At 35.9% G+C, this 64,277-nt stretch overlaps 3 protein-coding genes and 4 long non-coding RNA genes across 10 annotated transcripts; 5 read left to right on the top strand and 2 right to left on the bottom strand.

The window, feature by feature from the left end:
• Positions 1–4,040: 4,040 nt before the first annotated feature.
• On the bottom strand, positions 4,041–28,174 carry LOC116163145 (cadherin-87A-like). The gene is made up of 19 exons (XM_031476993.1): positions 28,005–28,174; positions 23,804–23,868; positions 23,539–23,747; positions 23,352–23,489; positions 23,040–23,300; positions 19,133–19,325; positions 18,918–19,030; positions 18,668–18,865; positions 18,105–18,611; positions 17,732–18,055; positions 17,556–17,679; positions 17,220–17,509; positions 16,885–17,170; positions 9,554–9,766; positions 8,886–9,503; positions 8,616–8,833; positions 8,356–8,564; positions 4,188–4,244; positions 4,041–4,110 (listed from the first exon to the last, which is right to left on the bottom strand). The coding sequence occupies exons 2-19, from the start codon at positions 23,862–23,864 to the stop codon at positions 4,041–4,043; spliced, it is 4,089 nt and encodes a 1,362-aa protein (XP_031332853.1). The 5' UTR covers positions 23,865–23,868; positions 28,005–28,174.
• Positions 28,175–35,493: 7,319 nt separating this feature from the next.
• On the top strand, positions 35,494–36,282 carry LOC116165073. The gene is made up of 3 exons (XM_031479353.1): positions 35,494–35,635; positions 35,685–35,877; positions 35,933–36,282. The coding sequence occupies exons 1-3, from the start codon at positions 35,620–35,622 to the stop codon at positions 36,243–36,245; spliced, it is 522 nt and encodes a 173-aa protein (XP_031335213.1). The 5' UTR covers positions 35,494–35,619; the 3' UTR covers positions 36,246–36,282.
• Positions 36,283–38,926: 2,644 nt separating this feature from the next.
• Positions 38,927–41,409, top strand: LOC116162616. The gene is made up of 2 exons (XR_004143566.1): positions 38,927–39,398; positions 39,452–41,409. It is a non-coding gene; the product is annotated as an uncharacterized LOC116162616 (long non-coding RNA).
• Positions 39,965–40,466, bottom strand: LOC116162615. Its single transcript, XR_004143565.1, has 2 exons — positions 40,348–40,466; positions 39,965–40,300 (listed from the first exon to the last, which is right to left on the bottom strand). It is a non-coding gene; the product is annotated as an uncharacterized LOC116162615 (long non-coding RNA).
• Positions 41,410–47,746: 6,337 nt separating the features above from the next.
• Positions 47,747–50,937, top strand: LOC116164975 (NAD(P)H-hydrate epimerase-like). Of its 2 annotated transcripts, none has more exons than XM_031479240.1 (4): positions 47,747–47,992; positions 48,043–48,551; positions 48,867–49,144; positions 50,866–50,937. In XM_031479240.1, the coding sequence occupies exons 1-3, from the start codon at positions 47,957–47,959 to the stop codon at positions 49,099–49,101; spliced, it is 780 nt and encodes a 259-aa protein (XP_031335100.1). In that variant the 5' UTR covers positions 47,747–47,956; the 3' UTR covers positions 49,102–49,144; positions 50,866–50,937. The 2 variants fall into 2 exon arrangements, with proteins under 2 accessions (XP_031335100.1, XP_031335099.1); XM_031479239.1 differs by having other exon boundaries at positions 47,748–47,992; positions 48,867–49,150; positions 50,872–50,937.
• Positions 50,938–58,889: 7,952 nt separating this feature from the next.
• Positions 58,890–60,492, top strand: LOC116162726. 3 transcript variants are annotated; one of them, XR_004143594.1, is made up of 4 exons: positions 58,890–59,208; positions 59,281–59,576; positions 59,633–59,943; positions 59,998–60,492. It is a non-coding gene; the product is annotated as an uncharacterized LOC116162726 (long non-coding RNA). The 3 variants fall into 3 exon arrangements; XR_004143596.1 differs by having other exon boundaries at positions 59,633–59,947; XR_004143595.1 differs by having other exon boundaries at positions 59,265–59,576.
• Positions 60,493–60,920: 428 nt separating this feature from the next.
• On the top strand, positions 60,921–61,768 carry LOC116162725. The gene is made up of 3 exons (XR_004143593.1): positions 60,921–61,499; positions 61,543–61,659; positions 61,715–61,768. It is a non-coding gene; the product is annotated as an uncharacterized LOC116162725 (long non-coding RNA).
• Positions 61,769–64,277: the final 2,509 nt, after the last annotated feature.

Here is a 64,277-nt window from a genome sequence, read left to right as displayed (position 1 = left end):
GCAATAGGTATCACAATGCCACAGCTGATTTTTTTTATGTATACCTAACTAAATCTAAATAAAAGTGCGATGTTATTTTGTTTAATTAATTACAGATTTGGATTCAGTTGAAAAAAATACACAATTATACGTATATACATAAGTACACTCTTTTTCATACTGCAAATAAAAAATACAAGCCAACAATTGCTTTTAGCAGGTTTTAGATTACGTAGATCACGTGCTGTTTCTCAAATAGCACCTAGGTACCTACCTTGATGATCCTGATGTTGGTTATCAGCCAGTTTCATGGTATAATGCATCTTATAGGTAGGTATCTACTTAAATTAATTAAGTCACTTCATTTTTGGAGTGTTATGAGAGAAATTTAGAACATATACAGTGTATTTTAAGTTTTAACTTAAGCCGGCACTGTAATAATATTATTTGTATCATTGGAGCTACGAAGTCCACTAAGTTACCAGATATGCAGAATTTGTTCTTACTGGTTACCTACAAGTAGAAAATTTAATTCAGTAGATACTGGGTATTAACCAAGGTAGGTACCTATTAACAGAAGTACCTATTCAACAACACTTTTTTAAGAATAGAATAAACTGTAGATATATCTCGGCATATTTGGAAAGGAAACCAAATTCTGAATAAAAATCTTTAACACTAGGTAATCATCATTCTCAATTAAATTACCTAACTTTTCTATATGTAGGTAAATTAATGCCATCAATAAAAAAATATGAAAAAGGAGTACCTACTTATACTAGATACGTACATAATTGTTTTTTAAATTTCCACTCATTCATAAGCATATATCTACTTTACAAAATATTCTGTGAGTAAGATACCTATGACATACCTAAGTACTAAGTATAAGTAGGTACACCTACTGATAGTAAGTACCTACTTGTTATGTACGTATACCTATAACTGTTGCCACACAAAAGTAAAACGCTAATACCTACAGTTTAGTAATTTCACGCAGAAAATAATAATTATACGGATTAGAATATTTAATTAATTAAAAATGTGCTCACATATAGATAGGTTTACCTACTTACCTCAAAAACCACACTCGCATCGTTTATTAAGAGTTGCTTTATAAAGGTTAAAAGCTTGGCGAATTATTATTTATTAATATGCCCAGAATTAGAATTAAAAAAATTCATGCAGAATTTAATTTAAATGTAGGTAATTAATCAGCGTTTTGCGGGTGTAATACTGTGTTTGAGTTCCGTGTACCTATATCTATCTAAAGGTATGGTACCTATGTACGTCATATACATTTTTTTCGAAGGTACCTACCTACGTAGGTACCTACGTAAAAAAGTGTAATCATACCGTCGAATGAACAAAGTGCATTAGGTACCTTTAGTCGTAATTAGTAATTGATAAAGGTTTATAGATACATTTCAAACGCCTTTACAATAACAATTGCCAGATCAAGTGGAAGAAAATCTGCCTAATTTAGTTTTAAAACTGCATTGGTTAATAGCGAAGAATAATTAGGTAATGGAATGCTGGGTGATCGTAAAAAATGCACAATATGCATTCCATAAGTGCAAGTTGAATTATTATGACTACGTACATCATAAATCAATATTGAGGTACAGTTAACAATTTTATGTCGTATAAAACAGCTCAACACAGCTTTACCATAACGATGTGTTTATTGCCCCCTACTATTTACCCCTACGTAAGGGAAACGAGGAGAACTTACGAAAAAAGGGGGGTTATCAATACGTAGTGGGGGGTGACATAAAGTAGGAGAGGTTTGTAGGAGAAACAAAAAAGTGGGCGTGATATTTATTTTTCTTACAAGACATGCGCCGATTTTACAGCAGCTAGCGACTTTCGGCAGGCACACGAAACAAAATGGTTGCCGAAAGTGCCTAGGCATGTTAGTAGATGGCGCCGTCTACTTCACTTTCCTCCTGAATGCTTGATTAGAGAGACATTAAAATTATTACCGAAGAAACAGCTGTAATTTTTACCGTTTTTATTAGCCAGTAAAGAAGCGAGCACGCCGAGAATTTTACGTATCTCAGATGCTCCCCATAATGATTACACCCATGGGTTGGGGCGAAAAATTGTGATATTAAATGATTTTGTTTTGAGGAGTGTTTTAGCTTAATTTGGAAATAAAAGAGGTGTAAACTTTTAATAAAACTTCCGAAAGTATGAAAACCTGTAAGATTTATACCCGAAATTTCAATTTATGGGTGAAACTTTTCTTGTAGCTTTAATTCTTTCACAGCGCCGAAAGTATAATATTTTAAAACGATTACCGAAAACATTTTTACAATTCATTGCATTTGCATGCCAAATTGAAATATGCCGTTCAACATTCGCTACGGCCATTTTAACATATTAGTTCATCGCAATTCTTTATATCAGCCCCATCATGACAAATATTAGTAATAAAATGGGTTTACATTAGCGGAAATAAAAAATAAATCAAAATATATTGTAATTTATGTATCTAAAGCTGAATACGCGTCGTAGCCACTTCCGGTCCATTTGCAGCGCCGGGACGACCATGACGCCGCGTATTTCATCTTCGACATTCGTCGCGGATCAACTATCTCTCCACCGCCAAGCTTTTTATATGCATTTTATGTCTGCAAGAGATCTTCTTGTTGTTGAAGGACCGAAAAGTAATGGTCCGTGATATATTTTTACGAAAATTGAAACGTAAAGATTTTTACTGCCTATAAATTTATTACCCACTATATAAACACTCGATTTGTTTATATACCTACCTGCTATTTAATAGTAAAGTAGATAAGTAGTTTTTAATTACCTATAGGTATATCCTATATCTTCTAGATATTTAGGTATACGTACCTACCTTCAATTGGAAAACATAAATGCGGTTCATTTAATTTTTTCTTCCATTACCTCTTGTAATTACCTATTCGGTGTAACTCGATTTGAAAAAAAAACTAGAATTTAAAATTTCGTAGTGTATACCTATTTAGGCAAAAAACTTGAGACAAAGCAACGTGAAAATCGATTGTTCCCTACACAGCTGAGCTATGCAAATCAGCTCGGTCGTGCTCTGGATTTTATGCACTGCCTACCTCCGTTCCAAGCCGAACTAACCATTTACATGTTATATAACACTCCACCAAAAGGCAAAAACATTTAGCTAGTTTCATCGTCTTAATTCTTCGATATGTGCGCAATTTCCATTAATTTACATTTGTTGCCGATTTAGTACAGCAAATTAAATGATTGTGGTGATTTTTATGTACTTAGATATAAATTAGAAAGGTCGCATTTTCTTCATTTCCGCGGCAAACTGAATGTGGGTGCCTCATTAAAGGGTTTTTATATACATAGGTAAGTGTTTATAGAGACTTGAAGATATAATCATTTCACATCCTTATCCGACGGAAAACTATGTGATATACATATACCTATCTTTAATTGATCATTTAAACAACGAAGAAAAAGGCTTAGAAATAACATTAGGTAGGTATCCTTTATATCCGTAGGTATATACTAAAACTAGTTGTTTGCTGGAAAGCTTCATTACGACACATGAAAATAGTAGGTATAGGTAGGTACCTACTTAGGTATTATATTTTTATTGACATGACAATTGACATCTGTGATAGCCAGAAAAGCTTACCTATCTATTGACTGCATACCTTACCATACCATTACTTAGATTTCCAGGGTAGAAAATATCGAAAATTGTAGAGGTACCTCCTACATCTATATAGTAAATTTGTCATAATAACTTTAGGATGGCCATGGCTTATTATAGGTAACCAACATATACCTAAAGTGGGTATAGGTAGTGTGTGAGAATTGTAAATATATAGGTAGATATTATAGGTACCTATAGGTACACTTTATTATGTAATTTAGGTACCATAAATATTCACAGACTAATTTTTAATAGGTATAACTGCTTGTTCCGAGTTATTTTTGTTATTTTAATTGGAAACATGCAAGACTTTATGCTGTATTGGACGTCATGGCCGTGCGAGGTCGTTTTGCTTATCGAATATCGAATACCTGCGTGGCAAAAAAGGCTACGATAAATTATGAGGTTTATGTGGAAACACGATTGACTGCTTGATGAAGGCACGTAAAGCAAAACGACTGAACTCATGGCAAATAAAAATTGCGCTGTTGCAGGACAATTGCAAATCGCAAACCGTACAGCTTCACATACTTACCGCATCCAGTCTACAGCCACCGATTCATCACCATGCGGTTTCTTTTTGTTGAAATATCTAAAAAAATACACAAGGGCCTCAAATTTGCTGCATATGATGGCCTGTAGCACATGGTTACAATTAGACCGTACTCCCTTTCCAGCATCCTTAGGTTTATCTCAATTGTGGGATGGTTTGAGCGGCCGGACGACTCTAGTCAAGGAGATGGTACAAAGGGTCTACATTGGAGCCCTACGTGCACGTGGACCCTGGTCAACCCTCCTATAGTAGTCCATAATCCCAGAATATGCAGAAAATTAAACACCCTCGTAGGTATAGGTATTTGGTTTATAAAAATACCAAACGTAGAGAGAGAAATATATGACATTAAGCTAAGTTGATCTTAGGAACAGAAATCACTTGGAATAAGTTCTATAATAATTATTTTGTAACGTTATTTTTTTACCGATTGATATTCCTTATTCACCTTCCATTTAGGTAACCTTCGATTCCATTTGAGTGACCTCTTGCTCTCGTGTATATTTAAATGCAGTATTCTTATGGTATCTAGGTAGGTATTTACTTTGTAATCAACTAGTTTAAATGTAAGTTCTGTTGTTCCTGTAGTAAATTTGTTCTAAGTGTTATAGATTTCCTATTATACCTATTAGTTCTTTGTTTCGCTGACCGAGGTCGTGCAAATGCTTACATGCAAATTTGTCTCTTGGTACGCATGCTATTACTTTTAGTGACTTTTAGTTTTCTTGAATTGAACGTCACGTTTATGTTTTTAACCAGATGTTGTAAGTATAATCCGTGGTCGATCTAATTTTTGCTTTCGCTAGTGTAAAGTCATTCCAATTATTGATTCTTATTGAATATTAATTACACGTTTAGTATACGATTGTCCCAGTGTCAGACGTTAGAATTGCTTACGCATTATTTTATGTTCCGCGCTATTCATTACCGCTTTTATTTATTGTCTTTTACAGATTAAGCTGAACGCGCCCTTTTGAGCTCACAAGGTTGGGATCCGAAGTTCAAAAGTAAATTTTTATTTTCGACGACTCCTATAATACCCCGAATTAGGTTTTCCTGCAGTTTTCCTAATTCGTAAGGTAAATACCGGAGTAGTATAGAACCACTTAAGACCTTCTGCAGGGGCACCTCTAAAAAGCATAATGCGGGTCATTCTGTAATTGGGCGCAAGCCTGTTGAAGGCCCAGAACAAGAGAGGGTTGATAAATAAATAAATAAATAAATAAATAAATAAATTACATACTGGTTTTTGATACGATCGAATTGTATTGTAATTATTACATTTGCTTGATATTCACTTAACGAGTATATCTCTGTTGTTTTTGCGGAAACCTCTTTTTGATATTAATACTTTCTACGACTATGTGTTGATCTCTTTTTTTTTTAATAAAAATTGATTTAACTTTAAATATTGACATTGCAGACCTATATGTTACAGTCGATTGTGGCCTCAATTATTGTTAATGTTCTATCCCTATCAAGTATATTATTTCTTCTTGTCAAGATCAGAACAACGAATTAGTCGCCTGTTTCCCCCTACTGGTTAGTATACTCCCCTTTCTTTTGAAATTTTTACTAAAGACTAAGTGGCCCCTATCCGATTTACTATAATACTACTTTTCCCTTTTGGCTTATTTATGTTAGTGTACAAGAACCCCGATATTCACTCCGACCCACCCCTCCATTGCCTTAGCTTACCGTGTGCCAATCTCAAGGTAATTTTGTTACCTTTTTCCTACTAAAACTTTTTATACCGGATGTGATATTATTTAAAAATAAAAAATTTCAAAAGCTAAGTGAAGAATTCTTTAATTTTTAACCACTCTCGTAAAGAAAATTTTCACGGTCCATCACCGCCAACAGGTAGCTTTTTCGTTTGGTGGCTTGACTAATAATAGTCTTACTTTTCTTCTCCCTGGCACTTTTCTACATAAGTATTTTTTTGGCAAAACGATGCGTTTTTCTCCAGCAAAGGAAATGAATAAGCGAAATATTTAGCATTGTAAATTTTTATCTTCACTACAACTACCTACCTTTGCCGTACAGAAATAAAATGCGCTTAACTCTTTTGCAAAGTTACTGAATTCAAATAAAAGCTAGAACAACAAATTTTGGAACACTCACTCACAGAGACTTGCTATAACTAGACTGCGCTTAACCTTTGAATAATATTCAAAGGCTTAACGTATCTAAGGTGTTGTCGACACAGTATGCAACACACAATGCACCGCGGGGCAAAAATCGCTGAGATGATTTATGCAATATAATGAAATAAGCTGTTATTTTAGATGTTCCGTTCATTAATCATTCTCGTGATTAGCATTAGCTCGAATTAGTGAACAGATAAATTTCTGTTGAGAATAAACCAATAAACTTAGGTTAACTTGTGCGTATCAACATGTACTCTGTCGATACATTTTTAAATAATATGCTGATTTTCAACGGATAAAAGTTTAAAGGGCCAATGGATCAGAGCCATTCGAAGAGGAAAATTTGCTCCCACCATAGTGGATTTGCGGGGAATGAAGCCGATTTTAGAAAGGTACCTACGAAGGTGTTAAACAATAATGCAATACCGAGCGTTTTCGACTTTCCCATTCACTTAAAATAACGTAGAACTATTATTCGACATCCTTTACCAGCAAGACAACGGCAATACCTATTTGCCTATTAGGTATAGACGTGACTAAGTACTTACTGGTACTAAGTATATTTCAGGTTTTGTTACAAGAAAAATAGCTAAGTCTGTTAAATGTTCCATATGTGCAGATGCGATATTCGCATCAGAGAGTCATTCAAAGCTTTTAACTAGAAAAAATCGTGGAGGATTGTTGCACGTATCAAGCGATGCATTAAAAATTTGCCAAATTGCTGAAAATGTGTTCAGGTTTTTCATTCAATCCACACCACACCGCGTTGTAAACAAAATGGTTATCAGCAGTCTAAGAAAAATAAATAACAGTTACAGCCCATTTGGGTTTTTGGATAGGCATTATATTGAATCAAAATCCGCTAAATAATCATATCTTACTACTTACATCTTTAGTTTTAAGAGTATATTTTCCCATACGTGTTCACCACCAAAATACACATATAAATCAAATTAGGACTAGAGTAAGGCAGTTATATACCAATTTAGTTCAAATAAAATACCAATAAATTCGATTAAAACAGTTAACAGCTATATGTTATCTTTTTTTGCTACTAAAATTTAGGATAACTGAAGCAAGCTACAGAAAGTACGTCTGCCCCGCAATGAACAGTTGGTTGCCTATCCTATCTTGACAACAGGCGTTCATAGAAAAATCTACGTTACGCGCGGTCTAGTTATAACAAGTCTCTGGAGTTGACTGATTAATACAGAATAACAATTTCATGCTATATTACTTAACCGTGTACTTAGCGTGTGTGCCGCTTTATACGAAACGTTGCTGCAAGGTACAACTTTGCGATTAAATGACCTTCCCCCCAACTCCGCTCGAGGTGTTGCGTTTATCTCTTTCGCTCAAAATATATTAATTCCTGCAGCCCTTCACATTTTTTTGTCATTGATTCTATTCCGTGATCATATCATTTGTAATTGTCCTTTATCGATATGAACAAAACTTTTTAAAGTGTATCTTATAATAAGCGAATAAACGCGTCTGTCATTTTATCGCTGTAACGTTTGCGTAATTATACAGAAATGCATAAAAATGTATCGACGTATAGTTAAAGGTGTATTCTATCACATACGTAAAACATTATCCCATTTGAGTGAATACTTTTTTTGTAATTAAATCCTAAAGTTCTGAGTTCGTATACTTTCATTGAAAAAGCGCGCTTTCCCGTACATATTTCACTATCACATTTTCCCAAATTTAACAAGAAATATGACATTACGTACGGCAAACGTAGAAATAGTTGACGATTATATTACGCTTTATTTAATAAAAATCGGTTGGGTAGTTTTTTTTTTTATAACCGTTTAAAGCCAGCGGACTCTACATTTTACTCCGATAGTAGTTTACCATGTGAAAGCGCTAAAACTGTGCATTCGAATTCAAAGTTTTCAACATTTTTTTGGTCATGCACATATCCCATATGTCCGTTATTTTTCTTTTTTATATAACCACACTGTACAGTACATAAATACAAAAAAGTTTCATACTTTTCTTTACTTACCTCATACTTGTCTTGAATCTTATTATCTAAATATGTTTTGATCCGCAAATCTCCAGTATCTGGATTTATAATAAATTCATCAGTCATTTGAACATTTTCATCATTCAGTTTAAAATGGTATGTAACTCGACCATTTTCACCATTATCTTTATCAGCAGCTTTCACAGTCATTACTAGATAATCAGCGATGGGAGTCTGAAAGGCAGAATTACTTTTCAAAAAACCAAACGGTCTCATTTGCTTTACATCTGTAATTTCGATAACTGATCTGGTAGACATCGGATGTATGAAGTTTGGCTTGTGATCGTTAACGTTCACAACTTTAATGTTAACAATGCATGTATCGGTTAACGGTTGATTGCCTCCATCGCGTGCTTCAACCAGTAAACTAAACGTTCCTGTTCTTCCTGCTAATGATTTGTGAACATATAAAATTCCTGTATCCTCGCCCAATAAGAAAATATCTGCAACAAATGTTTGTAACACAATTCGTATTTATTTAACTATGGTGAATACCATCATCATTTCCGGAATGGATTGTATAAATAACATTTCCGTTAATTCCAGCATCGTCATCCGTGGCAAAAACTTGTGTGATTTTGAATGGTGGATTAAACCTCACATTTTCGCTAACGGTGGTGTTATAAATTGATTGATTAAATTCTGGCGCATTGTCGTTTATGTCTGCTACCGCGATATATACAGGTACGGATTTTGTCCGTCTTAAATTTCCAACTCCACCATCACTTGCCATAACTTGAATAACAGTTTCATTTAACATCTCGTGGTCCAAAAACAATGGGTTTTTAACTGATATTTCTCCAGAATGTGAAGATATCTCAAAATTTTCGCTATGTTCACCGAGCAAACTATACGAGACAACTCCATATTCATCGGCATCTGAATCGTCTGCGTGCACTGTTACAATATATGTTCCATTGGGCGAATTTTCGTCCACAGTGGCATTGTAAGAGGTTTCCGAAAATATTGGAGAGTTATCATTAATATTAAGAACCGTTATGTCTATGAATGCTGACGTATTCAGTTGAGGAATACCAGAGTCATATGCATATATTGTAAAATTTAATTTTGTAATCATTTCATAGTCGATCATCTTTTGCAACTGAACAATTCCTGAAAAAACAAACACACTGATTTATCAAGAAATCAAATGCATTTTTTACCTGTTCCGTTATTAATTTCGAAATACATATTTGGTTCTATTGAGTAGCCTGCAATGGGAGAGTCATCATCAACAGCTGTAAATGTTCCTACTATTGTTCCGACAGGTAATTCCTCTTCCAACTGCAAATTGTACTGGGGCATTTCCTTTGTCCAAGGAGGAAGAAATATTGGTGGATGATCATTTATGTCAATTATATTAATTGACAAGATACCTACAAACATTAAATTACGAGAAAAGGCTCTGTACTAAATAGCCGTGAGCAGTAGTGAAGGCAATACAGAATCTTAGTTTGTTCATGCAATAATTAAATAAATAATTAAAATTTATAAACAAAGCTTTCTACATATGTCTTATAAGATCTTCAATCTATTACCATTGAGAGTAAGAAACCTAAGACATAGTTACATTGAAATATAAATTAAAGACTTTCCTTTTACAGAAAGTCTTTTATAGTGTCTATGAATTCGAAATTTGTGATTTAAGTGCTATTTAAATAATATGTTTTCCTTATTTGACTTTTGTAAATGCACAATTCTAAGCATGTTAACAGCAATAAACATTATTATTATTAATTACTTTAAAGAATTAATCATCTGGAGCAACACAAAAGGAGGAAGTATGTCGAAATTCCCGGTGTAAAACAATCTAAAGATGAATCGGCAGAGGAAAAGTTTCAGAAGATTTTTGAAGAAATAGGGTGCGCGGCTTATAAATCGGTTGGCCAAGTGTCTCTAAAAAAAAGGCGACTTTCGACTGGTTAAGTTAAAAAGTGAGGAGGATAAAGCTAATTTTCTACGCAGCGGTCGACAGTGGTCGCGTATTGTATCGGTCAAAGAAAAGGAGTCAAACGGAATGCTATATTTTAATGAAAACTTAACGCATGAAAATCGGACAATCTTTACAGAGGCGCGAAAAAGGGCGTTTTCATTAAAATATAAATTTGTTTGGACAAAAAAAAGAACGAATACTAGCCAAACGAGAAGAAAATTCAAACGCGATACGTGTGCAATCGGTCAGTGATATCCACAAATACATTACGTAGTTGCATCTGTACTCTCCATAAGTTAACGCGATAACGGATTAAGTTTGTTGGATCTGTAATCATTAGATTAGAATTCTTTTTAGTGGTTTATTTACATTACAATTTATCAATTTACTTTACGATATTTAATTTTATTATGGAAACTTTTGATTTTTGTATTATACGCTCATCGAATCTTTAGACACATTTCATCTGTTTAATGTTTATATGTACTGTAAACATTTTGGGTATAATTACAGAAGTGAAATCATTTCTTCAGGATGTTAAAATTACTTTTATTTTATTTATGGTGGAATATGAGATAAATATTTGCAAAATTAAGTTAATTAAGTTAAGAAGAACTAAAAATCCGAACTCTAGAGTGACGCAAACGTTCAAACAGTAAAGAATTGTTACTTATATTGTAACGGAAATGCTCCAGACATGACGTCGCCTTTGGCGCTCTGGAATTTTCTACGCGCGCGATAGTAGGAACATTCGAGAATGTTCGGGACTTACATTGCTTGCGTGTATAAATGGTTGCGGACCGAACATCGCGGCAGTCTACTACCGAACGAGTACGTAAACATCGAGCACGAAAAGATAAATTGCGAAGTGTGAGTGATATAAATAATCGATATAAATTTGTGAGTGATATAAATAATCGATATAAATTGTACGGATTTTATAGTGTTTTAGTTCTGTTTAATAAATATTGATATAAATCGAACCCGAATTTAATAAATCACGTTACAATATGATAAATCTTTGTAAATAATTTTTTATTATACCTGAATCACAATCTCCGTTTTAAACACTCAAATGCGTGCGAAAAAGGGCCTTTAAAACACACCTGCTTTAAAGTTGCTAAGTAACGATACTTCAAGTATGACTTTTGAAACTGTCATCTGGATGAAATAAAAAATCCTCTTAGGTCGCTTTCTGTAAATGCAGAACATTTCTTTGGCTTTTGTACCTATCCTTTGGTAAAACGCGCGTAATTTAGGGTATGCTTCCAAATCTGTTCCACTTTTTAATCGCAGCATTGCTTTAAAGTTTTGAATGAATGCACTAAAAGATAGAAGATTTAAATACCTTTGACAGTTCGGTCATATATGCCAGCATTATCGATGCATTTAAGACTTTATTATTCGTAAGTAACTTCCTATTCATCCATGGAAACAACTTTTCATATTCCTGATAATAGGTTTTACTGGATTTGGATTTTAAACCTACCAACGTTTGTTTAGATTTTACAACAAGCGATTTAATGGACGGTGTATTATCTTTTTCAACGGAAATCGTTTTATTCACAAAGACGATGATTTTTTAAGCAAACGTCAAGTGACATTTCCATGGCAATCGTGAAATTTCGAACACCCAGCCCACTTAATTAAACATGTATTCGAGTATAACGTCAATATGATGTCATTGTATTTCCTATTTTTAAATTATGCTGCAGGTATAATAAAAAATACTATCGGGCGATCAAAAATGAGTGACTGTCGAGTCGCCTTTGAAAGTTGAAGTTAAGTACGATTTCCCATGTAAACAAAAATTCCAAAGGTGACTCGACGGTCACTCATTTTTGATCGCAATGTATAAGATACACGTGTATAATTGGTCTTTAAAGCACTTGCAACGTTAAAGGCACTCCGCTTTGCGTCGTGCCCTTAAACTCGTTGCGCGTGCTTTAAAGACTTTATTATACACTTGTATCTTAATATACTATTTTATTATACCTGAATCACAATCTCCGTTTTAAACACTCAAATGCGTGCGAAAAAGGGCCTTTAAAACACACGTGCTTTAAAGTTGCTAAGTAACGGTACTTCAAGTATGACTTTTGAAACTGTCATCTGGATGAAATAAAAAATCCTCGCTTTCTGTAAATGCAGAACATTTCTTTGGCTTTTGTACCTATCCTTTGGTTGAAGCTTTCACAAACGCGCGTAATTTAGGGTATGCTTCCAAATCTGTTCCACTTTTTAATCGCAACATTGCTTGAAAGTTTTGAATGAATGCACCAAAATATAGAAGATTTAAATACCTTTGACATTTCCTTCATATATGCCAGCATTATGGATGCATTTAAGACTGTATTGTATTCGTAAGTAACTTCCTATTCATCCATGGAAAGAACTTTTCATATTCTTTATAATAGGCTTTGCTGGAGTTGGGTTTTACACCTACCAACGTTTGTTTAGATTTTACAACAATCGATTTAATGGACGGTGTATTATCTTTTTCAACGGAAATCGTTTAATTCACAAAGACGATGATTTTTATAAGTAAACGTCAAGTGACATTTCCATGACAATCGTGAAATTGCGAACACCCAGCCCACTTAATTAGACATGTATATTTGAGTATAACGTCAATATGACTTCATTGTATTTCCTATTTTTAAATTATACTGCAGGTATAATAAATAGTATATTAAGTATGGAGAACGGTAAGGGATTTTTACCGTTCGAAGACAATTGTTTGGAGGAGGAGCGAAGCGACGACTCCAATTATTGTCTGAGAACGGTACCCTTAACGTTCGACGTGCTTATAACATTTTTTGCGCGATCGAAATTAAAATTATGCAACCAATATAAATATGCACTAAGAAATTAACGAGCAGAATAAATCGAAATGATCGAAGTGGTATGGTGTATATCACTAGGCAACCAGTTTAAATGTCAAAATTGAAATTAATAATTTCATAAAAATGTGCATGTGTCTGATGTAGTTTACTAGCTTTGCACTTCCTTTATGACTTTATTAGCGTCTTGCTATAGGAAAAACAGCACAAATTGTACGTTTAATTTACCTAACAATAATTAAAGATTAAATGTAATGTAAGACTGTTGATTTTTAAAAAGGCGTCGGTAAGTATTTTTGCTGTTCTGTTTTTAGATCGGTAAGTAATTTTGGCGTCGTCGTAATCATAGTAACTGGTAAATTCTACGTACTGTCATGGAAACACCCATGGTAAATAGTCAGAAATGACCGATCGCGCAAAAAAATACTATAAGATACACGTGTATAATTGGTCTTTAAAGCACGTGCAACGTTAAAGGCACTCCGCTTTGCGTCGTGCCCTTAAACTCGTTGCGCGTGCTTTAAAGACTTGATTATACACTTGTATCTTAATATACTATTATTGTACTATACCTATTTGATTTCGATATTTAATCTCGATTTGACGTTGCAGGTAAAAGTGGCAAAGTTCCACCTGATATACGAGGCTAGAAAACGTAGCCAGCGCCAGGTTAGCTGTTTTTGACGTCACTTGTTGGATCGCCATCGGCGACTTGTACATTTCACTATGTTTTTGATGTTAAAACGAGTCAGTTTCGCTAAATTTCTGTGGTCTTTCGACCATTCAATCGAAGATTGCTGTGAACGGGATGTAAGGTTGGAAGGAGGCTTTCAATGTGATAATAGTGCCTTTTTCGCCTTTATGTATGTATATTAGGTGTTTCAAGATAGGGGTATATTAAATAAACTGAATTACGTTTCTGATTCCTTGAACAATCGTTTATATCGTATTTATATGCGCATAAGACATTGGGGTAAATTATAATTCAATTTATCATTAAAATATTGACTGGAATTGTGTACATATTGATTTAGATTTAGATTAGAGCTTTCAGTTAGGAAAATTACATGGAAAAAACTGCAACATATAACGTTTGCATCATATGTAGGTATATGTATTACCTGCATTTAACAATATTTATTGTTGTAAAGATATAATTCAAGTAACATATCGATTTTGATTAAGTATTTATATTTTATAATTTGTGTTTTATCTAAGCATTAACTGTCACAATTTTTCTTGTCATAAATCTACTGAAATTATTCAATACCACACTATTTGTTTACAGATCTTGTATAGACAAAGCAAAAATGTTGCCGGGGGGGGGGGGGGCGAATACCCAAGCAAAATTAAACTTGCAAAGTCATCATTTTAAACACTGAATGACTGTCACGTGGCAAAAGGGAGGGGAGGAGATCATGCGAGAACTCGCACATCGGGGAGCGCGTGGCCCGGGCTCAATCACCCCGGCACCTCTATCAAACGACGTTTGCATATTTGGTTTGTGACTAATGACTAGCTCGTCTCAATGAGAATCTCGTTCGTACGTTTTTAAATTAATCAATAATTGTGAACATATTGCGCGGGTAATCAGACAGATATTTTAGGTACGTATATATCTGTACATTATTATATTATTTTCATTCAACCAAAACTTTTACTTACTTTAGCAAGAGTAGGCCGCTTCACTTGCTCCACCCTAAGGACGGCTCTGAACGAGATGGTATCAAACATCAACATCATTGGCGTAATCAATGTGGAGGTAACAGTTTCCAACCTGTTTTTCTATTTATTATTTATTTTATTTATTTATCCCTCTCTTGTTCTGGGTTCTCAACAGGCGTTCGCCCAATTACGGAGTGACCCGCTTAATGCTTTTTAGAGGTGCCTCTGCAGAAGGTCTTAAGTTGTTCTATACTACTCCGGTATTTACCTTACGAATTAGGAAAACTGCAGGAAAACCTAATTTGGAGTAGCCGGCAGAATGCTCGAAACTGGTCTAAGGCATCGGGTGCCCAGTTGTCGGACGAAAACACGTCGTGCCGCGCATGACGTCACTGGAGTTACATCTGGCGCGTAAGCCCATAAAGATTCAATGGTGGGCCTCGTTTTCGAAGAATAATCTGCATTGTGGTGCTATTATATTTATCGTACGTACAGGAATATGTGTAGTTGATAGTCCTGCATTGCAAACACTCGAGTTTTTGCTACTATTAATAGCGAATACCTTTCATTTCCGCTTTTATTACACCGCGTGGATACCGAATAAACATTTAAACGATAATGCCTGGTTGCGCGAGTGCAAAATGTAATAATTATTTACGAAAAACGAAGGGTTAAGATGTTAAATAATTCGGAAGTGAAGATACGTATGAGAAAAAATTTATAGACTAAACATAAAATTGGGGCATCCGTTATCATACGAGGAGTCGCTTCCATTCACGTACACGCGCTTGGCGCACCACATGAACAATACCTCTACCTACATTTTATCTGCTTTGCATTTCATTGTAACGTTTTTGTGAGAGCTTGCATTTGTGTATGTAATATTATATATAAACCTAAATTTTGCCGACAGATACACAAATAATAGTGCGTTTCCGTAACCTCTTCCGTATGCATTTATATACGCACGCCGGAGTTTCTTACGCGATTGACGTCATACGGCGTGGGGAAAGGGGACACGATGCGCGTTGCGATACCGTTTTTATTATACCATGGTCTAAGGTAATTCCGATCTCTGCCACAGATGAAACATTCACCTCAATCCAGGTTCGAACACCTGACCTCCGGATTTATAGCCCAACGCTCTACCATTGAATCATAAAGTCAGTGAAACACCATTCAATGTCTCCTTCTACCCTCACTGTCACAAAAAGTTGCCGATTTTTGTGTTCAGTACCCACTTGTGAATGTTCATAGTTTCCAGGATCATATTCATTTAAGGGAATTCTCTCTTCCACTTCTAGATCTGATCTTATAGTAGGTACCACCAGTACAAGTTAGTATTTTGTGGGGGACAGACAGATTGCTTATACCAAGCATCCTACTATCTAAAGATCGTTATTTGCATGTACCCAATTTGTTATGGATCTGTCTTGAAGGCTGCTAAAGTAGTATCGCAACTGTAAACGCCTGTAGAACTAGGTTAATAGAGATTACGTCAAAAACCTGATTGTAATACCCAAAGCCTTAAACCGACACAGAGTCATAGTGGTCGGTACAGAAAGAGCTTGAAGTCTTAAAATTTCAAGCTCTTTCTAAACCTTATTGTAGCGAGTAGCTGAAGCATCCGACATCGGAGCGCCAGCAGCCACAATAAAAAATTAGTCACCGGCGATAAGGAACGAGGAATGCGATGTGCCGACTTCGCAGGTATTCGAGAAATCTCGAGAATGTCCGGGATCTTTCCAGAAACTTTCAACAAGCAAATCGATTGTGTTTAATGGAAGTTGCAACATCGACGCGGGAGTGATAAATAGTTCGCGTTCGTGTTATGTTATAAATTTGAGTACAAGTGAGTGATAAATAATAATTAACTGTTAAAAATCAATATGTACTGATATAAATTCATTAATAATTAATTGTAAATAAATAAATCACGCAATTAAATTTATGTTTCATTGCTTTTGACCTAATAATTAATTAACTTAAAATATACATCCCCAATCAAATGATACAATAGTATAAATTAAGAAGATATAAATACAGTACATACCTTCACCATGTTGTGGATTTGCAGCTGTGACATCTGTGACTCGAACAGTGAGCTGCACAGTAGCGGCGACATCTCGATTCAGAATACTTTGCACTGAAACATTGCCAGTACTTTTGTCTACCGAGAAAAAATATCTGTATGATTCATTGGCCGCGGGCTCCCCATATTTATTTGTTCCTACTATGGGTTCTATAATTTCATAATTTAAAGCATCTGGGGAACTTATATCAGGATCAAATGCGGAAAGAGAGTGCACCACAGTTCCTAATTTGGCATCTTTCATAATCTAGAAATATTATTTATGAAATACCTAAAATTGCATAATGGAAATTTACCTCAGCTTTCTGGTTGGTTGGAACAAAGTAAGGTGACTTGTCGTTAACATTAATGATGTGAATTGTTAAATTGTTTGTGCTACTCAAGCTCACTACCCCTCCATCAGCAGCAACAATTTCTATATGATATATATGCTGTCTGTCGTAATCTAGTTTGTTAGCAACACGAATTACCCCTGTTTCGTTTTCAATTGTAAAATCAGTTAGTGCACCCTTCTTTAAATAGTAACTAATTTCAGCATTTGTCCCAGCATCTTCATCAGTTGCATGTAGTTGAACCACGCTTGTACCTAAACAATGCTTTCAATTAAGTTTCATCAAACAGCAAATTCTCACCTATATAAATGTCTTCAGGAACAGAAATGTTATAACTGCCTTGTTCAAACATCGGAGCATGATCATTGATATCGTTAACATTGATGTTAACAACAGTAATACTTGTAAACTTGCCATCAGTTGCCTAAAATATTGCGAAGGTGTAAGAAACAGGACAACAAAAATCTCAGTCTCACCTCAATCGTTAATGGTATATTATTTTCTGTTACATCATTACTAAACGTAATTACTTGATTACTTGCAATTCTAATTTTACCACTATTAGAATCGATATTAAACAAACCATTTTCATTGCCAGCGATAATGGAATAGGTTACGTGAGACGTCTTATCAATGTCTTTCGCTTCTACAACCAAATCTGGATCAAATTTAGCCGCTCCTTCGCTTATAGAAATATTGTACAAGGATGAATTAAACATGGGAGCGTTATCATTACTATCAATCAGGACAATTTTCAGTGGAACTTGTGTTGTATGCCCTTTCCCTTCATTATCAGTTGCCTTAAAATGAAAAATTTAAACTAACCGAATGGTTGTAGCCACTGCTTACGTTATAATAGAGAATGTATTCTGGTTTAGTCTCGTAATCTAAACAGCCCACAGCACCGGGCTCAGAACATTCCGCAACGGTTATGACACCTGTGCGGTTATTAACTTCAAATCTTTCCGAACCTAGGCCGCTCAGTGTGTAAATAATACCAAGATCGCCGAATTTACTGCTATCCCGATCTTTAGCGAGAATTGTTGTTACCACAGTTCCAGACGATGCAACTTCTGACACAATGGCAGAGTAGGACTTTTGTTCAAATGTAGGCGAGTTATCATTTGCATCGGTCACTGTAATTGTAATGGTAGCTGTTGATGACAACTTTGGATCCGTATAAATCTCTCTGGCAATTACGAGCACGATAAATTTTCGCTGATTCACATCCTCATAATCTAAGGAACTATTAACGACTTGTATAGTGACTTCGCTTGATCCGAAGATGATTTCAGGTAATATTTTAAAAGAGTGAGATATGTCATCTAGTTGTAACTCAAAAACAGAATTATTTGCCTTTAAATAAATAGCGTTGTAAATGACTTTATGTATAATTTTCAACACTAACTTACCACATCAGGATCTGAAACCAGCATGTTTAAATTTGGTAATACGTCACCATTTCTAATATCTTCCGGTACTTCCACAAAATACTCCTTTTTATTAAACGATGGTGGCTCGTCATTCACATCATTAACTGTTACATTTACTATTGCTGTTGTAAACGATAGAGAATCATTTGATGGAATCCCATTTGTAACTTCAATTGCCTACGATGGAAGTTAAAGTCGCCTAGAACAATTAATAATCACAATAGCTTACCTTTACTTCTAATGATAGCAATCCCAAAGGATTATCAATAGCCTCTTTATCCAAAGGACGAGCTGTACGAACTTGACCAGAGTTGGCATCAATTAAAAAATAATCCATTGGATCTGAAAGTCATAATAATGAATCACTTTCGCACATACAAAACACTATGACTATTTCAAAAATACCTATAAATATCACTATTTAGTTTATTGTAACAAACTTACTGTTCACTAATTCATAAATTATACTACGCGGCGCACCACGATCTCCATCCTCCGCGTGGAGAGTAAAAACAAGGGTATTAATAGGCGCATCTTCAAAAATTTCGGCATTTGCGAGTCCGATAAAAGCAGGAGGTGTATTTTGGATATCTAATACATGTATTTCAACTTCTACGGTGGTGTTTAGCTCTCCATCCTAAAGAGAAAAAAAAACAATTAATACCTTGCGCCAAAATATTATGCGCTCAAAATTCAAAAGTAGGTAACCATTAGGTCGATTTTAATGCAGAAAAAATAATCCTTTATTATGATTTTCCGAGATAGGGTCAACTAGAGTCCATAATCAGAACAAAACTCCCCCATGAAATTCTTTCAAATTTTAGGATGTTGTAAATTGAACATTTCTTAACAAATACCGAAATTTATTATTGTAAACACTAGAGCAGTTTGGTTTGAATTTCTCCAAAAGGGAAACTCGCATGAACTTTTAAAGCACATTGCTATCCCCTCAAGTAAATTCTTGACACTATGGTAGGTAATACCAATAATGCATTAATTGCAATTGAAAACTAAGTATAATTCGATTAAACTGCTTAAAACCATTTGTTCTTTACTTTTAGCAGTTATGCACCGCATATTGTGGATAGAAAGCCATGCTCAGGCTGCACCCTAAACCGCAGTGTATTAGAATGTGACTCTACCACGATTGTCTCGTGTTGAATGTGGATGTGTGTGGAAGTGTATCTCAGCCATGCAGTTATTGATTTTTCTATGGTGTTTTCCACATCAATCAATCAATTAATCAAAAATTATATGAAAAATTTGAATTATTCTATAATACACATTTTTTGCAAACAGCCTTTGATATGAGCCTCCATTTATTCCCTGAGTCTATGATCAAATCTGAGGTTGCAATACACACACATACACACACTCTTGATTAGATGAGTGCTATAGATTCATATTGATGTGTTGGCGCACGGCTTCCTACACTCCAGGTGAAAGCCCTAATACTAAAACTAAAAATATGCTATTAAATAACATAATCAAATTAATTTATTATCTCAATTTCTGTTATCAAGCAACATCATAATAATTAGGTATTGCTTGGTGTTATTCCGGATGTCGATGGCAAATTAGAGTCAATGCAGCAATTGTTTAGCATTATGAAAATAGAAGCCTATAGCAATTTTATCTTACAACAAACATAAAAAATATTGATTATCTGAATCCTGTGCATTTTTGGCGCATTTTTTTAAGAATTAAAAAAAAGTGCTATTGCTGTTTTTGAAAGTGAAACGTGCATACCTTTACATACGACAACCAATTGGTCTCAGACTTTGCATACGTATGCCTGTAGTGGTGCCAAGCCAAGTAAAACTTTTGAAAATGGGAGGCGAGAGGGGTAAACCCACACTATACCCTTCATGGTATTGTAATGTAAATTGGTTTGTACAAACTACAACTTTTCCGCCAACTGTCCTCTATACTCACGCGGAGTTTGAGCATCACTTGCCCCTTAGTTTGTTTATCGTACTCGATTTGTTAATTAACAACCTCAAGTGTGTTTTGCGATTTTGAAAAACGATAAAAATATCTAACAAAGAATCTGTCTTACATTTTGCATTGCAAATGGAATGGCGTCGGCCAAAACTCTGAAAATGTTGCATAAGACTTCTGGTGAATCGACTCTCAAAAACAAGTGCGAATGAATGGTACAGTGCATTCAAAAGAGATCGAGATTTGGTGGAAGATTTGCCTCATTCTGGTCAGCCATCATCATCTTCAACTGACTTTAACATAGCTAAAGTAAAAGAAATGATGCCTGAAAATCATCGTTTACCTCTGGGAGAGATAGTCGTCTCACAAATCAGTTCGTACCATTGTAAACAATTGTTTGGGCATGAAGCGCTGAAGTCGATTCCAAAAAATACGTTTAAAAAATGTTTTGATGATTGGGTTAGTTAGTTGGTGGAAGCGTATTATTTCGGAAAGGGCCTACTCTGAAGACGATACAATAAATTTAGATAAATAAATAATACATATTTTGCGTTTCATTGACAAATTCTCAGTACTTTCTTGACAGAGTAGCAAATCCATTGCTGATGTCAAAACTTTAAGAGCAAATGTCTCTTGTTTCGTCATCTAATAATTGCAGTTCGCCATTTTTTTGCACACCTCTTTAGACTACTGAGAAACAATTCATTGTTTATGGTTACTTGTACAAGATACTTTAATGTAAGTAAAAAATGAAAAACGTTTTGGCCTGAAACTTTAGCGCATTTTCCATGCAATGATCTGTACTTCCCGAAAGCTCATATAATGGACCATTTATGTGTACAGGGTGATTCAACGATTGCGCGGAGTAACTCTGTATCTGAATGCATTTTTGAATTCTACATGTAATTGTACGTCTTTTTTATTATATGGATAATATCCCAAATCTAGTAGTTTTAAAGATAATTCGATTTTTAAGAAAAATTGGGCATTTGTTAGATTGTCAAAATTATTACTTAAATTTTGATTGCAGTAAAAAAAATACATCTACTATGAAACATTAAAAAAATAGCTTACAGGGTGTTTTTTTTGATAGGTCCAAAGTTGCAAAACTTCATATTAAAAAATCTCACTTTTTGCTGTCATCTTTTAGCTCCTCCAAAAACCTTCAGCTTTTGATAATAATGTCCTATCTATACCTATCTCTGATATTTTTCAAAATGTCTTGGTTTTTCTGGTTTTTATATTTTAATCTTAAATAAGTTATATGTAATTCACATAATAACGAGGTGGCCATCCAAAAAAAGGCAATTTTTATCTATCTCGTCCAAAACGAAAATCATATCGATTAATTTATTTTTCAAACAATTTGTTTTAAGTCCAAAAACTGGAGAAGAAGTAAAAACATTCAGTGCAAATGCCAAATTTTTCTTACAAACCAAATTATCTTTAAAACTACTAGTTCTTCGGATATTAACCATATAATAAAAAAGACGTAGACACGCAGAATTCAAAAATGCATTCAAATACAAGGGGTTCTATTTAAAAAATGTACCTACCATTTTGGCGCCCTACTTTATGGGCGCACCCTGTATAATTCCAAATATTTTTAAAATGTGGAGAATATTCAACCATATCATAATACAAAAGCACTCCATCGAAAAATCTTCAAGGCATTAAGTTACTCCGCGCAATCGTTGACTCACCCTCTACAAGGGAAAATAGTTATGGCATAAATTATTCTTATAAATAAGAAATTTGGCATTGAATGTTTAAAGTATGCGATATGTTTGCCTTTACTAGAAGAAAATATGTTCACAAATAAGAAAATTGACATTGCACACTTTGCGCCTGCGCACATATGATTTTGCAATATGCGGTATGTTGGTCGTTATTAAAAGAATCTTTGATTAAAATTTCAAAAAATATCTCCACAAATAAGAAAGTTGGCATTGCGCAGTGTGCGCATGCGCAGATCTGATTTTTGCAATATTCTATATCCTTGTCTTTACTAGGAGAATCTGATTATAATTTCAAAAAAAATATCAACACAAATTAGAAAATTGATACTGCGCCGTGTGTGCATGCGCACATCTAATTTTGGCAATATGCGATGTGCTAGCCTTCACTAGAACAAATAAATAAGAAAGTTGACATTGCGCAGTCTGCATATGCGCACATTAATCGTCAAGATTTTTATTGACTGATGTGCCAGAGATATAAGCTACCGAATACAAAAAGAACCATCTAAATATCTTGAAAACTGTAGGAGTAGTTAAGGTCTCGGACGGACTGACAGAGAAAGTGGCCCTAACAGCGCCTTTCAACATGAGTTGGAAAATGCGCTAATTAGGGAACTAATTAGGGGTTTCCCAGATAATATTAAAAATGGAACATTAAGAATAATTCTTACCATTGCTTTTAAAAGTATTTTATATTCAGATTTCACTGTATAATCTAGTTCTTTTTTCAACTTAATTGCACCACGATAAATATTTTGGGTTGATTCTATAGTAACAATAGAAAATGTATGGCATGCGTTTGTAAAATCTGGATGGTCCAAACATTCCATCTCTATGGCATCGCCCACAGTATCCACATCAGTAGCTAATACATCGGAAAATATAACTGTTCCAACTGGTGTACTTTCATTTACGTAGACAAAATATGGCACCTAAAATATACTACAACATATATTGTACTTTTACACAGTGTAGACTCTTACATTTTGAAATAATGGTGGATGATCGTTTTCGTCCAGAATTATTGCAGTAACAGGTACAGTCACAATATTATTTCCTCCAACAGGAGCATCCTTAACTTCATCCTCGATAGTAACAAAAAAATGTAGCGTATCATTGATCTATAACAAGCCCTTTTTCACCAGCAACACAACTCTCACCAAAACTTACTTCACGATCCAAAGGTTTGACTACTTTAATTTCCCCTGTCGAAGAATCCACATTTAAAAGATCTGTTCCATATAGCCCAAACTTAACAGTGCTATTCTCAGGATCGTGTCCTTCTAATTTCACCACAACTGTATCAAGCGCTGTATTTTCCGATATGACTAGGCTATTGATTTCAGAAGTTAAAATCGGAGGATGGTTTGTCGCATATGCTAAAAAAATGAATACAAATTATATAATAGAAATTTATTAAAAATGTCTAAATTACCTTTACAAAACAATGTGACTAATCCCAAGACAATCCATGTTGGAGAATTAAGGTTGTGCATGATTCTAAAAAAAATTCATTCATTTAATTTTGTAATATTTTGAATGAAACAGAATATTATTGTGCCAAATCAGCCCTCCTCCAATCCAGATGTGTAAGAAAGTAATCAAATTGGGGGATATTGAAATTTTTAGCGCAATTAAAAAAAAACTGCTATTGTAAGCGTTTTGTCCGTCTCTACTTCTGCTGTTTTTGACTATTTATTTTTCAAATTGAGGGAACGGTGAGGAGAGGGAGGGATTAAAACACATTTTACCTTTCACTGTATTAGAAATTGCTTTTAGCTTTTATGGCATTCTAATAAAAAAAGTCTACGAAAGGATCTGTTTTCTATCCACCTAAAGGGCAATTGATGTTGGAGGAGGATACCCCAGAGACGAACAGCAGAGGTTTATCTAGTAAGGCGAACAATATAGGTAAAGCTCTGCGGTACACGTCTACGCCTTAGAAATATGATTTGATTTGTTGGAAAAAAATGGACAAAAACTGAAGTTGCTGTAAACGTTTGTACGACCAATGCAATTCTTCCCTAATACTCGCCCTAATATTAAGAAATTGTTAGGAATCTTTACGGTTACTCTTACTCACAACCTGAGGAACAGAAACAGCACAGACTCGCAGGATTAGCTCTGATGACAGTCCACATCAGGGACACATTACACATGTACAAATTTTGTCACCCCATTGGGAGGTCACATCGGGCGCGGGCAAATTCAGTTTACACTAGGTAATCGACTGGCGCCAGTCCGCCTTTGAGTGGTCGGGGGCCTGCTACTGGCCCACTGGCAACTTTTGAAGCCAGTGGACTGATGCGGCATTTTTCGACTGTACTGGATCGTAACTGGCCTCCACTAGTGTTTACACAGAGCCAGTTAATGGAGTCTTCTTATTGGCCTTGTGTAAACACGGCATTACTAACGTGCGGGGTGGTAAAGTGTGGCCTTATGATCATGATTAATAAAATCGTGAACAAACTGAACATAAAAGTTTTATGATTTGTTTACTGATCACGAATTCCTAACCTATAAATGCAAGGATTTTTTTGCTCAAATGTTAAGTTAGTCAATATTATTGTAACTGAAGAAGAGCATAATCGAATCGTGCAAGTACTTCTACTTGCATTTAAATTATTTTCATAATCCAAACAAAAAATACGTAATTCGAATGCAAATGTGTACTCCCATCTCGACTCCCATAGGTACTGATTTAAATTCGCGCGTTCTTTAATAAAACGTGATTCAAAGGTGCGTTTAGACTTGAGCACGCAGGAACGAACCATTAATGGTTGCGAATGCTCAAAATGTAAACGGGTGTGCGCGCGCCGCGCACGCTCAACGTGTGCGTCGTTGTGCGCGAGCACCCGCGAACGCGACCCGCTCGCTGTCGGTCTCGGGGACGTGCTCAAATTGCATTGCGAATGCTCAGTTTGAACGGTGAAAAGACAATTGTGTGCGTAGCGAGCATTGTTTGTTGTGCTTTTTATTGTTTCGGCATGAAGTGAAACAATGATATGGTATTTATTTTGCTGCAAGAATATCAAAAGCTTTCTGTTTTATGGCACGTACATCTATTCAAAAACAAACAAAAAATGATTTATGGTGAGAATTAGTACTCAATTTAAATGTAGTACCATGAATTTAAACATTGAAAACTTAAGACACCTAGGAAGATAAAAAAAATGTTAAAAATCTTATGAGATCATTTCGCCGGGAAAAAGCAGCTAACTAAGCGTGCGCGAACAATTCGGATTAGCTCATTCGCGTGCTCAAATCGAAACGCTCATGTGCGAGCGAGCGCGCATGAGTGAATCATGCGCGCAAGCTCAGTTCGTGCATGCTCAAGTCTATAAACACCGATCTTAAAATCATGATAGCGAAGTAGCCGAAAGAAAGCGCCTATTATGCTAAACAAACTGGTTAATAACCACTGTCCGTATACTAAACGGTTGCCTCAGTCACTGCAGTTTGTAGGCGCGGAGAGAGAGGGGAACTTCCCGCGTGTGACGTACTCTCGCCTGCCGTAGAATTTTGTGACGTTTCTGTATGCTTGACGTTTGTATCACGGTCATCGTGCAGAGGTGTATTGTATGCGTCTCTCGCCCTCGTATGCTCCATTTCTTATTAATGTGTTAATTTTCTTTTAAGGTATTGAATTATTGGTTACCTATAAGCCTATAACTATAAATTAAACTGGGATCGTGCCGTGTGTGCACCCCATTGGAAAGTAGATACATCTAGGGAAGAAAGAGTTAGGACAAGGGAACGCAAGCGATTAGTAGAATCACTTCTTCAGGAACCAATTGACGTAACCACTCCATGAACACCTGAATTTTCAACACCAGAGCTAAAGCGGCAGAATGAACATCCGGGGCCATACAGAAAGACATGAAAAAATTTCATCAAAAGCCGTGCAGCCGTTTAGAAAAAGTTCAGTCACACACATCCTTACAGAAGAATTTTATATATCAAGATAATTATGCATGTAATACTAAATTATAAACCTTTCGATTCCATAAGTAAAACTTACTGGTTTTATTGGTACCTAAACGTATATCAAACCTCGTATCAAACGTCGACGATCGTACGTATGCACCTGCCACTGTGGAAATGTCAAAGAAATTATTCCTGATTGAAGCTTAAAAATATCATTACAATAACAAACACAAATATGCAAAAATTAACTCTTTTTGCATATAGTATAAGAGAATTGTGCGATGGGCGGTGATTACTGCGGGCTGAAGTACGTCACAATTGGCAGCGCGTTTTATTGGTTGTTTGGAAGTGAGGCAACCGTTAAGTATACGGACCTACGGACCGTGGTCAATAACGTCATTCAATTCTACAGTGTGTCGTAAATCGTGTTATCCTATAAGCACATCACGAGGGGGTTATAGTCTAGTCACTAGCACATGGGCGGCCTATGTGAGGCGCTGCGGCGCCCATGACCAAAAGGCGCCCGCGTGAAATTCCCCTCGTACAGCTACGGCCCTGCGCAAGAGAAACTGCGCGCGAATCTCGAAATTTAACAACGATCTCGATAAAAGTCTTCAAAACTTTGTTGTGTTAACTTAAATAAATTGGAATTTCCTCGGGAATTTCTCTATTTCAACTGAGCTAAGTACATGATGAACTGCTTTTGTGGAAATTTGTTCACGTCATACCTATTTACGTTCTGGATCGTTCTCGGGTATCAAAACCTCGTTTTACCGTTTAACAAACGAAATCTGTGAGTTACAATGAAAGTTTTTCTAATTTGTGTATTTCATATTTAAGACAATACACTACAGTTAAGTCGCAGAAAAATATGTTTTTCCCGGCCTTTTTCTTTGTGTAGTAAGTACGTCTTGCAGATACGCATAGAATGCATATTGTTAATTAATAGCCCATCCTGGTATACGTATACCATATACGTAAGTAAGTTAAATTACCTACTTATAACTTTTATGTAAAGTTCAGGTTGGACACAAGGTAGGTAATGGTATGAAGAAGAAATTCTCGATCAAATTCTTTAATAGGAAAACTATCCGCCTACCACGCTGTGCATTTTTAACGTGACAGTACGGATATTAGTAACTGACACTCAACTGACAGTACCATTGAATGATATAGGTACCGGATAGTACCCTTTCTTGTTCTTCAAATTATTAGGACTTTAATAAATTAACATTGACTTAACTCCACACATTAAGAACGTAAACATTGTGTAACTGTTACCAAGGTGTACAATTATTGAATTGAGCAAACTGGTACATTCCCAGCATTGTAATGGAGCAGGTTTTTATAGTTGCAAAATAAATACTTAGATAAATCATTCCCATAATATACTCCTAATCTGTACTACTTTTAAGTTGCAAGTCAAAGCATAGAAAACAGATACCTAGCTAAAAGGTAGATACAATTAATTGGATCTAATTAAGTAGGTAGGTACAGTCACTCAGAATCTCAAGCGTGATCTAAGGTTGTCATGGGAACTGAACTTTAAAAACACATTAATCTAATTGACCTACACGCCTGTTTGATTAATAAAATAAAAAATGTGGTAGAAATCCCTACAAAGAAAAAAAGGCAACCACTGAACCACACTTACCTACACTTCAGTTAGAAGCGAGAGCTAACAGAAAACTTTGAAAGCAGGTACTTACCTTTGTATAATTATCCTAAAAATTACGGAAACACAATTACCATTACATTATTAAAACTATCCGCTTAATTGTTACAGAATACATCACCTCGTTTACTTAAGTCATCACTGTAATACTAAACGAAGGAAAAGAAGTAAAAGTAACTGTAAAGGAGGGAGCCATGGAATTTCATAACTTCATAACTATTCTTCAAGGTTGTCGCGTAAAGCCGGAATCTTAAGACATTAGTATGGATGTTTCAATAGAAAACTAAATTAGGTGAAAGGCCAACCTATAGGTTTAATCATATCTATGCTCATTGATAATTGTTGTGTTTTAATTAAACCACAGTCTATTTTAAGCATGCACTCCTATAGCAGTAGTTTCACCTTATATTCGATATCCTTGGCATGTAACCGGATTGGAACTCCCTAAACAATGCGTTGTTATGTACATATATGTGCTCAAGTGAGAAAACGGTGAATTAATAATTAGAATGCATTTAATTAACTATTATGTATACGTACATTTCTAGTTATGTAGGTATCCTGATTCGTTAATTATTAAGTGCCATGAAGTCTATTCATTTAATTTTGAGGACAAACAAAAATTTGACAAAACCAAACTTTCGAATGTCTGACAATTAAGACCAAATTTTGCATTTTTAGCACAGAAATTTGCCTGGAGCAGCGTATATAAAATAAATTCCTATAAATTATACGAAACTACGAGTACCAGCTCTGAGTCTACTGGTTAGAAGTTTTTAATTTTTTAATTTTTATGAGTGACACTACGTAAATTACAGTATAATGATTACAGGTAGTTGTATAAGTGTTCGAACAAATCTGCTAATTTCACTTATACTCGTATTGGCCGATCATTTTTATCCTTGTGCATTCGACTCTAAACGATCCCATGAGCATGGCCTGGAGCGTCAGAAATAGTTTATTTACATAAAAGTCCGGAAAATAACATTACTCGCCAGGAAGTATTAAAAGTACGAGGTCCTCGGCTCGGTAGGCCAAGTATTTTAATTTCCGAGTGAAGTAGAAAGTCCCTGAGTAGAAGTAGTATCTTTTTAGCGCATTTTTTAAGAGTCAAAGAAATGTGTGCTATTGTTTCCGTTTTGTCCGTCTGGCTTCGGACCCACTTCTACCGTTTCGAACTACTTCTAGGGGAATGGTCCTAGAGTCGTGGCATTTTTTGCATTAGATAGCCTATACCTTGAAGGTGTGCCAGACATATCCATTGGTGATGTCAAAACAAAAGCTATTTCGGTTTAAAAAATGCGCTTTATCTGCACAAGAGTTGTGCACAATTTATACTTGTTTCTTTTGTTTTGCATTTTTCCCGAAATCGTCTTTTTTAATACTGTAATGTACTCAGGCCAGCCCCGAGAGACTGCGCAACTCAAGATTTAAATTCAAAACTTTCCCTCCCAAACTAACTGAACCCCATGGCACGTGATCGTCTAGAGACAAAGCTACCTAACCCTTAACCTAACCTGAATAACAAAATAATAGGACCACTTACTACGTTGTGTTTTTAAGAGTCGCTACAAGATATGTGTTGCCTGTCGGAGTGAGGATCAAGTAAGGAACACAAATAAAACAAGTAGGTACATGCTTTAAAAAACGGAAATTTAATCCAAATAATTCACATTGCAAGATTAAATTTAGAAAATGGTAGTTCACCGAGTACAAATATAAAAATAGACTGGGAAAAAAAGAACTGGCAAAGAAAAAACCCAGCCACAAATTAATATTGAACTATAGCAAAATTAGTTGTCTGTAATGGCATGAATGCATATTATGATGGTTGTCAAGTAAATTAAGATAATGTTGAATCACAGGCTCCGCTGGAATTCCTAAAGAATCAATATTTCACACACATAACAAAAAAACAATCATTAAAACATTACAATAAATTCATATAATAGGTTTGGATATTGGATGGTTAGTCCAAATCCCACACCGAGTAGACTTTAGTTGCTCTGGTCATGACATGTCAACATTGTATGAAATCGCTAGGAGTTGGCCTCTCAGAAGAGCCTTTCACATAGGAAGGATACCCCAAATTGATAACAAAAACAAAAGGTCACAACGAGAACACGCCGCACGCAATTAGCTAATCCCTGCGCAAGTGAGGCCGGACCTAGCCAGCGCCCTAATGTACGACTAAGCGGGACCCCAACTCTTTCATTCACACATCTCTAACCCACTAGTTATAAAGTGCCGGGTTATAAATTACCGAACTCCAGGCTCTCTACCATGAGTACTGACAGTAACCGACCAAAAGACAAATCATGACATAACAAAAATAACAGAGCAACCATCGGCAAACTCGCACGCATACATAATCATGAACAAAATACATTGACATATTTGCAGTGACGGACACAAAACCAATATTCCGTCACTACATGTCAGGGATCGACTAACCGGATTGATTAGCAATATCGGCAAGATGGCTCTTTACAAAGACACAAAAAAACAGTACATAAAACATAATTTCTGCGTATGTCAGTTCTGAACTTTAGCCAGCCTCTGCTACGTCAAATCGAGATTAAATATCGGTATCAAATATCAATATCAATTATAGCACAGTACATATTCGAAGCAAGTCACCCTGCCAAATATTAATAATCATAATCACCCGATTCAAGTAAATAGTAGGAGCATAACGTTATGTATCACATTACAACAAAACAAAGGAACATGTCGTTGCAAACATTAGTACAAGTAATTAATTCTCAATGCCAAGTGCAATATGTAACAATCAACCACTTAACGTACGTCACTCGCCCCCAGATGAAGCACGCTGTAAATAAACAATAACATATTCATGATGCAAACAAAAGGGAAATGTGCTGCAATAAACTCAAGTATAAATTAAAATGTCGTTCTGCATATTTGTATTGAATATCGCCCCTAAGGGAACATACTGCTTCTAAATATAAATAAAAACACGTAAATCGGTCACTAATTCATGTTGCCAGCGCTTGGAACAAAGGAGTACTGTAAATTGGGAGACAACATATTTATGTAGAATCTATGCATTTAATTCAAAGTATGACCAGTATAATTAAAAGTGCAAGTTGTATCTAGAATGTGTTATAAATGGCAATAAATCATGCTGTACGAGAATAACATTAAATTGGCAAATAATCGAACACGATCATATATCATTATTAGATGGATACAATAGACGTAGAGATAAAAACTCACTATTCGAAACGTAAAAATTTACTTCTGCTCTCAACAAAAGCACAAATACCTCTGCCTAAATCTCCCCTTTTTAAACAAATCCTAGACGAAAATTGTTAATATCGACTGGGCTCTGAGACGTCGGGTCGATAGGGATCATTAAGTTCCCTCGCATAGCGTTATATTTGACACTTTTATTATAAATTATGGCCCATTTCAATGTAGAGCAGAGAAGAAAAAAACACGTGTTCTACGGAAACGAAACAAAGCGCAATCTTGACTTTTTTTCGTCGCGCCAGGGTCGGTTTCGAGAATATTTAAATCGAATTTTAGTGGGCATCACAATACCTATAAAAAAATTTCAATGTTTATATAGAACTTTTTATTAATATTGATATGAGTTTTGACAGGAGTCTGGAAAACGAAAATTTCGTGACAAAGTGCAGGGTGTAAAAAATAAAAATGAAGATTTCATGAAGATTTCGGGAAAAATAGTAATTATGGGAATTAAAACAGCCACATAAATAAACGTTGAAATTTCACGGTTGACCTACCTAGAATGTTATCAAAAATACCGACCGAACAATTTTCGTATAACCTGCTAATATGACACAAAATATCGTAAATATAGGTAGGTACTTGATTGTTCCCCCATTTCACTTTTGATGGTTAAATAAAAATTCAGTACTGAATTTGATTTTGAATGTTCCATTTTCGGATCGTTTAATAGGTAGGTATCTTAGATCATACAAACAGGTAGGTGGTACTACCTTAGACCGTTGAGTGAAGGTTTAGGATACTCTGCTTAGACTAAGGATAGGTACTAACATAGTGTGAGATTATATTCACGTTCATATGCCTCATTCACCTCATTGCCTTTTTTCCTACTGATCTGTTGCTTGTGGCGCAAATTGCACATTTTCTGCACTACTCCTTGACATCTTGTTTGGAATTTATCCAGTAGAATCGTTCCCGCACCAGAATTGTTGTCACTCTTAACTAAAAAACTGAGCCTAGATCAACATTGACAGTGCTCTTTTCGCATCTCGACCATTTATAAACCGAATTGCAAACTTTTTTATTTTGAAGGTATTTAAATGAAATTTGATACATAGTCACTTGGAATAAAACCAAATTTAACATCAGTTTCAAAATTTGGTTTTGCGCATTCGCAGTGCCAACTTTCTTATTTATGGAGGCATTTAAATGAAATTTGATGCCTAGCCATTTGGAATAAAAGCAAACTTAACGCTAGTTTCAAAATTTCGTTTTTCGTCGACCTCTCGATAACAATATAAATTACTAATATTATAAATTATTAAGTGACGAGTACAATGATGAAGCTTATTAATCGTTAGCAACCGTTAATGGTTAGCAACCAACCATTATACGTTAGCAACCACTTATACATAACAACCATTTTATTAAAGGGAATGACATTTATATAACAATTCACTTTCGGCATCAGCTGAGAACTTCCATCCACCTAACCATTTTAATCTCGCTTTTAATGTAGTGAGATCAGTAGCCAGTATGGTCGCCAACGATCTCAGCAAAGCATATATCCTGATGTGTAGCTTCTCGGATAAGGTATTGTTAAGGTATTCATCCCCAGTTGCACAAAATTAAGCCTTGCTTAAAGTTAAGTCGAACTTAAAATCTATGGCAACGATTATTAAGACAATCGTTGGTTCGTTGCTATGGTTATGCTTAACTTTAAGAGATATAATACTTAATTTTGACGGTGCATCAGTACCTTCAACAGTGAGTACGTCGACCACAGGGATGAACATTTCCATATCTTTAACTGTTAATACACGTACTTTTAGTACAGTTGCAAAAGAATTAATTACATTCTAATTTCACATACCTTTTCAAGGTAAAATGTCAACATGACATTTTCGAAAATATCTCCTTTCAATTTCATTGTATTCCATCAATTGCCGAACTGATCGAAACCGTTCTTCCAATAAGTTTCTTTTGATTTGAGCGGATATACTGTTAAAATCGCCTCCGCAGCAGAGTAAGCAACATAATCTTCCACTGCGATTACGAGGACTGACGGCACAGCATAAAACAACACATTACTATAGCAACGACAATAGCTGTAATTTAGTGAAAAATCGTCGGAGCTCATAATTTCGTTTGTAATTTCTTGTAGTTGAATTTAAAATTGCCTACCCCAGTGAAGTCGACGAAAAAACGTTGTTGGTTGTATGCAATTCGTGTATAAATCGGCGATTATTGGTTCGTTCGAATTCACATCTCACTCACTAATAAAACGCCTCATTTATACACTCATTGCATAAATAACTATTTGCGCATGTGCAGTGCCGTCTTTTTTATTTATGACGGGATTTAAATGACATTTGATGAATAGCCACTTGCAATAAAAGCAAATTTAACACCAGTTTCAAAATTTCGTTTTGCGCATGCGCAGTGCCAACTTTCTTACTTATGGAGGCATTCAAATGAAATTTGATACATAGCCACTTGGAATAAAATCAAATTTAGCGTCATTTTCCAAATTTGGTTTTGTGTAGGATGTGCAGTGCCAACTTTCTTATTTATGAAAGCAATTAAATGAAATTTCATACATATACACTTTAAATAAAATCAAAACTAACAAATTTGGTTTTGCACATGCTATAGCCATACCCAGGGGCTCGTTTTCTATATTTGTTTAGTTTATTGCGTATTCGTTTTGTACTCCGATCAATTCGGCGCGTTACGAACACGGAGAAGTAGTAAAAAACTTCCCAACTGTGCGAGCGAATCCCTTTGTGTTCGGCACAAAGACCGACTTTTGGTGGAGCGGGCGAGCACGTTGCGAATCTGTTCGCTTTGTGCTCGAGGTACCGTTTCAACTACACGAATTGGTTCAATAGTACAATGATAATTGTCTACAACTCGCCTAAGAAGACCATCTTCTAACCCCAACGAGTCCTACCCCACTGAGCCCAAAAGATGCCTTTAAAACTGAACCGTCTTGAGATAGCTCTTCCAAGATTCGTCTTCTCTCACTTTAGACGTAAATTACGGTCATCTCAAGCTGTCCGGAGTTCTTGGGAGCCTAATCTTCATTCACAAGTACAGTACGTCGCGCGTGTTCGTGTGCAGACTCCGGGACATAACTTGCTCGGTCTTTTCCACTGACTAGTTTTAGTTTTCCCTTGGTGGTCACGGTATGTACCTACAGGGTATATTTTATATTTACAGTACAAAGTGCGTAGGTATATTTGCTTACAACATTTGATTAGCTTGCAACTTTGGGCGAGTTCACTATTTTGCTGTAGTATTCAAATTTATGTCCACGTACATACATTGCCGTTTCACTATTATAGGTATATGGTACGTTCTACCATTGAATTTATAAGTATAAATTATAAATATAATAAACTAAACAAATATAGAAAACGAGCTCCTGGGTATAGCTATAGCATGTACAAAACCAAATTCTAAACCTGATGTTAGTTTTGCTTTTATTTAAAGTGTATATGTATCAAATTTCATTTAATTGCTTGCATAAATAAGAAAGTGGCCACTGCACATCCTGCACAAAACCAAATTTGGAAAATGGCGCTACATTTACTTTTATTCCAAGTGGCTATGAATCAAATTTCATTTGAATGCCTCTATAAATAAGAAAGTTGGCACAGCGCATGCAAATTTTGAAACTGGCGTTATATTTGCTTTTATTCCAAGTGGTTATGTATCAAATTTCATTTAAATACCTTCATAAATATAGTTTGCAATCCGGTTTGTAAATGGTCGAGATGCGAAAAGGGCACTGTGAATGTTGATCGATTAGGCTCAATTTTTGGAATTACGTTTTATATGGCTATACGCATATTGGATTTCATGCAATTCGGTTCAAAACTCACGGAGATGTCAAAAGGGCCTTCCTTATTTTTTGGGCTACATTGCCAATTCACAAACTCCGATCTAAAAATTCGATAAAGAATCCACCTGCAACAATTATTCGCAATCGGTCCATTCGTTTATGAGTTATCGTGCTAACGGACGGACAAACACCGCAAAATTATAAACTCGCAAGGAGCTCGTTAATAAGTATACATTTATAACTATAAATTCAATGGTTCTACTTGGGACGACTGTATACAGATGAGAAGATATTCCTGTTTGGCTCTCTTTACTAACCTTGGGGAAAACAGGATTTTTCCCGTTTTCCGCTTATTCGCAAATATGTGCGCGATACAGTCACATTCTAATCAACTTTGCCATGAGGCCACTCGCGAATCTCCAATGCGCGGTGACAAAACAGTTTTGATTTTTGTTTCTGTCATATCTTGACATATGACACTCAATTATAGCAAAAATGAATTTAATTAAAACAATATATTAATACAATAAAAATTTTAAGTGAAACAACTACCGTTGATAAAAAAATCTCACTCGGTACAACAAAAATGACGCAAGTAAACAGTAGGTAACCACTTATCTCACAAAAAAACTAAATAATCAAATTCTAAAGGCGCCCATTCCCGCAACCCTCCGGCGCAGTTGATTGTCCCTTGTCCAGTAGGATCAAACGTTTCTCATACAGAAGACTTCAATGTATGTAGGCCTAGTTGCAGTGAATCATCTCATGGAGTTTTAGCTGTTGTGGAAGGAGGGCGTAATGTTTTGGCGAGATACCAAGAAAGAAGAGGCCTTTCTAAATATGAGTAATGAAAAATAACGGGTCCCTCACAAACCGTTAATAATTCTTTTTCACTTTAGGCCGTTGAATTTCGTTTGTCTAATGGGAATTTTAGTACGACAATCTTATTATGCCCTGGCTGCAATTTTTATGATGATTTTAAATTTGTTGGCTCTTTTACAAGGGTTTTTATACTTAACAAGATTTATATTCGATAAAACTATCGATATCTCGAATGCAGATGGAACAGCAACAAAGGTTTACAAGTTAACGCGCTTTATTGTTGAACTTTTGATTGTCGTTGGTATACAGGTGGTAGTGTGTATTTTTATGGTATTTCCGGTGTGCCACTTAATCGCAAATATGTATACACGCGTTTTGGATACTATATGAAGTGTGCTTATTTATGCAATACAGAAGGTTATATATATTGAGCATTTCTCCCTGCGTTTATATTCATTTAGCAAATGAAGCGTAAAATCCTGAAAACCGTTTCACTAGTATCATTGTTTATTCATAAACAATGGTAACAGATAAGGATAACAAAAGGAAGTATATTTAAAAGCCAGACACATACCTATGTATGTATGAAACATTAACATTTTCAGTTTGTAGTTTTTTTAACGAACCAAAACATTTTCTTGGGTTTTCAGATTAGGATCTCGAAAAAAACCATATCATTCAATCCAGTAAAACGGCTGGGTTGCTGGAAATTTTCATGCCCAAGGCAGCCAACAGTTTCTCACTTGCTAAATTAAGAGTTTTACCAAAAATGTACAATAAATTCTATCAAGGTTTGAAAATTGCAGAAGAACCGACCAGTACCTACCTAATAAAACACCACGGCAAACTTTAATAAACCAATTAATTTGGGCAGCAAAGTTGTCAATATTGAACCTAATTTCTAATCATTGATTATATTCGTAACTGGAAGGGAAACAAGCATATTATTAAAATGAAGCCAGACGAGTGGTAGTATCTTTATCTCTCTCTCACACTAGTAACATTAAGAGTCTTCTTTACCTAAGCGCAACTTTTTTACATTATAGTGTATAGATGATTATAGCTGCAAGAGATAAGATGATATTCTTGCTTTGTCAACTCCTGTCTTGGTCTTTAGTTAGTTCCCACCTACACTGTGCAGTGGCGCCACTTGTTACACTCAAATTGTTGATTTATCGCCCGCCAAGATACAGACTTTATTTACAAAAATTATGATTTCGTTTTTTGGGGTCATGTTTAGAAGTAACTTATCTAAAAAACTGTCGGTTTACTTTTTCCATAAATCGTCTTGATCGAGAGTAAAAAAATAAAACAGATTAGCGCAATAATCGGTGCGAAAATTCTAATCTTTAAACAATCGGTATTCAGTTGCTATAAACTTAAAAAAATAGTCCGAACATTTTGTAGATAAAGGTCTAAATTTATAAAATAGTTCTTAAAAAAATAGTTTTTTGAAAAACAACTAGAGTTTTTATGGCGAGCGCTCTTATGGAAATTTACATTGGGTGCAGTGGGTAGAGAAGACTCTTAAATTCATTGACAAATTTTTCTATTTCACTTAAATTCATACAGTCGTATTTTCTGCTTCTATCAGGCGTGCTATGAGAGTGAGTGAAATAGTAATACCACCACCTCATTCTGTCGCACGGCTTCAACGATACGCATTTGTCGCCTACACCCGGTTTCCCTTCCAATTACGTAGTTTATAGTTCAATGTTTCTAATATACAATGGTACTGTGGTAAGTCCCTATAAGCACAGACTAACTACAAAATCTGTGCTATAAGGTATTTGATTGATAGGCGAAATAGTGATATAATATAAAGACGATTTATTATTATTATTATTATTATGGTCGGTGTTTCTTGTGAGAACTCAGGTCTAGCCTGGTTAACTAATCGCACGGATTAAAATCAAGTAACGATCAGTGTCTGTGTCTGTGTCTGGTGAAGTTATGTAGGGTCCTAAAAAAAAAAAAAAATCACACATGGGCACAATAAGCCAACGCTATCAGGAAAGAGGAAAACAAAACAAAACAAAAATCATTATAATAATTCCTGTAATTTTATTAAATTATTATTATTATTATTATTATTATTATTATATGTATGTTGAAATTGTATTTATGTCTTAAAACGCAGAGAATAATTTTAATGAAACTCTAAAGTGTGAGTGAAAGAACTACGTATGTTTTTCGGAACTAGATTTAAGAGAACGATTTCGTAACTAGGCGCTCTCCGAGAAACTAGCGCCATCTCAGAACGAGGGGACCGCATATCGGCACGCTAATGAACGTACGATTTTTTATTTTTACAGTTAGTTACACCCCTTTAAAAGCAGATGGCAGCATCTCCTGGGCGTAATTAGCAATGCCAGTTTATCCTATTTGTTTGTAACTCTTTTCCTCTATGATAATACCAAAGACTATCCTCCTCGTCTTGATAATACTTTATTATCTTTCGATTTTAAAACATGCTGCGACCTCTGATATTTAATAGCACAGATATACGTAAAGAATATATCTGCCATAGAGTAAAACATCTGCGGATAGTTATAAATTCAATGATAGGTATTAGCTGCTCTACGGCTCTTTCGGTGTCACCCCTCAGAGTAAGAAATAAAGATAGAGTACGAGTAAGCTATAACAACGTGAACGTTTGTTTTGAACGAGGTTTTGAACCAATATGGAACGCCGTTTTACTTTTTAATGGCAACCGTATTTAAGAATTTAGAAGAATGAATTATGAACAAATAAAAATATCTTAGAGATATTTTTAATTAAAATTACAAATATCTTAGATATTTTTAATTGCACTTTTTGCTTCTAGGTTATTTAAATTAGCTCTGAGATATTTTTAATTCGTGTATACGCATAAACGGGAAAAAAATATAATTTCGGTTTTATCGATATCTTAGAGATATTTTTAAATAATTAAAAATATCTCATAGATATTTTAAATTCAAATAAGGAAGAAACCTCATTAACTTATTTAAAAATATCTCTAAGATATTTTTAAATTGTGTATTTATCAATATCTTAGATATTCAAATATATATAGACTCAATTAAAAATATCTTAGATATTTTTAATTAAAGTTTATTTAAAAATATCTAAGATATTGTAAATTACCGCCATCTAGCAGCAACGTTTACGAAATAGTTATAAAATAAGTTTGACAACCTCGCAAATTTCTTGTATTGGGTACGTCGATCAGCTGATGTGTGTTATTGTTTGTTTTGGTGGAAATTGTGCCAATTCTGTTATTTTTATTATTGGTTTATAGAAACTTATGACTTTTTGTGCGTGTTATTTTTGCTTGAGTGTTGTACTCAGTATTTCTCATTTTCTGTACATTTTTACAAGATCCCGTTAACGGTGCAAGAACGTTTTAGTGTCATTTAATTGTAAATAGTGATTAAACATTTTTTGAGAATCGTTTTGGTATATATTAGATTAGATACTAGCAATGGCAAGTTGTGCTGTAAATGGTTGTAAAAACAACAGAAAATTTCCTGTGATCAATAAAAAATTTACATTCCATAGGTTAGTTAAATTCAGCACTGATACATTATAAATCAAAATTTATATTCTTTTAGTTTCCTTAAATAAAGGTGAAATGCGAAGTGTGGTTAACACTGCTTGGCAAAACCGATGAAAATTGGAAATAGAAATAATGTGATTTGTTCTGAACGCCAACGCTTTTGTGTATTATAAGTACGGTTCTGGAGTAAGATCCTTACAGCCAAATTCGATTCCTTCACTTCAATTGGGCATGTCAAAAACAGTATGAAGTATTGCACCTGTAGTTTCGAAATATTAATATGAAATTACGGTAACACCTATTCATCCGGTTCACATGAAATGCACTTACAAAGAACACTGCAAGCAGGGCCGTAGCTACCGGTGTTCCACAGACACGGGCCCGGGCACCAAAGGGCCCGTAATGAATGTGCTTTTTTTTATAACTATTTTCATTGAACATTGTAAAAGCACCTACATAAAATCAAGCCTGTAGGTACCAAATATGAATAAAAGTAAAATAGTGTTTTTTATAGAATGGAAATGAAATACATGTATAAATAGCGTAGGCTGTGAAAGTGCACCATTCATACAAATATAAACCCTTATATTATATTACAAAATATCAGGTTCACAGCACATTGCAGAGCAGTAGCCACATAAACAAAGTTGATCAGAAACTCCGCTCTGATTGGCTTCCTTTTAAGAATTAAGTTACGACTGCACTCCTAACGTGAGATATCGGTTGGCTCGATATCACTTCACGTCTAATCGAAGCAGGGACCGACAAGAAATCCAAATTCCAAAGTGCAAATGTGAATGTGGGAATTGTTTTGTAGTTTCATATAATCTACAAGCACTTGCTATTGTTCTTCTGAGACGACTCAAAACATCCCCTTCATCCATATTTAAGTTTTAAGTAAAACCTAAAACGAGCCGTTGATCACACGCAGAAACGATAACAAACATATACCTAGATATATGACCACCAATCAATACACGTAAATTAATAATCAGAAATGAAAACAATTCAATGATGAAAACTTCACAGAGGTTAGAAAACAAACTAATTACAATGTTGCCAGATGTTCCGTCACGCAGGAGTTGTGCGCGTTTACAAGATCTTTCCGATGACACCAATTAGAAAACAATCGGACCAAAATTGTAGATGTGAAAAAAATTGAAAAATCACCACGTTACTTCGCCCACCACTCTTGGGAATGGCGCCCAGATAAACATGAAATAATTTTTAATTTCTGATCGAATGACACCAATACCAAGTCTATAGTTCCAGAGCCTTTGTGAACACTTTTTGAAAGTGAAAGTGCACAAAAAAATCACCCCCCATGGGTTTAAAGTAAAAGACTTAAGACGGGAATCAATTTTGTGGGCTCGTGGTTTGAACTTTTGAAGCATCTCGGATCATGTGTTGCACAATTTTTGAAATCCATCGTCACACGCATTTTTTACACAAAACTATATGTTTTATAAAAACGAGGCACTTTTGTGCTTATTCGGAACTAAGGAACGTTACGGGCGATCAAAAATAAGTGGAGACCCAGTCGCCTTTGGTAGTTCAAGTTAGACGCTTTCCCATGTAAACAAAAATTTCAAATGTGACTCGACAGCAACTCATTTTTGATCGCATTGTATATCAGGAAAACAGGACTGTCCCTTTGAAATGAGATGTTTGGTAACTTTCTCACTTTAGGTATTTAGTGTCTAAGTAAATATAAAAAAAATAATGAACACGTCTCAAAGATTTTTTAAATTTCATCCCTTAAAAGATGTAAAAAGAGGTGTGAAAGTTTGTATGAAAAATACCTACAACTGCAGTATATGTGTGACGTGTGTCACTGAACTCTGAACTCCCCGTTAAATTTTAAATATTTTATAGATTTTTAGGGAGAACAATGTCGGTCGCGTCCGCCAGTGTTACGTGTAGATAATTAGCTGAAAAAATGTCGAATTTCAAAACATAATGCAGTTATAATTTCAATTTCATAACATAAAAATTAAAACCTTATTGGCTAAAGTTTGCACCTTTTGTTTTTCTTCAAGTGCAGATCTGCAGATTACCCACACCATATACGGTCTATTCAGTATATCTTCCGTTGCACGTCATTACCTGAAGAAAACGACGTACCAACGTAAACTTACTTTCGTTTATTAGGCAACACATTAAGCTTGTAGTTTATTTTGGCCGCAACAATTGGTAGCATTTCGCTATGTTGTCGCGTTTAAATTTGTAAATTTGACAGGTTGCTTTTGGCTTACTTTTCGTTTGATCTGATTTTGATTATTTTCTACGTCTTTCGCTGTGCATTGGTTTGAAGAGAAATTACTGAAGAATTTAGATAACCCGTCAGTAATTGTGTTCGATAACGGGAAAACAGACAACATTAAAGTGTGGTTAGGTGATCATAATGTGCAGTTCTCCGACAATGATTTTAAAGCCGAACTGTTGGAAAGGTTGCACAGTAAGTACGTCCGCATATTATTTGATATTACGTAAATCTTGTTGATACTTTTAGGAATAAACCAGCTAAAATGTACCGCATAACGCATTGACCACTTAGCCGAGCAATACGGTTACTTCGTTTTACGATTACCACCCTATCATCGCGTTTTTAATCCTATCGAACATATTTGGGGCATAGCGAAAAATTACTACAATCGACACAGATGGAGATGGACGAAGCATTGAAAATTGCATAAACATGTGACAAGAAACACTACAATCGATAACTTCGGAAACGTGGCGCAATTCAGTTAAGGATACGGAAACTGTAATACACGAGTGGTACGAAAGAGAAAAGCAATTAGATCTTGAAAACGTTGCTACTATTATTATAAACTTTGAACACGAAAGCAGTTCCGATGATTCCGATTAATTTGGATATCATCCATCACATCACATAACCTGTAAAATTTTATATTTAGTACTTTCTCTGTAAAAGAGATGCTACATTTGTACAGTTCATAAGTTATTAAAGTATATTGTATGTATAATGTATATTGTGGTTCCAATTAACGAAATGAATAATAAAAATTATTTTTATTTTATTTAAGGTGTGCATTGTTCATACAAACAATATGCACTGTCTTGTTGACAAGTGACATAACCTAAATCGCTCAAAACTAGATTTGGCATTATTGCATAGTAATTACGTCACAGAAAATGATGACGTGCAACGGAAGTTATACGGAATGAAGTGTATATTATTGATTTATTACCGTATAACTTCCGTTGCACGTCATCATTTTCTGTGACGTAATTACTATGCAATAATGCCAAATCTAGTTTTGAGCGATTTAGGTTAAGTCACTTGTCAACAAGACGTGCATTCTTTTGTGTGAACAATCCACACCTTAAATAAAATTAAAATCATTTTTATTATTCATTTCGTTAATTGGAACCACAATATACACACAATATACTTTAATAACTTATGAACTGTACAAATGTAGCATCTCTTTTACAGAGAAAGTACTAAATATAAAATTTTACAGGTTATGTGATGTGATGGATGATATTCAAATTAATCGGAACCATGGGAACTGCTTTCGTGTTCAAAGTTTATAATAATAGTAGCAACGTTTTTCTAATTGCTTTTCTCTTTCGTACCACTCGTGTATTACAGTTTCCGTATCCTTAACTGAATTGCGCCACGTTTCGGAAGTTATCGATTGTAGTGATTCTTATCACATGTTTATGCAATTTTCAATGCTTCGTCCATCTCTACCAATGTGTCGATTGTAGTAATTTTTCGCTATGCCCCAAATATGTTCGATAGGATTAAAAACGCGATGCTAGGGTGGTAATCGTAAAACGAAGTAACCGTATTGCTCGGCTAAGTGGTCAATGCCTTATGCGGTACATTTTAGCTGATTTATTCCTAAAAGTATCAACAAGATTTATATAACATCAAATAATTTGCGAAGGTACTTACTGTGCAACCTTTTCAACAGTTCGGTTCTAAAATCATTTTCGGAGAACTGCACATTATGATCACCTAACTACACTTTAATGTCTGTTTTCCCATTATCGAACACAATTACTGACGGGTTATCTAAATTCTTCAGTAATTTCTCTTCAAACCAATGCACAGCGAAAGACGTAGAAAATAATCAAAATCAAATCAAACGAAAAGTAAACCAAAAGCAACCTGTCAAATTTACAAATTTAAACGCGACAACAACGTTGAGATAAAAGCATTGAATTATTCAATGATAAAAGGTCTAAACTCCGTACAATCTGCGCATGCGAAAGAAACGTCAAAGTTCAGTTGCAATTTGTTATTAATTAAAATGTAGGTTAGGTTATTGTTTTCATCACAGGCTATTATAATGAATAAACATATTCGTAATGTACATTTAAACTAGCAGACTTTTGAGGTTGTTATACCAAGAGCCATGTTTCGCTGCAGCAGTATAAAATCCGAAAAGGACAGTATAAGCCCCATGTTCACAAATCGTAACCCAAGACATTTCAAATATCTACGAATCGCTCATAAACCGGACGGCTGCTACGGTGATAAAACTGGAACGCTCCTACTGGCATAAATATACAAATTTGCTTTCCTACCGCCTCCAATAAGACAGCCCGATTGTAGATGACAACTGACACAAACAGGCCGTTACATAACTTCATTGTTCGTGCATTACATCAACGGACCCGACGCTCACCGCTAGCACGAAGGAATGGGCCATCAAAACCAGGCTGTATAAGACCATGTACCAAGTCGTTGGCGTACATGAACGTTACACGGTCACGTCCCTGCATTCAATTTAATGTTTGCTACTTGTAGGTTTCAGTTCTTCGTACAAAGATGCCTTGCAAGCGGTCCGACAGAGTTGATGTGCGATTGCAAACCCGAACACAACGTCAGTAAGGTCGCAAGTAAGGCACATTGAGCGAATTAGCAAGAAGGCCACTGCATGTCTATGGGCATGCAGGAGAGCTTTCGGCTGCACATGGGGATTAAATCCTCGACTAGTATATTGGCTTTACACTTCAGTGATAAGGCCGATAATATTGTACGGCGCACTTGTATGGTGGCCTGCAACGCGCAGGGTAACATACAAGAAGCAGCTGAGTAAGGTACAGCGACTCGCTTGTTTGGGAATCACTGGAGCCATGAAAACCACGCCAACGTTGGCTGTGGAGGCTCTTCTGGGACTTGAACCTCTACACTTATCGGTAGAGTCACTGTATTGCATGATGCATATAAGCGACATCTAGAAATAAATAGCTGCACTACTGCTGCTTTCCGCCATTGTGGTTGATGTAACTGTTTAATGGAGTCTTTGAGAATGACTCCTGGCCGCAATATTGGATTTTAAATGACAAAACTTTCAATATTCAAAGAAGAGGAGCAGTTTTACAGCGACTGTACTTTAAAATTCAACAATTCCTTAAAATAAAAAATAAAATGTGTCGCTTATTTTAGCAATATTGTAGTAATTACTGTCTTTCTAATAAAACCTTTATATAGTCGCTCTAGAGTAATGTATGTAGATTTTCAAAAACCACGGTAAAAAATGATTGTATAAGCCCAGCATTGTCAAACCAAAGAGAGTACTCTTTGCTTAAAGTTGGATATAATTTTACCAAAGATCATACTACACTAGATAGCCAGCGTTAATGCAAGAGATGTTTCGCGTTGTAGTTCCATTAAAATATTATAGGGGGCTTTCAAAGTTAAGAACGTAACTAATTCATCCGAGGCCGTCTTCGTACGAGTTCGAATTTTATTTTTACTTTTTTTTGCCTTTATTTTTGAGTGGGCGGGATTTCAGCCAAGGTTGCTCTACCAACCCCACCCACTATACATTTACAAATATCCATGCCCGAACCAGGGACCCTTAGCACCACAGTCCAGCTGTAATCATATCATAAATACAAAGAATGCGGTTATTGTCGAAAGACGAGACACGTAAACATGACCTAAAGTCACTAAATATAGAAAGTACCGCAATCCATTGGGCTCGTGTGTTAGAGAGAGAACGTATGATTTTTGCCCAAAAATGGCGGAAGTTACCTGATTCTAGTAACTTTAATGTTAGGGATTGTTCCATCTGTTTGGAGATATCTGTATATATTTTTATAAAACATGACAGTACTATGAACTTAGGTTATAAAAAATTACAGCTATTCAGATTTTATTTGTCAATTTTTTTAAGTTGGCAGCAAATTTGCCCAAAAATGGCGGATGATTGCGGTACTTTCTATATCTAGTGACTTTAACATGACCTACTGAACATTCTTCACGTTCATTATGATAAAATTACATGTGTATACGTGGGCGTCATTCAGGAAAAGATAGGTCCTGTTCCAGATAGGACGTTAAAATGAAAAACATAATTTGTGAGGTTTTACACATTCCCTTTGTATTTTTTTAACTAACGCCACCCAATACATTTTAGAAATTTTTCAGATGAAATTAATATTTGCAAAAGTCTTTTTTCTTAGCATAATTTTGTCAAAGTTTTAGTTTCAGGTACCTACGATACATCTAAGACGCTTTCTTTCGATGATCAAAACGCGTTTGGATTGTCAAATCACGTTCTTTTGAAGTGTGATCTTATGATCATGATTGCTAAAATCGTGAACAAACTGAACATAAAAGTTTTATGATCACAAATTCCTAACCTATAAATGCAAGGATATTTATACATATATGATATTTTTGCTCAAATGTTATAGGTTAGTCAATATTTGTAACATAATCGTGCAAGTACTTCCACTTGTATTTAAATTATTTTTATAATCCAAACACAAAATACGTAATTCGAATGCAAATGTGTACTACGTAAACTTAACCATACTTTGATTTGAATTCGCGCGTTCTTTCGTAAAACGTGACCCTACGAATCACGATCTCGAAATCATGATTGCCAAGTAGCCGAAAGAAAGCGCCTCCAATTTAGATTTGTTGTAATTAAACATTTTGTGATTGGAGTAAACGAGATCCCGCTTAAGTCTCCTACATAATAAAATTGTGTCGAGGATATCGAGTCGGAATTTGCTGAAATCGATCACATTGAACGTAATTGGTTTAATAGGTAATAAATATAATACAAACGCCTCCGCGATTCTTTTTGAAATCAGTCTGGAGGGGGGGGGATTATTGATTTTATCTTTCAAGGTATTTTAATTAAAGGTCTCAACGAAAGGAACTGTTTTCTACCCCCTTCTCCCTTCCCACATATCAAAAATGGGGGGGGGGGGGATGACTTTAGTCTTTATGGTACCTACCCTAATGTAAGGTCTCAACAAAAGAAAGTCTGCACAATTTGTACTTGTTTTTAATACGTCAGTACAGTTTGTACTTTTATTTCATAAACATTAACAACTCAAAATTTTAAGTAGGGCAACTCCGTTACGGCGTTACTCCGCTTGAGCACCCACGTCACTGTATTGCGTTTTTAAATGGACGTTTCCCGAGCCGCGCCAAAGCATGACTTACCTATTGATATCTCTTTTTGGTGCACGTATTTCCATTTAAAGTTCCTTTAACGTAGAGCGTCCTTCTTATAGCGTTTTCGATTGGCAAAACTCGTACTGCACGAGTGTTGCACGAGAAACTGAAGAAATCCATGTGAAAATTGCTCTCAATGGAACATAAATATTCGTAAATATTTGCTGTCATTTCACATTTGTCCATAACCTCATTTTAGATTTGTATTTATACAATGATTTAGGTAATCGACAAATCTGTATTCTAAAAAATGACTGAAACGATTTCACTATTATTTATGATAAACAATGAGGAATATAAATTTGAAATTCCTGTAAAGAACCAATTTTTGGCGTTCACTTTAAAGAGTAAATGCAACTCTTTGTAAAGTAGAAGTTATATGGCTAGTTCATCATCTTCGCTATCGCTAGATGACAACAAAAAACTCTCAACGCAAGAAACAAATTCAAATTGGCGCACTTTTATTTTGAAACGAGCTCTCCGACCTCGTGCGTCAAAATTTGCATTTAGTGCGTAATTGTTGCATCACATTTGCCAATGGAACACAGAAAATTGCCCTAAAATTACCAATAGAACGTAAAAATTGCACTCGTGCAGCACGAGTTTTGCCAATCGAAAACGCTATTAGTTCACCACCCGAGGTGACAAAACTGGCTACCCACTTGCCTTCTACCACAACATTATTATGTGTTAGAACGACAAAGATATATAAACTGATGGCGTGCGTTAATTAAGCGCTAATCCGAAATCGAAACTTACTCATTTTACAGACTTTATACAATATACAATATACTGTGCCGTTGGCCTACTTCTAATAAATATGCATTGGGTACGTCTATGGCAACGTCCTTTACGCAGTTTATCCTTTTTCTGAATGTAGTTCCGTGCGCCACTGCCAAACATTGTTTTTTCCATTGTTTATATAAATTAATAAACAATGGTTTTTTCCATCTTTAACCTCAAACTTTGTTTATTTTGAATTTTAATTGTTATACTATTATTATACTTATTATTGAAATTGTTGCTATGTGGTTATGCAGTAGCGGTTAGAGATAAAATTGCTTTCCGCTATTTTTTATATAATATTGATCAGTGCAAATGCAAGTACATTGCTGTCGGACAGCGGTAAGGCAGGTACATTTTATTTTATATCATAACTATACAATTTCTAAACTATGAAATAGATTTTACAGACACTCTCTAAATCATCAGTGATCAATATGCCACCTAAATACCTAACTCAACAAGAGGCGATAAATGTGGACGTGGATTTGTTTAATGAGTATAAATACAGTGTCGATCAGTTAATGGAATTGGCCGGCTTGAGTTGTGCAACAGCGATAGCCCAATGTTATAAGCCTGAAAAAATTAATTGCAAATCAGTATTGGTTTGTTGTGGCCCTGGAAATAATGGAGGTGATGGTTTAGTATGTGCAAGACATTTAAAACTATTCAATTACAATGTCTCGGTTTATTATCCCAAACGTACCGATAAAGACCTTTACAATAATCTAACGCACCAATGTGAAGCAATGGATATTCCTTTGTTGTCAGAATTGCCCATTTCCAATGAAATAAATAAATATGGTTTAATTGTAGATGCTCTGTTTGGATTTAGTTTCAAACCACCTGTACGTGCTGCATTTGTGCCTATTATTGAATTAATGAAAACTACTACGGTACCCGTAGCTAGGTGAGTAAAATCCAATTTATATAAATCGACCGATACACGAAAACCTTTTTGCTTCTTTATTGATTGAGGGTTGAAATCTCATTTGTCTAACTTATAGAAGCTACAATAGCTCGTACAATAGCCTTCAGATCAGTTGACTGAATGAGTGAAGAATTTTTATTAAGTAGTTAAAAATCAAAAATTATCTAATTTCTTAATTGCACCAGTCAACTGAATTGGGGTTGATCGATCCTAAATGAACCATCCCTAACAATGACGGGAATGGAATAATCATTTGCTGCAAGTTATTAAATTTAAAGGAAACTATTTTTACAGTATTGATATTCCAAGTGGATGGGATGTGGAGAATGGAGAACCTCCTGAAGGTGGAGTCAAACCAGAGTTACTTATATCTTTAACAGCACCGAAGCTGTGTGCAAATAAGTTTAATGGGAAATACCATTATTTAGGAGGACGGTTTGTTCCGCCGTCACTTGAGAGTAAATATAATCTTTCGTTACCTAAGTATCCAGGAACAGAATGTTGCATTTTATTAAATTCTAGCTTATAGATTATTCAGATTTATGCTGCCAGATAGGCGATGATGCAATTGTTTATGGGTAGGGTTGCCATCCGTCCGGGTTTCCCCGGATTTGTCCTAGTTTAGGGGGCGTCCGGGGAGCGTCCGGGCGGGGTTTAATTGGTAGTCCGGGTTTTAAGCTACTATATCTATGAGTTTCTGTCAAAACAAGATAAACTTTTAAGGCGCCAATCAGCTTTGGTTGCAATTTTTTAAAACGCCGAATCCTCATTAAACTTGGAGTTATTGAAAATTGTCTGGTGCTTTTTTTGCATTCCTGCTCATAATACCAACGTTGAAAGAATATTTTCACTAGTGGCATAACAGTGGACCAAAGAAAGGAATTCTTCCAATACCTACATTGTTTTCTTGAATTTAATCCCTAATTTTTGTACATTAACAGGTAATTTTAATCCCTAGAGATTAATAAAGTTTTAATCCCTCATTTTTGTTTTCTTGTAAGCAATTCATGGAAAAATGGATTTAAATCGATCGGTATTGGAAAAAAATAGTATAAGCAACACTGGATTAAACTAGTTTTTGTTCCCTTAAAAATATTTAAAAAATATTAAATTTAAACCATTCTCTCAGGAACAAAAACTCTTTTTTCTCCAACCACCTGAATAAGACGCTATTTTGTGACAGTGTTCGGTACGTAAAATTGACGTTTTGCGGATTAATCGCTTTCACCATGGCAACTGTACAAAAAGTAGATACTTTTGGTCCTAGTACCAAAAAGAAATTGACCTTGAAAGTTGGCCAATTAAAAATTACAATCACGGAGATATGTCACATTGACATCGTTTTACATTGCAGGTTGTAAGATATTTCTATACATACAAATCAAATATTTTTGCATATTCAATGCAAATGCTGTTACCTATACGTATTGTACATGTATTGAAAATGATTTACGCTCGCTATTTTTATTTAAACCATGTGTAACGTAATTTACATATTCGGTGAACGTAATTTTAATACTAATACAACCCGCCGTCGCGCGTAACGCCATCTACTTCGGACCCATTGCACTATTATCTGTCATTTTGAATTCAAAATTTGAAAAAGTTAATTGCAATTAATTTTAATTAAAAAACTGTATGGTAAGTTTTTTATTTCAATACAAAATATAACAATATTAATTGTGTATACAATAAAATGACTGAAACTGATAGCGACATGGATTGCACTCCGCCAGAGATTATAGAAACGGCAGAACATGCTACCTCAAGATTTGCTCCCAACAAAGTCGCGAGAGGTGAGAAGTAAGAAGTAAGAACGAATAGGTTATAAGTTAACCTAAAAACTAGAGTGGCATGACACGTGAGGACAAGAAAGCAGAAGTTCTTATACTAGTAGTGAAACTGTGACTGAATCTAAATTCGAATATAATTTGAAGTAAAAGGGGTTGGAGAAAAAATTTTATGTTTTATTCGTACAAAAAATGCGTTTTCGGGACTCGGAAGGTTGCTGGACTCCGCTAACGCGTCGTCCAGCAACTATCTTCCTCGTCCCGAAAACTGACATTTTTTGTACTAATGAAACAAATAACTATTTAATCCCTTGTTCCTTTTTACTATTATTGAATTTGAAACATTCTAGTCAGTGATAAAAATAAAGTAGAATTTCGAAGACTATTTCTTCAGACAATATTTTTTCTAAAATTCAGTTGATATGTCCGAGTTTATAATCCCTAAATCCGGGGTTTTCACGCTTCCTGTCCTAGTTGGCAGAGTTTTGAGATGGCAACCCTATTTATGGGAAGACTACTTATAGAATTATACCATACTATTTTAATTAAATAAACCACATATGTTACTAATTAAACATGTACTTTTTTCCTTATCTACCCATCGCCATTAGGTTGAAGTTGCTCCTGGAAGTTGGACCAATTGTGTCAATTTGCAATGTATGTTAGTTTTTAGTTGCGCCATTGACTAATACCATAAGCATTGATTATACACACCATGTATAATCATAAGGAAACGCAAGAGTTGCAAACAAATACGATAAACTGGCATTGCTAATTTCGGTCAGGATATGCTGTCATTAAATAACCGTAAAAATAGAAAATCATACGTTCATTAGCGTCCCCTTGTTCTGAGATGGCGCTATTTAGTCGGGGAGCGCCTAGAACGCGCCGCCGGAGTGGTAGCTAGGGATCAAACAAGCCTTTAGATTTTTGTACAATTTTTAAAAACCGTTTGTTGTATCAGCCTAATTCTTTTTTTATATTAATCAGCACGGACCAGAACAGGAGGTAACGAATTTTCATCGATATACATTAGCTACAAATAGGTTAATTAAATTTTTGAAAATGAGCAATTTTAATTTTTTATGAAATCAAATCTCCATGAATTTCGTTATTGCCTTCTTCCTTCGGGTCATTACATAGATAACGCTTAAGTTTCTAGTCATTTTATGGTCACTTAAGGCTGGACAGTACATACAGAACGGAGTATGTAAAGTTGCCTATTGTCAATCCCCAAATTTGGTTATTTATAATATTAATTTGTGTTCGATGGTAAAAACATAAACTTAGTCCATTTTCTATCTGTATAAAACCAGCCACGCGGCGGAAGCTATCTTTTCGCGCTTTTGAGGAAAACTTTTAAGTTGTTTTTCCAAGATAACTTATCTATAAATGAAGTTGGAACAATTTCCAAAATTAAGATACGTTCGTAAACTTAATATCTAGGCAATAACGCCAGGAAAATTTATTTCTTTTTTTCTTTTCCAAAATATGACACCCTAACAGCCCTCGACGTTGCCCTTAAAAAAAGCTTATTTTAAAGCATTTTAGTAAACCCCGGCGTTATTGTCTAGCTAAAGCATTCACCTTTCACAGGAATATTCGACCCCTTCTTCATCTTCACTCAGAATTAAGATATCGTGGAACGAAATCAAGTATTTTCGGGCAACGGAACGGGTGTACTGTCCAGCCTTAAAGGAAATTTTTACTAAAATTCTTCATTACCTATAGCATAGGCAACATACTACAGACGGTCAATGCAATTGTATAGAAATAAACGCAACACCTAATAGTGTACGGTTAGTGTGTTGTCTACCTTGAAGCAGTCGAAATAAATTGTGGTAAAATGTGGTAGACGCACAGAAAACTGTTGTGTGTGGTAAAAGTGTGTAATAGATGGAGTCATTTTTGTAAAATTAAAATACATATTGTTGTGTTATTTTGTTTTAGTTGTAACTTGAAAGAAATTATAGAGCGTCTGGATGTGACAATTTTGTTTAGTTCAAGTAATTAACCGGGGGGGTTATTAATAATTTGAGACACAGGATTGCGTAAATTTCATGTTATAGTTTTGGTTCAATTTCTTAGAAGTGTTCTGTTTTTATTTTATTCCTAGAATTTTTTTTCGATGTAAATTTTTTTTTTAAATTTTATTTGCCGTTAACGAGGTATAGCGCGAAGTAGAGATAAGGTTCTTCGCAGAATTGCCGGGCGTACGTGCCGTTTAGCAAGAAGTTGAAAAATCGACGCTTCGCGTGATTGGCGGACGGGATGTTGAAGAAAGGAGAAGGGCTTTTGGCTTAAATAGGAAATTTTTGAAGAGAGCGGGGCTTTTTGGTCGTGACAAAGCCAACCGGCGCTTCTTCGGTTACGTTATTTTTTGAATTTTGTGGAAGTTTCTTGCGTAGTGGATCCAGGTTTAATTAGAATTTTTGTCTGCCGTTTAAGAAGAATTTTTGAGAAGTTTAAGAAGTTTGTCGTCGTCCTGTTTTTTTTTTTTATTTTGCGGAAACACGGAAGTTTTGAATTTGTGGGTACCCGAAGAGAGAAGACGTCGGTGTTTGAGTGGTTGGTTTACGTGATTGTGTACGGATACCTCTTTTTATCGGAATACGTTATTTCGGACTAATTTTAAAAGTAAGTAGTAGTTAGTGGTTTGTTTTGTCTTGTTTTTTTTGTAATGTTTGAGTAATTTGCTTTTTTTTGTGTGTGTCATTTTTTTGTTTAAAATTGTAACAATTTGTAAAACAGAAATTTACGCAATTTTTTGTTTGAAATTAAACCAGTCATTGCAATCCAGGTTTTGTTTATTAGAGTCAAGGAGAGGTAATTGTCGGCGTCTCTTACTTTGTTTCAAGTTGATTAAATCTGGGGGTAAAGTTTCATATTGGAATTTAAGGATTTGGTTAAGCCACCTATTTATGTCATTGTTGGAATGCTGTAGGGTGGCAGAATCCAGCTGGACCTTGAGATGCGGATAAAAATTTTGTTTTCATTTTAAATTACAACTGAGCTAGCTAGAGGGAAATCGTGGGATTCCCAGAAGTGTAGGTTAGGTCTCACAACAATATACTCAAACCATTGAATAAAAAAATTTTTTATTCAATGCTCAAACCTTATTTCCTCGGCTTCAACGCCGGCCTTTACTTAGATAAGATAAGTGCTCACTTGTATAACATCATAAATTACATGAAATAGGATACATTTTAATTCTTCATTTTTCTCTTTTCTAAACATTTAAAAAATTGATGGAGCGGGTTGGTTATACAAGGGCGGGAAACTAAATTTGCCCTCCACATATAAAATTATGAGGTTGGACAAGAAAAGATTTTATTAGAATAATAAACAATTTTTGTTTTTCCATAATAAATATACTATTATACCGGGTGGTGACTTGAACAACGCACCATAGGAATTGCAATAGTAATTTTTTCATTTCTGATTATTGACTTCTCTAATTATTTTAGAGAGAAAGTCTATTTAGGTTTTCTGTAGAGAAAAAAATTACGAATCCATGCATACTATAGCTTTTAATTTTCTGAACTTTGAATCCAAGAAATTGGATAATTAAAAACTGGCGCTTTTAAGAAAATCAGTGGTGCCATGGCAATTTGAGATCAAACATGGCAAATGCAGGCGCTTTTGTTTGATTTCCTAACTCCATGAAATTACCGACTTTACAAACGCGACAGTTTTTAATTTTTAAATTTTTACTGATTCTGAGTTTATAAAATACGAAACAAGAGTATGTACGGATTCGTTTATATAATTCGAGGTAAATCTTTCACTCACGCCTTTGACGCTCCCGACTAAGGCGACGACGGGCGACTTCAGCGCCCCCCAGACTTGGCGTCCAGGGCCTGGGCCCCCCTCCCCCTCGCCCCTCCCCCTCGCACGGCCTTGCCTACCTTACCTATATGTATCTGTGATGATACCCCATCACAAAATTTTTTGATTAGGGGAGGGCCGAGGGAGCACTTAACGAACTTTATTTTATGTCAATGTGTAGGGTCAACATAGTCCAGTCAAATTAGCTCCAAAAGTATTCTAAACTGGATGTTGGCATTTCACACAACAAAACCAAGTGTATTCTATGTAGTTCCCTGCCCGGAAGTTCTCGGAACATATTGCTATACACAAAAAAACCAAGAAAAAATGGAAAAATGCAGTTATCTCGTCAACTATTGCTCGAGCTCATAGAAATGAATTTGTTTAGAATCGAATTTTCAGTTGGTACAGAACCGTTCATTTTTAAATGTTATTGTTTTTTCTGGAAAAATACAAAAAAAAGTAATCCCAAAAATTAACATTTGTTTTTGTTGATACGCCCTTCTCGATGCTTTGTCTTTCAAACTGGATGACTCCCAGAGCGTTTTCAATATTTTTATGGATGGTGGAACCGTAAAACAACCTATTCCAACAATTGTCTGTTGTCCCGATGAGTTTTGCAAATCGACGGACTGTGGAATTAGTTTAGTGGAAACCCCAGAAATAGACCAAGAAAGTAACTTTATAATAGGTCCTTGGCACTCTGTTTAATAAAAATCATACCAACTGTACCTATCTGATAGAAAAATCGATTCTAAACAAATCGTTCTCTTCATTTTTTCCGTAAGAGGAATAGTTAACGAGATACCTAATGAAGTCAAATGCAAAAAAACGATATTTTCCCATTTTTTCTTCGTTTTCTTCTGTATAGCAATATGTTCCCGGAGTTTCCGGTCAGCTAGACTGCCATTTACAGATTCAGGGGATTTTTTGCATACAATACACATGGTTTCGTTGAGTGAAGTGACAACACACTAAACCGGCAGACAGTAATAGATACAAAGCTATAAACCATCTCGAGGATCGCTATTAAAACTTTGCTTTGTGACAATTTTCGTAGGTAATTGCACAAGTCCATCAAAATGCTCTTTTAACAAATTATGAAAATAACCGAATGCAGTTTTTTACTGATAAGATACTTGAATAAACAAGTAAAAAGGTTTTCGCCCTATAGGCAAGTAACTGCGGCGCATTTTCCATAAATTGATCAATACTTCCCCAAAGGCCATACCTATGTGCGCTAAGTTTTTCATTACTACACGCATATATGGTTAAAATTTTAAAGAAATATCTTCATAAATAAAGAAGTTGACACTTACTGCGCTTATTAATCTGATATTTACAATATGCAATACGTTTGATTTTATTATAAGTATCTTTGGTTAAAATTTCAAAGAAATATCTCCATAAATAAGAAAGTTTGCATTGCGCAGTCTGCGCATGCGCACATCTGATTTTGACTATATGCGATATGTTTGCCTTTACTACAAGTATCTGTGATTAAAATTTCAACAAAATATATTAATAAATAAAAAAGTTAACATTGCGCAGCCTGCGCATGCGCAGTTCAATCGTCAATATTTTCTTTGACTCAGGTGCCAGAGCGATACGCTACCGAATGCAAAAAGAACGAACTAAATATCTTGAAAACTGTAGGAGTAGTTAAGGCCTCGGACAGACGGACGGACAGAGAAAGTGGCTGCAATAGCGCACGCAACTTCGTTGGAAAATGCGCTAAAAATTATCAGATTTATTTTGATGCACGAGTGTAATTCCCGAATAAACATTACACTCACCTTACCTACTTATAAAATTGTTAAGTGTATTCCCATGCAGGTGCAATTATCGCAGGGCTCTTTCGTTTTCTGCAATGCAATTACCGCTGTAATTGACCGATAATTGCACACCTCATATGGGATTTATTACATATGAGGCAAATATTCATACGAAAATTTGCTTACGTTTAGGTTTTCTTTATCCAAGTAAAATGAAGTTAAATTGCTGATTGCAAGATTTATTCCACAAACGGAGAGACAAGTAGGTATATAAATATAAACAAACACGGAGATTACACTTTTTTCGAGAATTCGAAAAGTGGTGCAAGTTATATCGTTTCTTATGCACCCAAAGACAACGAGTAAAGCGGGGTTCCCATTTGTGCATTTCGATGCCGCATTTTATGATGCCGCATCAAACTGCATGCATCTTTTGTATTCACACTACATTTTTATTGCAGCAATTTTACTTGCGCATGGAAATGCACGATTTAGAGCATGTTCTATTTTCTGACGCATTTTTAGTAACTTTCTAGAGTCTTTCGTTTTATATATTGGCGCTATTTCAATTTTTGTTGGTATTTATGATTATGTGCGTTTGAATTATACTTCATGTTTACTTTTGTGTGTATGTTTCAAACCTAGAGAAGGAAGTCTTAAGTTTAAGTTGGTGTATTTTTTGTTTGTTACTTTTTGAATTTATTAAAAGCGTTCGTTAGTTACTATGACCAGCACATAAAAATAAAAAAAGATTGGTAGCAGTGTAGTTGCATGAATAACTTGCACAAATGTAGACATGAATGCCTTTTTAGTTGCGCATCAAAAAATGCGTCATGAAAATGCAGCAACAAAAATTGCAGCATCGAAATGCACGAATGGGAACCCCGCTTAATACGTAATTGCGAATATGAAGTGATATTTGCTTTGTATGTGTACCTGCAAAGATTATCAGCACTTCGCCCAGATGTAAATATGGGGATTTCTTGCGAGAGGGGGACAGCTTTCTAATAATAAAGTATCAATACTTCTTTCCCTAGACAATTTGCAAAACCATTCCAAAATAAGAAATCTGTAGAAGAACCAACACATTGTTGTATGCGCTAATAGATGGAGCAAAATAGAGGGATAGCAGGTTTTTAAATAAGGGGACATTTGAAACAAAACTTGGCGTGCTTTTTCCCCTTAAAGGTTGATTCTCACTATACATAACGTTTCCATACCATATCCTTTCCATAACCATTCCGTAAATTATTATATCTATGAAATTGACCTTTAAGTGATATGTGCGTAAGACATTCAGCCGCGCGCTAATACACATTCTCCTTTCCGTTCACATATGGAAGGCGAATGTGTATTAGCGCGCGACTGAATGTCTTACGCACATATCACTTAAAGGTCAATTTCGTAGCTTATAATAATTTACGGAATGGTTATGGAATGGATATGGTATGGAAACGTTATGTATAGTGAGAATCAGCCTTAAGATTGACCGTCTGTAGTATATGTTGTCTGTGCCTATAGTGTCCCTAGAGGTGTTTCGCACTATATTTACATCGAAAGCTAAACGTTAGTTCAGCGGTTCGTCTATAGATGGCGCAGAAACATATACAGGACCACGGTACTCGGCAGTCACTATCTCGAATATACCGCTCTCGTTCGTTCATAAGGCAAAAAGAACTCGCGACCCTGTAGGAGGTCAGAGTAAATGTATAGATTTTGGTTTTTTCAGTAGGCAGGGACGAACGGGGCGGTTTCTTAAAGGGGGGAATGCTTTTCTAACTTTCGAAATTCAAATGCTTAGACTATTGGTATTCTTTTGAATTACGCCAAATAGAATTTTGCACCCACACTGTACACTGTAGGTACCTTGTAGCGCCTTGCGATATGTTGCCCTTAGAGGCCTTAGATCATACATTATACCGGGTGGTGCCTAGGGCAACGCAGCATAGGGATTTCAATGGTAATTTCTTTATAGCCAATTTTTTTTTTGGACAGGTGGGAAAATGCATTACGCACACTCCGGCTGGGAACCCGGAATAGTGTGGGACTCCCCTATAACCCCACCTGAGGCGTCGGCTACTGCGGCCATTAGCCTATAGTTTGCAGAAAACTAATTTTTAAATTGAACTTTATAGTAAATATGCACAACAAACAATTAAACCAGATCACATCAATATACAAAACAACCATAATATAGATATTAAAATTTTAACAAGACATTCAATATTATTACTATCCTCACCATTACCACCATTTTCATTATTTTTATTTTTGACGATCATCTATAGTTTATCAAGCATTCCAATGCACCGCAGGTAGGTAATTGTCCTCTCACACTCTTCCCTTCCCTTAAAATTTTCGGCCCAGTTCCTGTTAATCTTAAAGGTGGCACGCTGAACATCAAACTTCACGCAAGTACAGAGTATATGTTCCACCGTCAATGCTACATTACATCTCTCACATACTGGAGCATTCTCACCTTTCAGCAAGTATCCATGTGTGAGAGCAGTGTGCCCTATCCTCAGCCTGTATAGTTTGGTATGGTTATATCGTCCCACCTTCATGTGGAACAGCGGACCTGGGCTTGGTTTGACCCTTCTAAGCCTAGTTTCCGTCTCCGTCCACGCTTCCCTCCATTTCTCCATCAACTGACTCATCACAATCGACCGTCTTGATCTTTTCGTCGAGTCTGCGAAATCAGTCTCGCCCAATCCCAGTTCATCCAATACCTATACCTCTCCAGATCGTATGCCTAACGGTCTACATGCTCTTAATCGCGCAGTTCTTGTTCTATCTGTAAGTATTTGGTGGTTTGGATGGTTTTCCTGCAGCGATATGTTCAGACAATACTGAGTGATGATCTGCTTTCTTCGCAGAGCCAGCGGGTGAACGTTTGCCTCGACGTGGAGGGAGGGCATCAGTCGGACTTGTTGGAAAAGCTCCAAGTGAGTATCGAATCGCGAGATTCTGAACTTCATCAAGTTCCTTGAGCTGAGTTTTACTACAGGTGGAGTGGACGTTACAGCCGTAGTCGAGCTTTGAAAGTATCAGAGCCTTATAAACGTCAAGAAGCGTTTTTGGATCGGCTCCCCACTTGTGATGTGCGAGTACTCTGATAATGTTTAACAATTTTCGACAAGACGTTACCAGCCCTTCGACATGTCGTTTCCACCTCAGCTCGCTATCGAAAACCAGACCTAAAAATCTGACCTCCTGGGGCACAACTATCATTCGGCCATTCAGGTATAGTACAGGATCGTAGTGTGGCCTGCGAAGCCGACAAAAATGTAATGCCTTAGTTTTTTCTTCTGACAGCTCGAAACCCACTTCCTTCGTGTTCGTAGATATGGAGTCGATCGCGTCTTGGAGTTTGCGCGTCGCACCACCGACAGTTTCATTCGCGCAAGCTATCATTAGGTCGTCCACGTACAGGCGTTTATCGATCTCGTGCGTGACACCTCGTGTAATCTCGTTTATCGCTATTGCGAAAAGCGAACAATTCAACGTCGAACCCTGCGGGACACCGTTCTCCAAGACGCGTTCTTTGGAGTAAACGTCGCCAATCCTAACGGTAAAACTTCGTCCCTCGAGGAACGACCGGACAAATTTGGGTAAGTTTCCACGTAGATCGTATTTGTGCATCTTTTCTATAATTCCGTGTCGCCAGGTCATGTCGTACGCGCCTCTAATGTCGAAGAGAGTTGCTACCAGGTGTTTGCGCTCGTCGAATGCCCGCAGGATATTATCGCCGAGCCCGACAAGATGGTCAGTCGTCGATCGCTCCTTGCGAAACCCGGCCTGATATGGTACCAGCACTCCGCTACTCTCCAAGTAAAACTGGAGTCGCACGTTAACCATTTTTTCGAGCAGCTTTCCCAAACACGACGTCAGGCTGATTGGGCGGTAGTTCTTCGAGAAGAGTGGGTCCTTTCCCGGCTTCGGAATCGGGACCACAATGGCCTTTTTCCATTCCCGGGGGTAAGTATGTGTTTGCCAGCAAACGTTATAATATTTTAATATGATCCTTTTCAGGTCATCGGTGCAATGACGAAGCATCTCATTGTGGATACCATCTTGCGGATTCTCCAATATCGTGTCGTCAGTACCGCGAAGGAAATTGGGATGCCTGGTACGAGACGAGATCGACCAGATATGGCCCCGATCTTCCCCCATACCTCATTCGATGTAGCGTCCGGTGTGATAGTAGACACGTAACGCTGCCAAGACGTTCTTTGGGCATTGAGAATCGCTCGTCGACACTGCTCTCTTCTTTTTAAACTCGACCAAGTTTTCGTTACTAGGACGACGTTTAAATTGCCTCAAGGCCTGTTTTTTAACATTTATTTTTTGTTTTATTTCAGGTGTCCACCACGGAACCCTGCGTTTGATGACACAGGACCTCGATCTTGGGATGCATTCTTCCGCCGCTTTCAAGATGGAGTCGGTAAGTGATTTTACATTTGGGTTTCCCTCGTCGGGAGGAACGAGTTTTTCAGAGAAAGCTTTCCAATCAGCTTGCCATAGCTTGAACTTAGACACTGTCCTAATGGGAAAGTTTCCACCTCCGATCGTGATAACGATTGGATAGTGGTCGCTGTTGAAAAGATCGCTCTCCACCTCCCATTTGAGGTAGGTGTGCATGGTCGGCGTGCATATAGACAAGTCGATCGAGTCGAAAGTGCCCGATCGGACGTCAAAGAAAGTCGATGCGTTCTCGTTTAAGATACTGAGATCTTTGCTTTCTAGCAGTTCCAAGAGCTCTTTACCGCGAGTGGTGAGAGTTAAAGTCTCCGACAAAAATGAACGGTGCTGGAAGCTGGTCGATAATTCTTCCTATTTCTACTACGTCATAATTTGTGTTTGGAAGATATACGTTGCAAAGCGTAAAGCTGTTGTTAAGATCGAGTTTTACAGCCACAATCTGGTAATCTGTGTCGATTCTAATTCGCTTGTATGGAGTGCCTCTCCTTATGGCAATAGCCACTCCACCGCAGGCCCTTCCTGGTGATCGAAAGTCTTTCCGTATGATCTCAAAACCGTTCATGGAAAATTTGCTTCTAGGTTTTAGGTGAGTCTCTTGGAGAGCGATGCACAGCGGTATAAAATAAATAACATTTAGTGTATATGGGGACAAATACAAATACACGACATTGAGCAACGATACTAAACAATTAAGTAAATAAATAAATACAGACATCGATCAAAAAATATCATAGGTTTTATCACAGATTCTATCACTTACTAGATGGTAACCCAGGCCCTCGGGGTTTACCCTTGGGCCACCCCTTTTTCTTTTTACCGCTTTTTGCCTCTTCTAGGCCCTTCATCTACGGACTCAATGCTTGAGGTCGCGGATGACGTCAGAGAGGGTTTGCGTTTTGCACCCCTGGATTCGGCATCCATGGGTATCGGAAGACGAAATTCTACTCCCTCGCGACAGAGATTCGTCATCTATGGGTACCGGAAGACAAAATTCTACTCTATCGTCAGCAGGCCGCGATAGAGACTGTTTCACGTGTGCGATCATCTCTGAGGTAAGTTCCTTCATTTCTTCCCTAATAATCTTTCTGATTTCAGCCACCAACTGTACCTGAGACGGGATAATGTTTTGTTGTGTCGAGCCACCATTGTGCATAGCAACATTAGCATACAAATTATTGGTCGTTACGGTACTACCAATCGTCTTGCTTCCGGGTAAGTTACCCTCCGTGTAACTTTGATTTCTTGAATTTGCAGCTCTTGTTTATAGGTACATTTCACATGACCTGGAGTTTGCAGGGTGATTTCCTTTACAGTTTATACAGCGGCGGTTTTCCACATACACATACTTGAGGACTCTGACACTTTACAGTAGTATGTCCAAATTTCTGTAACAGCGCATCGGTGGAGCATAATATAATGCTATGGGTGGAGGGATATACGGCCTCACTCTTAAAACATAGAAAGCTGCATCTATTTTCGTAGGTAATACGGTAGAATTGAACGTAAGTATAATGTTAGGAGTGTCTACAAGATTTCCACTGACTTTCCTCTTAATCCTTTTCACAGCAATCACATTTGTAGTATAGGCAACCTGACATGTATGCATGTATTGTAGTACCAGTGTACACGCAACAAATAAACCAGTCTTCCTCTAGCACTCATGCCTTACACTTCTATTATTACAACATTCTCATCCTTAAGACCGTCTAGTATTTCTTCTTCACTGCAATTTAAAAAATGACGGCAGTAAATAACACCCTTAGTCTAGAGACGTTTCATGCGGCTTGACTTTCACCATAGAACAACAAACTACTTTCACTTCAAATTCCCCAAATCGACCAATTTGCATCAGTCTCCTTGACTGTTTGTTACTCACCAATTATTAGTTCCCCTAATTATTTCAGAGCAAAAGTCTAAATACGTTTTTTTAGAGAAAAAAATACTGCATCTGTTCATACGATTACTTATAATTTTCTGTTTTTCAAACCCGTAGAAAACCACAAAATAAAAAATTACATTTGTATAAATCAGTGATGCTTTGGAATCTTTTAATAAACTACAAGCGCATCGCATCTAAGTTATCGTTGTTTGACGTCGAACAATTTTCATATTTAATTCTGTTACAACTATCCGACGCGACGCAAGAAACAGCGTCTATGAGGTATTGAGGTAATGTTTTTTTTAGAGATTGTAATGCTGCATCTGCATCAGATACTATTTTGTATTATTTTCCGGAACCAGAGTACATAATCGAAGAAAAAGAAATTGATTTGAGGAAGAATTGCTCTTAAACATATATTCGGATTTTCCGCTGCTGCAGCCGAAGCCTGAAACGATGAATATATATTGTCGTTTTCCTTATGGTTTTGACGGACATTTTGAACATTATTGCACTTGCAGGGATTTAACACTGTTCCTGTTCTTTGAAACTTGCTCACCATTCTGTCTACTGTGGTACTGCTTGAAATCGTTATTACTTGGCGGGCATAAAACAACTTTAACATTATTCCTCTTTCTCTTCAGTTAAATACATGATAAACATTTTGATGATTAACTAATTTATAAAAAGTATAAATTTAGTATACATCAAAGGCAAATAATGAAAAGTTATCGCTGTTTTTTTAGTTAATTCCAAGGCATATCTGATTTATTGTAAAATGAACCTTTTTATTTTGTCGATTTCTACGGTTTTGAAAAACGGAAAATTATGAGCAATAGTATGAACAGATGCAGTATTTTTTTCTCCGAAAAAATCCTGTTTAGACTTTTGCTCTAAAATAATTAGGGGAGCTAGTAATTGACTATAAAGGAATTACCATTGAAATCCTTATGCTGCGTCGCGCTAGGCACCACCCTGTATACTCAGCATTATATGATGCTACATTGCTACGAGTAAAATATGTATAAGATCTGGCTTCATTTTCCGAAAACAAAAACTTACTAAATCATGAGCGGTAAATTCGAATACAGTAGAAACACGCAAAATCCAAGACTGAGACTGGGTCATTGTAAAACGTAATGGCTTTACTATCTATGCAGTAAGTCGGCATTGCTGTTTAATCCTTCATTTGTTTCTCAACGAGATATGTGAAATGTAATAAGTTCGCAATGAGAGCAATCAAAGAGTGAGCAATTAATTTATGATATTACATCCTACTGCATGCGATATATAGTATGAAAATAACCTTCTTGTGTTTGACAATTTACTTAGTATGGCATGTTCCATTAATTACTTTTCTTGCCCTTAGAAATTTACCAAGTCGGTTCCATATTATGCCAATGGCCGAAAAAACAAACGCCACATTTATTTCTAAAGTATTTTAAGGTTTGGATTTAGAGAGTATAGGCAACTGGTGATGCACATGTAATTCAATGGGGCGTGCATTGCCTCTGAACTTCATTCACCATTCCATAAGCAAGGGGTGTATATGATCGGAAAAATATGCATTAGGTAGATAGATGTACAGAGCATAGTTTCCATACAATATAAACTGATATTTTGTCCATTAATATATGTTTAAAAAATCCAGAAAACATGCGTCAAAAGAGTTCATAGTTTAGGAATTAATTGCAAAAATTAGGGAGCATTTTAAGCAATACGAGTGTATGGGATCGGTAGCGTGAATACTTATCTATATTTTGGCAATTCATGTGAAGCTCAAAAGTTTTCATAAAAAAAGTGGTGAATGAAGTTCTGAAAAATGGGCATGTAAACTGGAGAAATGGAAATAAACTACGCAGCTGTGACTAATATCGCGGTCAACAGTGTAGCTTCTTTCTCACAGAGGGTGCCACCAAGAGTTTTATGAAATCAGTAAAAAATACGATAA

The sequence above is a fragment of the Photinus pyralis genome, unplaced genomic scaffold (assembly GCF_008802855.1).
Source record: "Photinus pyralis isolate 1611_PpyrPB1 unplaced genomic scaffold, Ppyr1.3 Ppyr1.4_LG2, whole genome shotgun sequence".
NCBI lineage: Eukaryota > Metazoa > Arthropoda > Insecta > Coleoptera > Lampyridae > Photinus > Photinus pyralis.
Note: the sequence above shows the minus strand (reverse complement) of the source record. Positions and strands in the feature narration are given on the sequence as shown.

Excerpts from the sequence above, each read along its gene's own strand:
- LOC116163145 (XM_031476993.1), bottom strand. The coding sequence starts at position 23,864 with ATGCACAACCTTAATTCTCCAACATGGATTGTCTTGGGATTAGTCACA. Across the intron at positions 23,490-23,538 it reads TCAAACCTTTGGATCGTGAA|ATCAATGATACGCTACATTT; the intron begins GTAAGTTTTGGT and ends GGCTTGTTATAG. Across the intron at positions 18,056-18,104 it reads AATACATTCTCTATTATAAC|GCAACTGATAATGAAGGGAA; the intron begins GTAAGCAGTGGC and ends TTTCATTTTAAG.
- LOC116165073 (XM_031479353.1), top strand. Across the intron at positions 35,878-35,932 it reads AGAGGCCTTTCTAAATATGA|GCCGTTGAATTTCGTTTGTC; the intron begins GTAATGAAAAAT and ends TTTTCACTTTAG.
- LOC116164975 (XM_031479240.1), top strand. The coding sequence starts at position 47,957 with ATGCAAGTACATTGCTGTCGGACAGCGGTAAGGCAG. Across the intron at positions 47,993-48,042 it reads GTCGGACAGCGGTAAGGCAG|ATTTTACAGACACTCTCTAA; the intron begins GTACATTTTATT and ends ACTATGAAATAG. Across the intron at positions 48,552-48,866 it reads ACTACGGTACCCGTAGCTAG|TATTGATATTCCAAGTGGAT; the intron begins GTGAGTAAAATC and ends CTATTTTTACAG.